Source organism: Amaranthus tricolor, chromosome 1 (assembly GCF_026212465.1).
Source record: "Amaranthus tricolor cultivar Red isolate AtriRed21 chromosome 1, ASM2621246v1, whole genome shotgun sequence".
Lineage (NCBI taxonomy): Eukaryota > Viridiplantae > Streptophyta > Magnoliopsida > Caryophyllales > Amaranthaceae > Amaranthus > Amaranthus tricolor.
Window position 1 is genome coordinate 13,065,222 of NC_080047.1, and position 64,006 is coordinate 13,129,227.

At 34.4% G+C, this 64,006-nt stretch overlaps 6 protein-coding genes and 1 long non-coding RNA gene across 13 annotated transcripts in view; 3 read left to right on the forward strand and 4 right to left on the reverse strand.

Moving 5' to 3' along the window:
* Positions 1-2,624: 2,624 nt before the first annotated feature.
* On the reverse strand, positions 2,625-3,467 carry LOC130797829 (zinc finger BED domain-containing protein RICESLEEPER 2-like). Its single transcript, XM_057660636.1, has 2 exons — positions 2,927-3,467; positions 2,625-2,845 (listed from the first exon to the last, which is right to left on the reverse strand). Exons 1-2 carry the CDS (start codon positions 3,465-3,467, stop codon positions 2,799-2,801), a joined length of 588 nt encoding a protein of 195 aa, XP_057516619.1. The 3' UTR covers positions 2,625-2,798.
* Positions 3,468-10,107: 6,640 nt separating this feature from the next.
* Positions 10,108-13,709, forward strand: LOC130813904 (protein CYPRO4-like). Its single transcript, XM_057679815.1, has 2 exons — positions 10,108-11,884; positions 13,040-13,709. The coding sequence occupies exons 1-2, from the start codon at positions 10,241-10,243 to the stop codon at positions 13,319-13,321; spliced, it is 1,926 nt and encodes a 641-aa protein (XP_057535798.1). The 5' UTR covers positions 10,108-10,240; the 3' UTR covers positions 13,322-13,709.
* A 364-nt stretch (positions 13,710-14,073) lies between these two features.
* On the reverse strand, positions 14,074-19,162 carry LOC130813914 (uncharacterized). The gene is made up of 4 exons (XM_057679825.1): positions 18,903-19,162; positions 15,537-16,566; positions 14,428-15,237; positions 14,074-14,326 (listed from the first exon to the last, which is right to left on the reverse strand). The coding sequence occupies exons 2-4, from the start codon at positions 16,515-16,517 to the stop codon at positions 14,300-14,302; spliced, it is 1,818 nt and encodes a 605-aa protein (XP_057535808.1). The 5' UTR covers positions 16,518-16,566; positions 18,903-19,162; the 3' UTR covers positions 14,074-14,299.
* A 6,907-nt stretch (positions 19,163-26,069) lies between these two features.
* On the forward strand, positions 26,070-32,304 carry LOC130821633 (DNA-3-methyladenine glycosylase 1). 2 transcript variants are annotated; one of them, XM_057687427.1, is made up of 3 exons: positions 26,070-27,286; positions 27,378-27,465; positions 31,874-32,304. In XM_057687427.1, the coding sequence occupies exons 1-2, from the start codon at positions 26,196-26,198 to the stop codon at positions 27,379-27,381; spliced, it is 1,095 nt and encodes a 364-aa protein (XP_057543410.1). In that variant the 5' UTR covers positions 26,070-26,195; the 3' UTR covers positions 27,382-27,465; positions 31,874-32,304. The 2 variants fall into 2 exon arrangements, with proteins under 2 accessions (XP_057543410.1, XP_057543405.1); XM_057687422.1 differs by having other exon boundaries at positions 31,929-32,304.
* A 1,766-nt stretch (positions 32,305-34,070) lies between these two features.
* Positions 34,071-49,718, forward strand: LOC130826413 (probable serine/threonine-protein kinase SIS8). 5 transcript variants are annotated; one of them, XM_057691998.1, is made up of 17 exons: positions 34,071-34,402; positions 35,451-35,839; positions 36,044-36,247; positions 36,704-36,895; positions 36,994-37,253; positions 39,073-39,174; positions 39,388-39,465; positions 41,381-41,476; positions 42,358-42,444; positions 43,568-43,688; positions 44,069-44,366; positions 46,530-46,653; positions 46,738-46,757; positions 48,072-48,228; positions 48,917-49,205; positions 49,288-49,360; positions 49,472-49,718. In XM_057691998.1, the coding sequence occupies exons 2-17, from the start codon at positions 35,597-35,599 to the stop codon at positions 49,552-49,554; spliced, it is 2,427 nt and encodes an 808-aa protein (XP_057547981.1). In that variant the 5' UTR covers positions 34,071-34,402; positions 35,451-35,596; the 3' UTR covers positions 49,555-49,718. The 5 variants fall into 5 exon arrangements, with proteins under 5 accessions (XP_057547981.1, XP_057547970.1, XP_057547990.1 ...); XM_057691987.1 differs by having other exon boundaries at positions 34,113-34,402; positions 41,372-41,476; XM_057692007.1 differs by lacking the exon at positions 39,388-39,465 and having other exon boundaries at positions 34,114-34,402; positions 41,372-41,476.
* A 942-nt stretch (positions 49,719-50,660) lies between these two features.
* LOC130826387 (uncharacterized) lies at positions 50,661-60,050 on the reverse strand. 2 transcript variants are annotated; one of them, XM_057691982.1, is made up of 3 exons: positions 59,935-60,050; positions 59,718-59,837; positions 50,661-53,478 (listed from the first exon to the last, which is right to left on the reverse strand). In XM_057691982.1, the coding sequence occupies exon 3, from the start codon at positions 53,358-53,360 to the stop codon at positions 50,841-50,843; it is 2,520 nt and encodes an 839-aa protein (XP_057547965.1). In that variant the 5' UTR covers positions 53,361-53,478; positions 59,718-59,837; positions 59,935-60,050; the 3' UTR covers positions 50,661-50,840. The 2 variants fall into 2 exon arrangements, with proteins under 2 accessions (XP_057547965.1, XP_057547966.1); XM_057691983.1 differs by adding an exon at positions 56,987-57,144 and having other exon boundaries at positions 59,718-60,050.
* A 3,098-nt stretch (positions 60,051-63,148) lies between these two features.
* The window catches only part of LOC130823406 (uncharacterized), a 4,202-nt gene continuing 3,344 nt past the window's right edge, over positions 63,149-64,006 (reverse strand). The window contains exons 2-3 of the long non-coding RNA XR_009046584.1: positions 64,003-64,006; positions 63,149-63,908 (exon numbers count right to left, since the gene is read on the reverse strand). The exon at positions 64,003-64,006 is cut by the window's right edge and continues 2,671 nt beyond it. This is a non-coding gene — a long non-coding RNA (uncharacterized LOC130823406). The remainder of the gene's footprint in view (positions 63,909-64,002) is intronic.

The window sequence follows — 64,006 nt, forward strand, 5'->3', positions numbered from 1 at the left end:
ATGTCTAACTATGGTAATTTAAAAAATACAAATTAGCCAAATTCCATCAATATTGTCCAATGAAAAAAGACAAATAGCATGCTCACAATCAAATTGTCTTTTGCTATTATACAATAAAATTAATAGAATGTATGATTTATGTCATTTCAATTTTTAACAACTATTGCTGGAAAAAAGGGCAATTATGTACTTTTGGTAATTTAATAAATTGCAGTATAATTGGAATGAATGTAATTTATTTTGCAGTATAATTTTCTACCAGTGTAATTTTAGTATTTTATTTATTTTCCAGTATAATTTTTAAATTGTACATTTATATATAACAGTGTAATTTGAATAACTGTAATTTATTACATCCATTAATATATAAATTTTTTCAAAAATGCAAATGTGTAAATATGGTAATTCAAAAAATGTTTATTAGTCAAATTTCATTAATATTATCCAACAAAAAAAAAGACAAATGATATGCTCACAATCAAATTGTCTTTTGCTATTATACAATTAAATTTTTAATAGAATGTATGATTAATTTTTTTCTTGTAAGATATAACCAAATTAATTTATAATCTATAACTATTACTAAAACTAAAACAATGTATCTATCTATTCTATTCTATATAATATAACTATTAATAAAACAAAACATTGCGGACATTACAATCTTTTAAAATTGTTTATGTGTTATATCATCAACAAAAATTTTCCCTCTAAAATCAATGATGATGTCATAATTATTGACTAATATTTATTTCTTTGACTTTATTACTTCTTAATATAACTATGACAATATGATAGAATGAATATAATTTATACAGTTGTTGAGAGTGAAATGAAATACATCTATAATGTAAAGTTTTATTTCTTAAAACTTCAATTACTTACTCCTTATGTTCTTTTTTGTTCTTGTTTATTTTTTACACAGTTTTTAAAGCAAATAATGAGCCTCAATATTTCTAAATACGTATAATAAAGAATCATAAAAAATACATAATAAAAAGTATATATTAAGACAAATCTAACAAGATCTCATATGAATATATTTTATCTTCTAAATATGTCTCAAAAACATTAATCAAATTTCTCTCTGCTTAAGATGAAATATTTCAAACGGCAACAATATTAGAGAACGGAGGCAGTAGTTTATACAAATATGTCAGAAAATGTAATAAAGTCGTACATCGCATGGACATTATCTAGTTGAAACTATAGCAAATTTGAAACTTGAGAGAATGGAGAAAATATACCTTTGTACCACTTTATAAAATCACGATAAGCTGGGTTGGATTTAGCTGGTTGTTCTGGTTGTTTACGGGTTCACATGAAAGACTATGAATTGAACCGCTCTTAGTTGCCTTAATTTAAAAAATTTAGAATGTAAATTTTTATAGTGACATTTGTAGGATGAGTACAATCTCGTGCTTGGGCTTGGGCTTAGGCTTGGACTTCGACTTAAGATATGAAATTAAAAAATTCAAAGTTAAATGTGAGTTTTTGAGATACTTGAGCGAAAAAAAAAATTAATTAATTAAACGACGAATCAAACTTTTTCCAAAACTAAGCGTGAAAATTCCAGATCTATGGTTTGGAGCTGTTCGCAGTTACTAACTGCGAACAGCTATAAAAGACAAAATAGCTGTTCGCAGTTAGTATCTGCGAACAGCCATTTTGTCCTTTATAGCTGTTCGCAGTTAGTAACTGCGAACAGCTAATTAAATTTTTTTTTTCCTTTATTTTTAAGTTGTTGTTTGTTGTAATTGCACTAGAGACATTAGAATAGGTAATTACAAGTCGATGTATCTTTAAGGCGGCATGATTCATCACCAAAACTCCGATCATTCATAAGTCAAAGTTTGGAGGCTATGATAAAGTAATTAAACATATATATACAACAAAATATATACAAATGTTTGAAATATACAACTCAATTAAAATATATATATATATGTACATAGTCGATCCAAATACACAAAAGTTAAACGTTAACGCTCACGAACCCTCATCTACCTTATCCAACTGAGTTGGTCTCCTTCGCCTCCTACGATAGAAAGAGGCGTTCGCGTGACGCTCTGGCAGTGGAGGGGACTGGTACTGTGATGGCTGTGATGGCCCAGCCTGCGAGGTTCCCGCAGCGTCAACGGGGTATGAATGATCCATCTCCTCCAAATGGTAGTCATAAGCAGGAGATGAGACGTGCGTATGGGCGGTAGTCGGTGAGGGCTGTGCAGCGACTTCCGGTATGAAGTGCTGGAACTGCGAGCCGAAAAGCATGCCATGCGCAATCTCCCTCACCGGCTCCTCCTGGCTGTACCGCATCACGTCTGCCACACCTTGTGCCTGCAATTAATATTTAGATAATGTAACATTTTATTATTTAATTGGCAACTTAATCAAATAAATGCAAATGAAGACTTACAAATTGGGTCATCGTAGGCGCAGCAGGTAGGGCTGCACACGGTCCGGTCTGGTCTGGTTTGACAGAAAAATCAGACCATACCAGAAATTCCGGTCTGGAAATTTTTCAGACCAGACCAGACCAGTCAAAAGACCAGACCGGACCAGACCAGACCGTTCTAGAACGGTCTGGTCTGGTCTGGTCTACGGGTTTTTTTTTTTTTTTGAAATTTTTTTAATTGAGTGAGAATCTAAGATAAACGATAATCTGTAAACAAAATACATCATCAAATCCAAAATACATCATCATCAAATACATCAGCAATATCCTCCATCAAATACATCATCAAAATACATCAGCAATAGCGAATTGCCGACTTCATCCATGAATATGCATCATTGCATCAAGGAACATCAATAACTGAAGGAGCCAAATTGATCTTCGATAACTCTATACAATAAAAACAAACATCAAAAAATATGATTTTATAAAATAAACATAATACTAATCATGATATGAAAGATCACATACCGTTCTCTAGTTGTGCTATATCCTCCAAGCACTCCTCAACTTTTAGAGAAGAAGCACGAAGCCAATCTTGACAAGAAATAAGAGCTTCTGCCATCTTTGGACTTAATGAACTTCGAAATGAATCTAGAACTCGACCTCCAGTACTAAAGGCACTTTCCGATGCAACTGTGGATACAGGAATGGCTAGCACATCACGAGCTACAAGAGAAAGAATTGGAAACCTTGAACTATTGTTTTTCCACCATGTCAAAATATCAAAGTCATCTCCATCTTCTTCTGTAACCTCATCTAAATACTTGTCCACCTCTGTTTTAGTCAATTCCCCATCCTCACGAGACTCTTTGAATTTTTTAAACTTAGATCTCATAAGTCCTTTTTTCGGAAGACCAGGTTCTACATCTTTGCTAGAACTTGAAGCACCATCACTTTGAACTATTGTTGCGGATGTGGAATGAAAGTCTTTGTATTCATTATATAAATCATAAAGGGCATTCTTTACCCGCATACAAACAACAGAAGCATTATTATCTTTTGTGTACATTTGTCTTATCCCAAATTCCACAGTTTCCCATTTATATTAGGATCAAGTACAGCAGCAACATATAGCATAACATTTAGTTTTTTAGGATCCCCCCAATACTTATCACACTTCTCTTTCATTCTTTGTGCCATATCCTTAAACTCATAATTAGGACTTTCACACCATTCTTTTAGCAAACAATCAACATCAGTTATATCATCAAAACAACCATTACAAGTAACATATTGTGAACCAGACACACGCAAAGTTAAATTATAAAACACTTCTAATAATTGAACTAAGCTCTTCACTTGGTCCCAATCATCAGTAGTAGGCTTTCCTAAACCATTCCCATAACCATGGGGATCTAGAAGATGCTCATGAAAATTTGAATCTTCCCCATCATACCTCTCAAATGCCAATATAAACTTCAAAGCAATGCTTAACATTAAATATGTTGAGTTCCACCGTGTGACCACATCAAGACACAACATGTTTTTTGATGGAATCTTCTCATCCGAAACACACTTATAAAACTTTTCAATTCTAGATGGAGAAGATAAAATAAATTTAACAGCACCTCGAACTCGACAAACCGCATCAGTAACTAATTTAAGACCATCATTAACCACTAAGTTCATGATATGAGCAATACATCTTACATGCAAATATTCTCCATTCAACACACTAGTTCCCCACGTTTTGACTCTTGTTTTTAAATAAGCAATTGCAGTGTCATTAGAACTAGCATTGTCAACAGTAATGGTCATCACATTTTCAAGACCCCAAGCAAGCAAACATTTCTCAATTGCCTTCCCAATGGCCTGACCTTTATGACTTGATATTGGACAAAAGTTTAAGATTCTTTTATTTAACTTCCAATCATTATCAATAAAATGCGCAGTTAAACACATATAATTAATTTTTTGGATTGAAGTCCATGTGTCAGTAGTAAGACATACTCTCCTACAATTAGTTTTTAAAAAAGATTTTAATTTCAACCTTTCATCCAAAAACATCTCGTAACAATCTCTAGCAACAGTCATTCTAGAAGGAACCACAAACTTATTTTGCATTTGTGAGCAAAAGTACCTAAACCCCTGGGCTTCAACAAATCTAAAGGGAAGTTCATCAACAATTATCATGAACGCTAAGCCTTTTCTACAAGCCTCATAGTTAAACATCCAACTCTTTATGTGAGCTTCTTGTTCCCCTTGTTCATTAACACTTGATTGAAAACTCAATTGTGTTTGAGTAGCATTTGATTTGTTATTGAGTGAAAATCTAGTACACTTACTTAAATGTGCTCTATAAGTACTAGTCCCATTTACACTAGGATTGCACTTATATTCACGACCACAATAGTTACACTTACATTTCATTTCCATGTTTTTGTTTGTAAATTTGGTGAAGTGATCCCATATGTCGAATCTTGGTTTCACAACTTTTTTCCTTTGTTTGCTCATAAACTCCTTTTTGATTCCATTACCATCCTGATCATCCACTTCATTTTCGTTGCAAACTATAAAAGGTTCATCCATCGACATTGCAAACTACAATTGATCATCAACAATCTATTTAGTCTACAAACGAGTAATACCAACATATTAACATTCAACATATCAAACGAGTAAATACCAACAAGTTTAACATTCAACATATTATACGCTTTAAGAATCTAACTAACTCAAATTTTTCTAACTCACTTCCATTTCAATCTCAATTTACAGATATACCTCTATAGGAAGTATATATGATACAGTTCCAAATAAGTTTCTGTGTATTAGTGATTCCTTCAGCAATCAGCAGTAAAATGGAATGTAGGCCAGCGCACATGCTTGCAGACGGAAGATTAGAAAGAGCTGGGAGAGCAAGGAAATCTACACATGGGTCTCACAGAGTCACAGACTCACAGTAATCATCAAAACAGCCCATATCCAGTAATCATCAAAACAGAAGAATAGAAGATATCCAGTAATTCATAAACCACTTCAAAGCAATGCAAAAACTGAAGTTATGTCGAAGAATAGAAGATTCAAAGCAATTTATAATTAAAAATAAAAAATTAGTTATGTCGAAGAAGAAATGGTGGATGAAACAAAAACCCTAACAAATCAAAAACTGATAAAAAAACCTTAAAAATAAAAAAAATCAACCAATATACTTACATTACGAGATTCTACACTTGATTCCGTGGTGAATGGTGAGATTGGAGAATGAAGATTGGAGGAGGAGCGTCGAAGCCTCGAAGAACCACAGAAGCAGAGGCGTCTTTGAAGGAGGTCGTTTGAAGGAGGTCGACTGTCGATGGGTTGAAGCTTGAAGCGTTGAAGGAAGCGAGGCGAGGCGACTGTACTCAGACCTGGGCTGGCTGGGGAGGAGACGAGGAAGAGAGGAGAATGGGAGAAGGAAGCAACTTTTGCCTTTTCGTAATTGACGGCAGCAGGATTAGGAAATGCAAATGTGAAATGAGGATACAGGAATCAGGATAACCCTAATCCCTAAATCCTAATATTAGTCCGGTTTATTGGTCCGGTTTGGTCTACAAATTTAAAAACCGGGACCGGACCGTAAACCGTTTTTAAAAAAAAAAAAAAAAAAAAAAAACAGACCAGACCATTCAGACGGTAGACCAGACCAAATACTTAAATTACGGTTTGGTCCGGTTTGGTTTACGGTTTAGACCAAACCCTGTTCAGCCCTAGCAGCAGGTGCGTAATGTGCCGCTTCCAAGATGGCACGTGGTGTCATCCATCGGCGCGTGATGGACAGAAACCACGACATATAGTCAGGTGTAGTAGGTGCGCCGAAAACATCGATCGGCGCACCTTGTGCCAGCAGCTCAAGTCTATGATCCCAACGACCGATGTGGCGCCCATTGATCTCCATCCAGTTTGCCCCAGCTTGATTTTTTCGAGAAATTAGGTGCAGCTGGGGTTCAGTGTCACAAGGCGGTGGAATGCCCTGTACCAACCCATATTGGCGCATTACGCGCTCTGGTAGATGTACTTCAACAATGTCGAAGCATATGAGTGGCACAGAAGCCCTCCATGCCCCGGAATGAATCCCCGAGTGTTCGGGTACAGCTGCGTAGGCTTCCTAGACCGCTAAATACATGTTATGAAAAGGTAAGTGATATATTGATTAAATTGTACTAATGTTAATGAGTACTGAAATGTTTACCTGGTTGGGTCGTAGCAGGTCTAATTGATCTCGGTAGAATCCTAGACCGCTGCCGGTGTGCTTGCGCGTCCGGCGTGCAAAATTCCACCTCGAACCATACACAAGAACCGTGCTTACCTTTATAGGTAACAATACGCCATGAAGATAAATAAGAGTCAAACGTAGCTCTAAGTTTCCACGAACAACCCCGCTTGCACTTCAAGAAAAGGACAGTTTGGTTCGAGGTCTCCGTTCTGTACTCCACATTTCTCCCAATATGATACACTCTGATAGCTTCCAACAACGATTCCTTGCTATCAAACATCATACCCTTCTCAAACTCTCCCTCTTCAGTGTATGTGGTATCACAAGCCCAAGTCCTCCATGAGTTGTCCTCCTTATACTCGTCTAATGGTGGACAAAGGGCATAAGGTGTAGGAGGAATGATTGTAGGAATGTTGCTTAGAGTCATGCCATTTGCTAGCGCATCCTCATCGACATCCACATCGTCCTCAGAAGGATCGTCAATGAGCTCATTACTCTCATTTCCATCATCCCAAGGTCCCATCTCAGCAATTTCTCCTAAGTTAAGGATTGAATCAATTGGAACTTGATTCGTAGGGGGTTGAGAAAAAACACAAGATGCGGAAGAAACGGCGGGATTTACAGTTTCCTGAGTTAATATAGGCATAGGGGTAGGAGTAGGATTAGAAGCAACTACATTCCCTAATGGTACTTCTTCTACGTATAACTCCAAAGAGGGAATTTGGGTGGACTTTGAATGCTCCCACATCGCATCTATAGCCTCATCATCCTCAACAGGAAAGGCAATGAATTCTCCACTCAAGGCATATTTAAAGCTTATATTTACGGTACTTCTAGTAGGGTCCAATCCAATCTTAGAAGATATAAAACGTCTAAAGTGGTTCAAATCCATGTTCGAATTGCGAGCAAACAACTTACGTCTTCCCCCAACATAATGAACTTTGCCATTATTTTCTCTAATACAACCATTCCAAAAACATACTATAGTGACGCGAAATGATGCCATTTTCTACATTAATACAAAGAAAATCAACATCAACATCAACTCATGTCCATACAAGTACATTATATTCATTTGATTATAATCTTTTTTGTCTACAAATTATTCAAGTCCATAATGTATCTAAGTTCATACATATATAATACACATAAAATCCAAATAATAAATCAATTCATAAGTTCACAAATAATATTTCTAATACCAACATCAACATCAACATTTCTAATAATATTCAACTAATACAACAACATTACTTCAAAAACCAACATAAAGCTATAAAAACAATTAGAAATTACCTTCAATGCTTATGGATGATTAAGATTAGTCTTGATTTAACAACTAGAAACCTGCATTTGAAAAAATAAACAAATTTGGTTAAAACCCTAAAAACCAAATATACACCAAAAAAACACAAAAAAATTTACCTTTGAGCAAGCTATAGTATCCCACACTAATTTTGAAGTCCCAAATTGAAAGAGGAATGCACGATTTGATGGAATGAATCAATGGTTTTAGAGGGAGAATGTGGGAGAATGTCGAGTGAAGTAGGGTTTGAGAAATGGAAATTTGCGAAAAACAGAAACTGATCTCTCATTTTGTAGATCAGGTCTGTTCGCAGTTACTAACTGCAAACAGCATATAAGACAAAATAGTTGTTCGCAGTTACTAACTGCGAACAACTAGTTTGTCTTATATGCTGTTCGCAGTTACTAACTGCGAACAGCTCTAAAGCAAAGATTTGGAGTTTTCACGCTTACTTTTGGGATTTTTTTAAAACTTGATTTATTTAATTAATTTTTTTTTTTTTGCTCAACAATTTTAAATTTTCGTTGAGCTCAATTTGAATAAGAATTAAAGACAAAGTTTTAGGAAACTAAAATTGCCGAAGAGAGAGAATTGATAGCAACAAAGACAAACAATCAACAGAATAAGATATATTAATCTGTTTGATGTATTTTTTTTAAGTTGTATATTTAGACTTCATTCATCTTATCAAATCATAAAATATATAAATTGATTTTCTTTTATAAGAAATGTTTTTATAAAAAAATAGAAATTATTTTTTTATGTTTATTTTGAAAAACTTTTAGTAAAAAGAAAATAATTATAGAAAACTAAAGCTATTTAAACCGTTAACAACTATTAAACGATTAAACCGGTAACACTTATCAGTATAACCGGACAAAGTATTTGTAATTACTCTTCCAATCTTATTTGATGTTTTTACTTGTCATTTGGAAATTTTTATACAAGAAGACTTCAACAAGATAAGGAAAAAAATGAATTTATGTAATTTACTTTAAAAAATCTCATATTTACCTTATTTTTTAAACATTTTATATTTTTCTTATTTTTGCAAATAAAAACACTTTCAGGTCTGGTAGTCTACTGGTACAATATCAAGTCATTTCGAAAAAAGAAAATTATTTGCCATGTATGTTACATTATAATTGGTTGTTATATTTTTTAAAAAAAATTTTAACTATACCAAAATCTATGACGGTAACTAAAGCAAAACACGTTGACATCACTATTAAATATACTTTATTACTTTCTAACTATGACTATAATATTATTCATATTGATTAATTTTATACTCTTTAGGTCACATCATTTAACGTATTAGAAAACCATACATTCTATATCCAGTTTTTCAATTCTTTATAAAATCTTATCAATTTTATTTATAAAATGAGTGTTATTTAAGTGTATTGGATATTTTAAGTTGATTACAATATACTTTAATGAGGATTTTTTATTTATGCTATTGAAATTGGTTACGCATCTAATATGAATTAGGTTATGACTACCTTTATACAACTCACTTATATTTTTTAGGAAAAATTACTGTGAATAATACAACCTTTTGTTAATTTTTCTACAATAATATCAACTTTTGATTAACCATGAATAACACGAACTTAGAGGTTTTCCCTAGAATAATATCAAATTTAGTTTATCAACTAATTTATCAATTTTTTATTGTCATATAATCTCCTATAGTTTGATTTTGAACATGTTAGGGATATATTCTAGAAAAACATCTCCTTAAGTTAGTATTATTCATGATTTATCAAAATTTGGTATTATTCATGGGAAATAAGCAATAGGTTGTATTAATTTTGGTAATTTTTCCTATTTTTATGACAAACAAATTATTTTGTTAAATTTTATAAAATAATTTTACATAAATATTTATGTTAAATCTATAATTAAATTTTCACAATCATCTACGTGCACAATGCAAAGTATGATACAAATCAAACAATATACATAATGTATAAAACTATTCAGAGTGAAATGAGATATAATTATAATTAATGTAAAATTTATTCGTTAAAATTTTAATTTCTTAAATGATATAAATATATCGAAAAATTTAATAAAGCCGTGAGCACTATTTAGTTTCAAACTAAATAAAGAAAAAAAAACAAACATTTAGGGCCAAAAAAAAGAAAAAAAAATCATATCAGTAAAACAAAAAATCATTTTCAATCTCTATTTCACATAGTAGCGGTTGTTTTGAGTTTCAAAACAAATTGTCATCACTCTCACATTCTGATCCAAATCAACTCAACTTTCATCAATGGGGGCAGCCAACAGTCGCGAAGGTTTAGACCTTTCAGATTCTGATGATTACGACGAACGCCATTCTGACCAAGAACAAGATTATGATACTTCCGAAGAACAACTTGATCAAGATCCCAAAACCCCATCATCGTCTTCCATAGACGACGTTGAAGCTCGTTTGAAAGCTCTTAAGCTCAAATACCCTTCTTTAACTCCAACTCTTACTCCTTCTTCTGCCTTACATCGAAAAAATGCCGTCAAACTTTACCGGCATGTTGGTGGTGGCACTTCTGATTCTAAATGGAAAACTGCTGATGCTTGTACTTCGTACTCGTTTGTTAAATCTAATGGTGATGATGATGAGGAGGATGATGAAGATGAGGAGAAAGATGGGTCGTATTGGGAATTGCGTGTTGGGTCGAAAATTAGGGTTAGGGTTTCCACGGATTTACAATTGAAGATGTTTCCAGAACAGTTACGGATTGATTTTGTTTGTAATGGTGTTTGGGCGTTGAAGTTTTTTGAGAAGAATAATTATTATGATTTGTTTGTGGCAGAATTCAATGATTGTTTGTTTGAGAATGTTCATGGGTTTAAAGCTACTGAAGAGAATAAGGTTAAAGTTTATGGGAAAGATTTTATTGGGTGGCTTAATCCTGAAGTTGCTGATGATACAATGTGGGATGCTGTTGATGACGAAAATTTTGGAAATAAAACCCCTGGTTCTGGGGCAACCTCATCAAGGTTGAATCAAGACCTTCTCGAAGAATTCGAGGAAGTTGCAAATACAGGGATTCAGAGTTTGGCATTGGGTGCTCTTGATAACAGTTTCCTTGTTGGAAATGATGGTATTCAAGTTGTTAAGAATTTCAGGCATGGAATTCATGGGAAAGGTGTTTGTGTCAAATTTGATCGAAGTGGATTGAAAAAGACGGATACTCCGAGTTATTCGACTCCAAAGAAGGCAATTTTAATGAGGGGGGAAACGAATATGATGTTAATGAGTCCAAAGATGGAGAATAAACCACATGCTCCAGGGCTTCATCAGTTGGATATTGAGACCGGAAAGATTGTTACCGAATGGAAGTTTGCGAAAGATGGCACAGAGATTTTAATGAGAGACATAACTAATGACAACAAAGGGGCACAATTGGATCCCTCTGGCTCGACTTTCTTGGGTTTGGATGACAACAGGTTGTGTCAATGGGATATGCGTGAACGCCGAGGAATGGTGCAGAGTCTTGCTGATTCTAGCTCTCCTGTATTGCACTGGAATCAAGGGCATCAGTTTTCGAGGGGTACGAACTTTCAGTGTTTTGCTTCAACTGGGGATGGTTCAATTGTTGTTGGTTCACTTGATGGCAAGATAAGATTGTATTCTAAGACTTCCATGAGACAGGCTAAGACTGCTTTCCCTGGTCTCGGTTCCCCGATCACTCATGTAGATGTTACCTATGATGGCAAATGGGTGTTAGGTACTACAGATACATATTTGATTCTCATTTGTACCTTGTTTACTGATAAAGATGGAAGGACTAAAACAGGATTCAGTGGTCGTATGGGTAATAGAGTATCAGCTCCTAGATTGCTAAAGTTAACTCCTGTGGATGCTCATACGGCTGGATCAAATAACAAATTCCATGGTGGCCAGTTTTCATGGGTACGACGACTCATTACTTTTTTCGTTTCCTTTTGTTTTCACAGCGTTACTATATACTTTGTATTCTAATTGCTTTTTCATGCTTTCAGTGTTAAATGTTGGATTCTAGATTTATGCTGTCATTTAGTTGTTGTAGTTGAGTGAATTGCTCATGTTTACTTGGATCTTTGTGCATGAAATTTGGTCCTTAATCCTTATATACTTATTTTGGGTAATATTTGGGTTTTCTTATACAGTATATCCAACCTGGTTTTCCCTGTTTTATGTGCCAGATTTTTGGTTGATCTAACCTAACTGCATCCAGGAACTTGCAGCTTTGACAGGGCAAATTAAGGAACATTTGCTGTGGAGTTTTTGATTAGTCATTTTACACTTAAGAGGTTGCTGAGTTTGTGGTTTTTGAATTTCTGGCCTGGGTTTAGAAATCTAGCGTTTATTAGAAAATTGGATGCTATTACAGAAATAGGTTTCTAGTTAAATTTGTTAGAGTATATAACTTATTCTGGAGCCTCAACCATCATTTTAAGCTTTTGATTGAGTTCTTTAACATGGTATCAAAAGCCAGTATGACAAGAGGTCACGAGTTTGAATCTCAGCCACCTCTCAAATTCAAGTGGAACATTTTGCACCAAGTATGAAGAGGGCCTGTGTTGCATACACACTTCTAGCCCAAAGGCTCTCGTGTGAGGGGACGTGTTAGAGTATATAACATATCTTGTGGCCTCAACCATCAGTTTAAACTTTTAGTTGAGTTGGCTCTTTGTCAAAATTGTCTTTATCCGGCTAAAGTTTATAGTTAATTTGCATTCCTTAGGCTGTTTATGTTTAATACTGTATCTATAATTCATGACCCAACATCATCTTTGACGTGCATGCCTCTATTGGGATCGAGCAATGAAGCATGTACATTCTTGGCCCATGTGTGTGATGTGGTGGGATTCTTGATATTTTGTTCTGTTGGGTGATTATGTTTAAGAACTTATGTAGTTTTCAAGCCAAAAACCTCTTGTCTAGCTTTGTTTTTGTTGGTCATTTCTAGATTTGCTTTGCTTTATTTTTTCTTGGTGAGCATGACACATCCTTCTATTGTCTTGCAAAATATTTCTGCTGATTATAACTATAACCCAACATGCTATGACTTCTCTGTGTTTCCAGGTTACCGAAGAAGGAAAACAAGAGCGTCATATAGTTGTAACAGTTGGAAAATTTAGCGTTATATGGAACTTTGAGCAAGTGAAGAACAGTGCCCATGAATGCTATCGGAATCAACAGGGTTTAAAGAGCTGCTACTGCTACAAGATTGTGTTGAAAGACGAGTCAATAGTGGACAGTCGTTTCATGCACGAGAAATTTGCAGTTAGTGACACTCCTGAAGCTCCTCTTGTGGTGGCTACGCCCATGAAAGTGACTTCATTCAGCATATCAAACAAGCAATAGCAGTACTACACTGTAACACCAATCTTCTACGCCAGTATCCTTGTGCTTACAAAGTGTACAACTGCATTAGTGGAAACTCGTTTGATGTGTCTTTTTAGTAACAAATTTATGTGGGTTGGATGTTTGTCGGAGAGGCTTGGATGCACCCCGAAATGTCTTGGTTTCTCCTCGTACCGCCTTGCTTTGTGTGGAAATGTTTGTTTCTGTTAGTTCATTAAGGATGTACAAAACAGCATGAATGCAGTATCTTTTCAAGAAGTTGAAGTTGTCTACCTGAGATTGATCAATCTTGTGGTAAATTGATTAGTGTAATCTAGTTTTATCATTAATTGAATTAGTAATAGTGATTAATGAATGATGGTTCATCATATTGCTGTTAAGCTCATCATCATCTTACTGGTGTATGGTTTTTAGACTATTTGCAATATTCAGTCTATATTACTTAAGTCCCAAACTTGATTTTTTCTTTAGAAAATAACCTCTCCATTGGCTTAAAACTGAACTAGAGATGTTCAAATATCACCCAGTCTGAAAATCTGTATTGAAATCGAAAGCTATCTAACCCAAAAATATCATTTTTTTGTGTTTGTGTAAGCAAACCAAATGATAACAAAACGGATAAATTGAACCCGAATTGTGATTGATTTTTTGTAATCAACGTAAAATGTAGACAGAATTACAGGAACAAGTTGTATAATTCTGGCCATCAATAAGGAAACTGAAGAAGGTTCTCTCAAACCATTTCAATTTTATCAAACTGAACTTCAATGATCATTATTAGACAAAAAAAGTAAAAAACAAAAGCAACAAGAGAAACAAGACAAAGTTGTTGCCAGTGGAATATACAAGGCTTTCTTATTCCAAACAACATTCCAATTTCCTTTACATTTACATACAAAAAAAAATCAAAAGTACCTATAAGTATTTTTTAACCATTGACACAAAATCGATGCTTAACAATTTTGCTTGCCATCGCCTCTAGTTTTCCGATATTGGTTCAAGTTCCTAAAACGATAACAAAAGTGTTAAAACGGTTCAAACCAACATCGGCATAATATAATTATAAATGAATCAGTATGAGGTTAATGTGAGAAAGTAGCATATACCCCTGCAGATAGGAAAATCATGTTTTCTGCACCAGAAGATTTTAGCAGTTTTTCCCGTTTAGGATCCACAGGTGAATGCCTGAAAGCATGGCTCGCTAGATATGACTTGGAAGACGGATTCCTCGAGGTCATTGAAGGCAATGTACGAGAGAGCCAGGACTCAGATGGAGACTTGGGTAGTAATGGGGTCAAACCAAGTGAAGAACCGAACATTTTGGATTGTTTCATGCTTTTAACATCAGCTTTTTGTGACTGTAGAGCATCAACAATTGAGACGTCTTGAACGTCTTTCTGCAAGTTTTTGATGCCTTCACTGACATCCTCGAAAAACTTATCTGAAGTCAACAAAGCAGTACACGTAGTAGTGTCAGGACTTTCTGATCGGGTTATGGCTTTCTCTTCCGCACAACAAAGAGACTTGATATCTTGCAGTGAATCCACGGAAGGGTTCCTTCCTCTGGATTCCGGTGAGCTTGAATGTGAATGTCGAGACTCCGCCATACTTTCGGAGTCTACATACAAGGTTTTTTCATTTGCAGGCCGATTTACTAAACTGCTTGCGTTTTCAGTATCCTGTTCAGCTGAGTCCGATTTATTTTTAGGCAAGTTCGGCTTACAGCTACCGAAATCTCTAGGTTCCCCGGGAAGACCAAGGAACTGCTTTTCTCTATTGAGGAATAATTGAGGTAAAGCATTCTTCTCCTTTGCCATACCATTTCGACCCACATGGCCATTCATCAATGATTCTTCTGTAGCAGTGTATCCGTTGGTCGTTCTTTTCACTTCGCCTCGATAATTTATTATAGCATCCTGCATAGAATTAATTGTTTCCATTTATGAGGATGGGGGAATAGGAAAGTATTAAAATGTTAGAATGGCAAGGGTCGAGTTCCACTGCGAATTGTGCTTGAGTGAACCGTGCGAACCTGTTACTTTCTAGCCAAAAAATGTTATTATTGGCAAAAACGTTACTTTTCAACCATAAAAAATCTAGGAAAAAAATAGTCACACTTTTTGTTATAAAGTAATAGGTTCGAACAGTTTACACTTAAGCATAGCTCACACTTGAACTTCTCCCAGAATGGCAATAAATAAATAACCTTGCTTACTTTGTGCTTATTATCACTACCAAGTGATGCATATGCTGGTCTTGTACGTACACTTCGGACTGAGGAAGCCACTTGCACGTGATCTCTCATCCCTGGTATTGGATTTAGCATACAAAAACTCGGCATTAAACCACAAAGCTTGAGAGATAAATCTTCTGCTTCATCGGAATCATCCTCCTCATCCAATTCATCCTCATTGATGTTAAGAGATAGTGGGTCCAGAAATGTATCGTACGAAGGGGACTGATTCTTCAACTTCACCATCTTCACCACTGGTTTTGACTGTTCTTTTGCCGCAGGGTGTCTTCTAGAAGCAAATGCAGGTGTTTCCGAAGCCACAGCTTTGGCTGCTGGAAGAAACCTACCCATCATAAAATCTCGCGTCTGAGGATCCGAAAAGGGTCCAGATGAATCTGGACCATCCAACCCACTTACACCACTTACACTGCAGTTAAAGAACGACTCAGTTCTAGAAAGTGTTTCCCGGGCATCTACGTAGGACACATTTTCATCATCAGAGCTAGAAGCATCTTTGCCCTCTATTTCCTTTTCAGATTCTTCGACTTCTGAAAGGACTTTGTCAAGAGAAGAATTTTCCGAAGAATGTAGATTATCATATTCTGCTCGATATCTTGAACTAGAAGTAGGCGAATCGCGCAGCGCTTCATCAGTTTGTTTCCGCAGATGATTTGGAGTCCTCCCAGGTGGCAATTTCGGAACAGGAGGCGTGCAGTCAAGAGTGTTATTTCGTGCTTTATTTTCTCCCTTAGGTCGTCCTGGCATCTGCTCCCACTGAAAAGGAACAACACCCGGGTTTCTAATTGGGCCTGATTTTAGCTCTGATTTGTAGTAAGGAAGAGGAGGCAAACTTGGATGAGGGTTATCGGTCTTCCTTTCCTTTTCCGGTGGAGCAGTAATTGACGTGCCACGCCTCACAGAGAGCAAAGGTTGATTGAAGTTTAGCTGTTTTTCTTCCATCATTTCTTCAATATCATGAATCGAAGCTATCTTTGGACAGAAACCCGACAATCTGATTAAGTTCAACGATTAAACATGATTAAACAATAAACAAAGACAAATATCTAGATATGATACATGAAAAGATATTATAGTAGAATGAAAGGAAGACATATTCAAGTAAAAGAGCATCTTGGGTCTGGGAATCCTGAAAGTTACCACTTCTTTTGAGCGTTTTAAAAACTTGGGGTAGACACCAATGGTGAACATAATTCACAATCTATCAATATTATTGTCGATTCTCATAGCCACGCACCAATTAAACACAAAGCGTAAAACCTAATCGCAATTGTATATGGTCGCTTACATGAACATACATGAACAACTCTCATTTTATCTTATATATTTGCGATTTCAAGACCCTTTCTTATGCCATCATCTCGAATTATATGCATTGCATCTTGCCATGCGCTTTTCAGCTACCCACATCTTTCTAATATGGTCTCTTTTAAAACCAACACTGCAACCCGTGTGGTAGAATTTTTCCTTTAACCTTAGTGGTACACTGTATAATATTACAATCGCAACTATCCATTTAAGCCACGACGCATTGCGTCTATGCTCTACATCTTGATCATAATCTTCATTGTAATTAAAAACTGAGCCAAGTTGACTGGAACATTCACTTGGAAGGAGCTTGTTATAATCTACTTTACCACACTCCTGCTATGATCCTTTGTGCCAAAATGATATTCAATTTACCATGCCTAACTTCGACCTAGTTTAAACCATTTTGATTCTAATCTCTAGTTTCGACCACTAATACAATGCCATCAAGAAGCAACATGCACCATGAAATTTCTACTGATGGGTCTTGTAATTTCATCTAGACCATTACATACAGAGAATGGCTCCAAAGAAACCTTAGGGGTGTTTGGCAAACAGTTGATAGCTAGTAACTAATAGCTGATTACAGTGGCTGATTTTATTAATTGGTTTTGACCGGGTGATTTTAAACCTGCTGCTATGAGTAGCTTGTTTAAAAACAGCTTATTCATATCAATAAGTTGTTTCAACTAGTTAGTTTATCAAACATTAAAATTGACTGGTTTGACCACTCAATCCTCCATTTGTATCAAAATAAGCTAAAATTGCCAATAAGTCATTCTGCCAAACACCCCCTTAATCTACACCAATTATGATAGGAAAATCGTACATCGCTTCTCCACATATCCCAACATTAACCATGGAAATGATGTAGAAAATTTCATCAAAACTAACACCAAAACTCATTCTCGTTACCACCTTATAATTCCATTAGCGAAATGGGACGTAAATGGTATTCGAAAAGTACAATAAACATGCTTATACTCCAATTACTGCTACACTGAAACTAATTTTCTGCAACCAGTAGGATTAATGGTGCCCTTCTGCTAAAAAATTTCCACAAGTTTGATTCAAGTATTTGCCTTGAAAAGAACATTAAAAGTAACACATGTTCACTTAATTACCTGTAATTTTCAAGGGGCAATCTAAATATTACAGGAAGTCTCAACTCTCAACACCAATAGTCAACAGCTCAAAATTTCTGACTTTGTGAATTTGACTTAATTTGACTTCACCCTTTCAATCAGAAATATATGGAATAGTAGAATACAATAAAACTAATTAATACTCCGAGCTTAGTTGCATTTATCCACCGGATAATTTACCCGCATAAAGTGGTAAATGATGATTAGCTGATAAATAATCAAATATACTTTTAGATATGTTGTTGGTGAATAATAAATGCATATAATCTTCAATATTGGGCAAGTTACCCAAGGGGTAAACAAAGTTTTTCCCTATTTAGCTAGCAATTAACATAAAGAATTTTAAATTTCAAGCAAAGTTAATTCATACCCCTACAACTTAGGAATTTAATCACCATTGTACTACTTGCTAATTACAACTTTTTGTGTTAATTTAAGATGCTTATGGCAAAACAAATAATATTATTTAATTCCTTAGACCAGAATTAAATTTCTGTTCATTATAATTTCTACTGTATTTAATTCCAATGGTAACCAAACTAGTTTTGATATAAAAAAAACTAAATAATTCAAATCAAAAGCAACCGTCAAGCTCTAATAGTTTCCAATTAAATCACAAATAATAAAACAGACTCAAATAATTTTCCAAACTATAGCAAAAACTCATAAAGAAAAGATTCAAATAAAGCAACAAAAAAAATCAAAAATTCAAACTTTCTCAAAAAAAAAAAAAACAATTTGGGTATTTAATTCTAAGGACTTAGCAGAAAACCCAATGCACTAATCATCTAAAAAACCAAACTCAACCAAAAAAAATTAAAAATAAAAACTCAAAAACCCTGAATAGAACAGGAAAGAACAGAGAAAGGAAGAGTACCTGAGAGAATCAAAAAGGGTAATTTGCAAAGTTTTAAGGATCTATTTGATAAAGAAAGAACTTTAATAAAATCTTTTCATTGAGTAAAAAAATAGAAAGAGATGAGAAATGGGGAAACATGAAAATGAAGATAGAGAGAGAATTGGAGAATAAAGCAATTTGTAGTCTTGTGTTTACTTCACATTTTACAGTTTCTGCAGTACTCCTAAAAGTTCTACTATGAGAATTTTCATTTGCTAAGAATATTCCGGAAAGAGAAGTTACTATGATTCTAGAGAGATATATAATTATAATGTCTAATTAGAGATAATAAGATACTCCCTCCGTTCTTTTTTTATCTTCTACTTTGAGTTTTTCACACATATCAAAGAAGATAGAATCTTTGGGTTGTAGTGAGTATTATTTTAATTAAATAGTAGTATAAAATAATAATTGTATTGGAAGTATGAGGTTGTAGTGGGTATTATTTTAATTAAATAGTAGTGTGAAGTAATGATTGTATTGAAAGTATGAGAGAGAAAATAATTATAAATAAAAGAAAAGGGGTACATTAAAAGAAAATGGGGGTTTTAAGGGGTAAAAGTGGGATAAAAACTTTCTAAAAATAGAAAGTATTTTAAAGTGGAAGAACTTTTGAAACTACCCGTTATAGTAATGTGGAAGATCAAAAAAAACAGAGGGAGTATTATTTTATAATTTTTTATAATGTGTAATTAGAGATATTGAGGTAAAAAATAAATAGGAATAACAAAAAAAAGAAAGGAGTGATATAATTTTTTAAATGGACCAGTGTTGATATCGACACTATCTATTTAATTAGATTGATTTGATTATTATTGTTAATTTAGAGATTAAAACATAGTTATGTGATTTTGTTTGATTTTGATCGCAAATTCATTAAATTTTAATTTTATATCAATGATTATAATGTAAAAAATAGAATGGTAAAAAAAAAAACTCCTGCTCAGTTATTTATAATATTTACTATTTATTTATTTATTTGTATTGACATAATTTAGTAATAATTGTAATTGTAACTGCTACGGTGCTGGTACGCAGTAGCAGCTAAGCTTAAATTTGTTTGCATGTGTTGTGAGTTGTGATTTGTGATGTGTGAAAATCTACTCGGAACTTTGAATAAAGTAGCTGATAGAATTGTTTATTGTCTATTGATGATGATATTTTTATGAATAAATCATTTTGGATACTCGTTTTGGATCATGTGAGAATGCATATAAATAATCCTAGTCCTACTTTACAAAGTGATGCTCATTCATTAGTTCGAATTCTAGACTTTCAAGTAATAGTATTTTTTCAGGTGTTCGAAACAGATTTGATGATCTAAAATATATTTAATTTTGTAACTGAATTTGATTTGACCTGATTTCAAAAATGATTTACAATTATGCAGAAAATAATATGGACTCAAATCCCGATTTCAAACGACCTCAAATCTATCCGATGACCCGAATCAACACCTCTAGTAATTTATTTATCTCTAGGTAACCTTAAGGAGAGTTTCTCGAAAGATGAAAGGTTTTTGATCTAGGACGGGATATTAATGGACATATAGAAAGAGAGACAAATAATTATAATTTGGTGCATGAAAAATTAGGTTACGAGAATAGGAACAAAAGTCAAGGGCAATTACTAAATTCTGCGTCAACACACGATCTAGTGATCACAAACTCTTTCTTTAAAGAGTGACGAGCACTTCATTACATATAAGAGTGGTGGTTGTGCTACTCAAATCGATTATGATTTGGTACATAAAAGGGAACATGCCACATGCCAAAGATTGTAATGCCCTATCGAGAGTGAAGTTTGTACCTCAACACGAATTGTTAGGGTTGGTATTCGAGATGAGGAAAAAATTGGTTTAGAAGAAGGATCATCAAAAATAGAATCTATGGAAAACTTAAAAAGAGAAGTGACCACAGTACTATGAAACAAAATCTATTCGGTGGATTTCCCAAAGCGGGTGGAAGATGCTAATTGTTAAAATTATTCCTAAAAGAAGTAAAAGACAACGGAAAGCAAACAGCTTTGGACCGAATTTCCATGTATATTTGGTTGAAGGAACTAGAGATAACATATCATCTAGTGTTCATATTTATGTAATGTGGAAGGAGACCCATTGACTTTTAGTGATACTATGGCATCATAAGATAGTGCCTTTTGGAAAGAGGCAATAGATAATGAGATGCAATCCATTATGGGGAATAATACTTAGGTATTAGTAGATCTCCCACCGACTAGTAAACCAATTGGTTGCAAGTGCATCTTCCGCAAGAAGATGAAAATTGATGGAACTATTGATAAGTTCAAGGCTCGTTTAGTGGCACAAGGATTTAGACAAAAGCTTGGTATCAATCATTTCAATACATATGCACTAGTTGCGAGAATAACCACCATTAGGTTGCTGGTAGTATTGGCTACAATTTATCGTCTAGAGATCCATTAAATGGATGGTAAAAACCACATTCTTATACGGTGAGCTAGATGAGGAAGTTTACATGAAACAACCCGAAAGATTTGTTTTGAAAGGACAAGAGAACAAGGTGTGTAAACTTGTTAAGTCATTATATGGACTTAAACAAGCACCAAAGTGATGGCATCAAAAGTTTGATGAAACTATATTGTCCTTTGGATTCAACTTGAATCAAGCGGATAAATGCGCTTATAGCAAATTTGATAACCACGAAAATGGAGTTATCATTTGCTTATACATGGATGACATGTTCATTTTTGTTACTAGTTTAGTACATATCCAAGAGACAAAGGATTTTTTGTCTAAATTCTTCCAAATGAAGTATATGGGGAAGGCCAATGTGATCTTAGGTATAAAGATCAAAAGAGATGGTGGTCGTATTAATCTTAGTCAATCTCATTATATTGAGAAAATGCTTAATAGGTTTAAATTGCAAGACACGACTCCAGTCTCGAGCCCCATAGAACAAGGTATGAAATTTACCAAGCATACCTGACAACCAATTTCTCAATTGGAGTATGCAAAGATCATTGGATGGCATTCTTTGATGTATGCTATGACATGTACGATACTTGAAAGGAACTATAAATTATGGTATAACTTATAGTATTGAACCTCCTATTTTGAAAGGTTATTCCAATGCTAGTTGGATCACTAATGAAGAAGATAATTCTTCAACTAATGGAATGGCGTTTATTTATGGGGGAGGTGTCATTTCATGGGCTTCTAAGAAGCAAACAGTTATAGTAGATTCCACTATGTCCGCATAATTCATTGCGCTCGCCTCGGCGACAAATAAAGCGGATTGGTTAAGGAATCTCATGTTTGAAATACCTTTGTTGCTAAAGTCGATATCACCTGTGGCAATTCATACGAATTGTACAATGGCTTTGGATAGAGCTTATAGTCAAGTGTATAATGGTAAGTCGAGACGCATTGCTCTTAGACATAGTCTAGTGCAAGATCTTTCATGGGGCTATAATTCTTGACTATGTGAACATCAAGTTCAATTTGGCTGATTTTTTCACAAAAGCCATGAATAAGGTTTCAATTGAACAAGGGTCAATTGAGAATTTAAAATCGAATTATGTCAATAAAGTTTAAAGGAAAAGTCCCAATTCATACACAAGTAGCATTATGTCTTGAATTCAATGTGGTAAAGTCCTTTAAAGTCTTTGAGAGCAACAAGGATGAATGACACATAGTTGCTTTAAACAGTGATGACAAGGTAGTCGTTTAAGTTCTCAAGGTCAAGGCTTGAAGAGCTCTTGGTGGTATCCTATCACAGGGATATGTTTTACGTAGTGAGAACCTACCTATATAAGTTTGAAGTTTTGGCCGCTTCAAGTAGTCAAGATTGGTATACCCGACTATGATAAACTTATGAATAGATATGGACACGACCCTATATAATGTATCAAGGTAAATGACAATGTGTTATTGGTTTTATGTGTATTTGACCTTCAAGTGGTTGGATAGGCTAGTTGATTCAACCCGTAGGGACATCATTCTAGTTTGATTGCTTGTGAAATGTTTTATACTAGGCGTTATTTCAATCCGTAGGGACATTAGCGTTGATGCATGATACGGGATTATATACTTAATTTTTAAAGGAAGAAGGAGGTCCGTTATACTCTAAATGGGGGAGGATTGTTAAACATTTAGAGTATATAGATCGAGATTTGTGTATACTACATACTTAATTTGTAAAGGAAGAAGGAGGCCCGTTATACTTTAAATGGGGGAGAATTGTTGAACATTTAGAGTATATAGACCAAGATTTATATATATTACATACTTAGTATAGTTGTGGGACTAAAATAAATATATTATAAGTCCATTTAAAAGCCTCAAAGGAAAAACGGATAGACGCAAACAGTAGGAAAAGACAACTCGTCGTTGGCTAGGCGACGAGTCGTTGCTTGGTTACTGATGTAACAAAAGTGGGCAGAAACTAAGCCGAGTTGGCTTTACATGGAACGCCGAGTCAGCGTTTGGGCGATGACTCGTCGCCAGACTGTTCTGTTTTTTTATGATTTTTATTCGTTTGATCTGGTTTTAAGTGTTGCTTTGATTAAAATCACACTAATGCTTAATTAACTTCTGGTTGGAAGTTAATTGTGATTGCTTTGCTTTGAAGAATCATTACTATGGTTCATAAGCTTTACTTGGTGAAACACATTTGTTTCAAAAGGAGGTGTTGTTTGATGCATTGCTCTATATATAGGGGATGCATGCCAAGGGACTATACATCCCATCTCCATATCATTTTTGATTTGCTCTCTTAAGAATTTTCTCATTCTTTTCTTGTTTCTTTCTTTCATGAATTAGTATTGAGAAAGTAATAAACTCTCAACATCATCAAAGTTATTAATTCACTACAACACTTGTATTTACAATTGCAATCTCCTTGTGCTAAAATTTTATTGTGTAGATTGTATTTCATTGTGAACTTCATCTATCATCTCAAGCATCTTTGTGGGAGAAATATCACAATAAGAAAGTGCATGAACGCCTTCTACTCATATCAAGTTTCCGAACGACTTCTTTGATTGTTGCAATCATATCTTCATCGTCTTCTTGGTAATTCAAAAAAAGTTCAAAGTCATATACAAAGGATTACAAATAGTGTAGATTTCATCTTGTAACACATATTTGTAATACATTATATTATTTAATTGAATAATACACTTGATGGAATGTTCTCTAATGAAGTTCCCACAAGGAATGTTCACAGGAAATACTTAAGAGAAGTAAAATATTTTAAATAGTAGATATATTATTTAATTGAATAATACATTTGATGGAAGAAAAATGAGGACATAAACATTAAATAATATTAAAAGAAAGCTAGTGGAAAAAATATGGGGACCACAACTTATAAAATACTCCCTCCTATTCAACCTAGTAGTCCCATTTAGTGGATACTAATAATCCTTACATTAAGATGAATCAAACAAAATCTTACTTGACTATGTTTTGACTTATAAATTAAGAATAAAAATACAAATTAAGACTAATAAGTAAATAGTATCCCAAAAGTAAATGAGACTACTAGCAAGAACATGAGGTAACAATATTTTTATAAACTTAGTGGGAAACATGTGGGGACTATAAGGAATATAAAAATGTAAAAATAAAGTTAATGAAAGATATGTGGAGACCATAACTATTATAAAATTATTAAAATGAGGATGGATAATGTTATTTTTGTCCAAAATCTATGATATAATACTACAATTTCTTACGAGAACAACAATTCCTTATCAGGGAATATTTGTTACTCCTATTATTTCATCATCATTACGGGTGTTCAAAATCGGATGTCGGGTCGACTCGAATCCGAAAATCCGGATATTCATTTTTCGGATGCCTAAAAATGTGATCCGGTTTCGACCCGGATTAAACCGAGTATCCGGATTTCGGATACCCAGTATCGGAATACCTGGTTTTATTAGAATGTTTTTTTATTATTTTTTTGTCTTTTTTTCATTCAACCATATGCATGTGTTATCCCTATTTTTATATAGAATGTTTTTTTACATAAAATTCAAATACTAACTTTTAAAAAATATTTAGCTTAATTAGTCATAAAAGATAGGTGTTTGGTAGTTGGCTTTTACATTAGCTTTTTAGTTGGCTTTAGGCTTGTGGGTTGGTCAAACAGCCAACAAAAGTATTTGGTAAACGGCTTTTAACCAGTTGTAAAGTTGGCATTTAAGTCAAAAATCAAAAAGCTACTCCAGTTAGGGTTTTATGTTGGCTTTTGGCTTGTGGATCAACTTTTTCTCTAATAAACAACCAACAGCCAATGCCTAAATTTACCAAACATCTCCATAAACAGCTGGTTTTTTAGCTAGCTTAAAAGCCAATAAAATCAACCAACATTTTCAGTTGGTCAAACAAGCCAACTAAAAAAGCCAACAACCAACAGCTAACAACCAATTGGTTTAAGAAAATTAAAGAATAACATTATTACACATTGGTTTAGGTAAGAACAATCATAAAAAAAGAATTCGCAGGAGAAAATTATATTAAGATTCAATCCAAGGTTAGCTTAATGGAACCATCATCATTTTATTTAAGAAAAAGTAAGAAAGAAAATTAAATAAATAAAATCGAATACCGGATATCCGGTTTCCAAAAAATTTAACTCAGATTCGGATCCAGTTTAAAAACCGGGTAACCAATCCGGATTATCCAGTTTGCGCAAATCGGCTAAATTATCCGATTTTGAGAACCGGATAATCCAGATCGAATATTTCAGATCGGGTTTTTATGCAAACCCCTAATCATCATACTCAAGCAACCATGAAAAAAATTTTAAAGTAGGAAGTAAATTGAAAAAAACACAAAATTATTTTTATATTTTCATAACGTTTTCTAGAAATAAAAACAAACAATTCTATTTTTTGAAAAATATATCTCTAAAAAGAGTTTCTACAAAAACAACTTTTAAGAAGTAGAAATTGTTTTTCAAAAGCTGGGTCAAATAGAGCCTTATTTTTTAATCAATCTAATTTTTTTTCTTCTTTTTATTATTTTTGAGAAAATTATCAAAACTATCTACAAAAACTTATTTTATGTATATTTTTCTTTTTCTTTTTTTTTTTTATATATATATCAAAAACTATCTACTAAAATATGTTTATTTGTCAAATCCAACAAATAAATAAATGTATTTTAATAGATAGGTTTTAATCTTTATACTTTATTTGAGAGTAAAATGTTTAGTGACTAAATTGCTTGTTAAGTTATTAGTAGTGCACACTCAACGCTACACCCTCCTCCCTCTAATCGACATGAATACCGCTCTTCCTTCATCTCCCTCTCACTCTCACCCAACCTCAACCCACACGGCAACTCCGCCACCGCCTCCGCCACCGCCTCCGCCGTCTTCCGCCGATGGAGTTCTAACAATTCCATTTCCAATGGCCGATCAACAGAACACCAACACACCTCCTGCCGTCAATCCCCGGCCACCAACCAAACTCCCTTCCCGTCCACGCAAAATCCCCAAACTATCTCCAGACACTCCTAACCCATCTACAAATCAAATCATAATCTCTCCCCGACAACCAAGATTACTCAATCAAACCCATCGTTACCCTTCTCTTTCATCTCCCAATCAAATTCAAATCGCCATTAAACATCTCAGAGCTTCCGATCCTGTTCTTGCTAAACTGATTGACCTCCATAACCCTCCTACTTTTGATTCATTTCAAACCCCTTTTCTTGCTTTGACCAAAAGCATTTTATACCAACAACTTGCTTTCAAAGCTGGTACTTCTATCTACTCCCGTTTTGTTTCCCTTTGTGGGGGTGAATCTGGGGTCATTCCTGAAACTGTTTTATCTTTAACCCCTCAACAACTTCGTCAAATTGGGGTTTCTGGGCGTAAAACTAGTTACCTTCATGATCTTGCAAGGAAATACCAAAATGGGATTTTATCAGATTCTGCTATTATTAGTATGGATGATAAGTCTTTGTTTACTATGCTTACTATGGTTAATGGAATTGGGTCTTGGTCTGTTCATATGTTTATGATTTTCTCTTTGCATAGACCTGATGTTCTTCCTGTTAATGATTTGGGGATTAGGAAAGGGGTTCATTTGCTTTATGATTTAGAGGATTTGCCTAGACCTTCTCAAATGGAACAACTTTGTGAAAAATGGCGTCCTTATAGGTCTGTTGCTTGTTGGTATATTTGGAGATTTATGGATGCTAATCATCCTTCTTCTAATTCTGGTGTGGTAACCGCCCCCGCTGGTGCTGCTGCTATTGCTTTGCAACTGCAAACACAGCAGCAACAGCAAACACAGCAGCAGCTGCAGCAACAACAACAGCAACACCAGCCGCATTTTATTGATCCCCTTAATATTATCAATCTCCGGTATGCGCCAATGTTACATTGTTATTGATATGTATTGTTTTTGGGTTTTGACTTTTGATTATTTTAGATGATTTTGACTTTTTGTTTGTAGATGATGAATTCAAGCATGTGCATATCATGTCATGAGAGTATAGAGATACACCAATATATTTGGATCTGGATGGAGCTGAAGACACAAGGTGAATAATTTCTTAATGTCAAAAATTTATGCTAGTTTGAGTTCTTTTCAAATATTTGCATTCATCAATTTTTACTTATATGCCTTTTTTTGGTATATATTTTTTGTTTGTTGATTGGGTAGGAACAAGGTAATGTTTATTAAGGCTAGGTATTGTTATAACTAATGCCATTAATTTGTATTATTTTCTAAACTTATTGTAATTATGAATGATTCGGAAACCCTTAAACCCTTAGTAGAGCTTATCTGAAATTGTTTTTGTAAAATGAGTGAAACTCCCTTTCCTTTTCATTTATGTCCCTTTTACCATTCTACTTCCCTTAATGCTTAAAGATGTAAATTGATTCGCAAGTAGACCTATTATTGAGTTTTGTCATCAATTATGGTTTTGATTTCTCCATTCAAAGTACACCTACTCCAAGTGCGCTTATATGTTTATTTATGGAGTACTTGTTATTCTTTGACTTGCCAATCTTACTTCCATTATAATCTCAAAGTATTGAGAGGGCAAGCCAATTTTTCTCGTGGTTTGAATTGAAATTTGTAGCTGGACTGCTGGAGTAATAGATCTGTTTTCCCTTTTAGCGTAAAATTTTTGGGGAAAAGGAGGGAGGAAGAGAGGCATGGGTGGGGTTTTCTGTTTAGAGAATGTAGTATCAAAACATCACAATATCAGGCTACTATGAAGTGTGGAAAAAGTTACCATCACTACTCTATAGTCCATACTCCATAGCATAGATACCCTTCTAATTCTACATATTAAGCGATTAAAGGCTATCTTCTTTACAAGCAAACTACCATGTACGATGAATGATCAAACATACTACTCTCTTGCACGTTCCTTAAAAATTTGTTATAAAGAATTGTATTAGAAAGTATCAGCGGACAGCATGTATAAAAGGATCCAGAGCAAAAGGTTCATGCTTTCTACCAATATTAGAGAAATCTACCTGCAAAGTCATGTCTCACCTATACAAAAGCCTTAAAAATTTAATCACTTTGATGAAGGAACACATACCTTCAAAATGTGCTTCTGTTTGAAGTCCACCATTTTATTTACGATAAAATCATCATCTGCTCTCCGCCAAGCTTTTTGACCCATTTCAGATGGCAATAATAGTTCCGAAATAATGAGGCTGAATCCAGCTAATCCATGCAAGGCTGATGATAATTTTCAAAGAGAAACAAGCCAAGACGTAAAAGGAAAATATAAATAACGGATTTTCAAAGTGTAATGTATTGAACTTGCTCCTATGTTCCATCACGATTAAATTTGGTTAAGGTTTATGACTTCACTTTTTGTTTATGGTGTTATGATCAAATATGGAAAATTGAATAAAAGAAACATTGTCTTACAAAACTTTCTTTTCTTTGATTATTACAATACTTATCTTTTATAGCCTTTTTGTTTTAGATTATAATGGACTAAAGTGAAAGGGTTCATCAAATCATTTGCACGTTTTACTTTTATTTGTGTAAAGTTGCAAATGTTATTAATTAAGGGTTAATCGAAAATAACTTCTTTGTTGTTAAAAGGATAATGATGTGTATAACCGACCATCCAAAGTCTGCCTAGGTGAGAGTTTTTTGGGTAATTAAATATTGTTGTAGTTATCTTTTATCTTATTTTTTTTGTAATTATATCTATCAAGATTTTATATTTTTACATTAAAAGTGGTGTTTTACTATCTTTGCTAATTTTTTAGTTCTTTTTCTTGTGCATGGTTTTGTTCTTCCCGTTGCGATTAAATGCGGGACCAGGAAATAATGATTTCGTCGATTTTGGGATGCCAATGAAGTGAGGTCGACTTGGTTATTTTTATTTCTTAATAACTAATAACTCTTAAAGCTTTATTTTTAAGATCTTAAAGTGATTTTTGAGCTTTGTTTTACGGTGAATTCCGCGGAGAATGGATTTTTGGTAATGGATAGATGTTTTGATGTTGGTATGGTTTGTATACTACTTGTTATGTACTGACAAATTCTGCGCTTGTGCGAAATCTAAAATATACTCTCCCTCCTCAGATGTAATTCCATTTCTGAAACCTTAATAAACACTCTAAAAGCTAATCTATATGTTGAACATGACCGTTTAGATCGATGTCATGGTGTCATTAATTCATTATACATTTTTTTGCTAATGTTGGGATACTTAGCATCACATGAATTGATTTCTTCCAAAATTTTCTTTGAATGCTCCCTGTACTCCAACATGAGGCGTATATTTCTCATTCATACAGATTCTTCACCCTCACAAAGTCACAATTCTATCATTTAATCTACACACTTCTACCACATCTCTTCCTTATCACTCATCTATCATCGTAATTCATACTGCAGTTCTCTTATTATATTCCCTAAATACCACAATTCATATATGTTTTAAATCTAAGTCTTTTGGGCTCTCTACCAATCCACTTTTCTTTTACCATGTAAAGAATGCTATCATTACATTCTTTTGTAGCATTTACTTGCTCCATGTACTTGAAAGAGTTCAAACATTTTAAGATGTCAACCATAGCTTAGATCATATTAACCTAATTTTTTTTGCTCATTTGATACCATATTCAAGAGAGATGTGTGCGCCGTTTTCAAGTGGTAATCTAGCATCCATTTCTTACCTTACACTACTCCCAAGTCTTAGAGGTAAAGCGTTATGCCTTTGCATATTTAACCCTTACATACTTTTTACTACATCCTTAACATTAAATTATAAGTTGTGTTCATTTAGCATTAAACTACTGATGTTAAATTATTCTCTTAGATGTTTATGTGCTCATTGTATTTCTAAATTGACAAGTTTATGAGATGATGTTGTGTCGGATTTTGTAAGGAGTTCAGTAATTATATGTTATATTGAAGTATGATTGGAAAGATCATTTGGTCTTGTTTGCAAAAAAAAAAAAAAAAAAAAAATCTTTTCAGGAGGAATTTGAGAAAGCTTTGTGATTTGAGTTAAAAAGGAGAGTCCTGTGTGTAATGTAGATTCGAATTATGGAAACGATCAAACAATTCAATAGTTTAACTCTAGCTAGAAATCAATGGAAAAACTTGTTTGGAAATATATGAATTTTTAGAAACTTAAGTTTTCAGGAATAAAAGTTTTCCAAAGAAGGAATTTTTTTAAGGTTTCTATAAACTAGGGTTGCTAGAAGCAAAGCAAAAAAATGTTCATTACATTAGATTACATATACCAATTGATGTCAATTCTTATTGAACCAATTCAACAAAAAATTTGAATTAAAAGTTTAATAACAGTTTTTTGAAGCCTGGTTTAGTAAATCTAAATTGCTAGATAATAAAATGAATTTGCAAGTTTTCCCCGTGTCTTCGAAGTAGTCCACTAATCTCTTTTGGGTACACCTTAATCTGAGCACCTTAACAAGCCCAGAAATGTGCATCAATACACCTTCACTTTTGTAACTTTTATTGACTGAAACCTGCTCCAATTTTCTTTCGGTCCTTTCATTTCCCTTCTCTCTTTTTTTTTCCTTTCTTTTTTGTTCCTGTTGTTGCTACCTTGATATCAGTTATTTGAAAATTATTTTGAGATTTATAAATATAGCCATTTTTAGACTAAATTTACAGCCCATTGGTACTAAATTCTAACAAATAAGAATGATCATGTCATTCCTGTGGTGATGAAATTTTAATAGTTTTTTTTCATTATCATTGAATATCACTTTTTCAAATGGGAATGTATTGAAATGGATTTTGTGAAGAAAATGTAATTGAAGTAGAATCAGCATGACCTTTAAATTTATCGATACACTTTCTTACCAAAATTACATTAACTTTTCATTATTAAAATTGAAGCAGCTGTGAATGTTCTAAGAGACCTAGTTAGAGAATTTAAGCCCAAAGGAGAAGCAAAATAAGAGTGAGAAATGTTTTCTTCTTCAAGTATATGAATGTTCTATTTAGCCTTATGTCATTTCGCTTGTTAAACATGGAAAATGCAGTTGAATGCGTTAAGCTGAGTAGATAAAAGACTGTTATGTAACGTTTTCATGTTATTATTTTGATGCAAAGATTCATGAGGATTCTTATTTTTGTGACATATATGTTTCCACTATTTTTTTACAACTAGTTTCTTGAGAGACGGATCTCTAGTCCAGCCCATTAAAAGATTAATGTCTACTTACCGTATTCTTAATGCTTACTTACATTATCCTTGATGTTACTTACCGTATCCTCAATGCCTACTTTCAATATCTTAAATGTCTAGTTACATCATTCTTAATGCATACTTACAATATTTTAAAAAATATATAATGGGCTGGCCCGATTAGCGATGGCCTCTCAAAGAGATCGTCTCTAACAAGAATTTGTGATTTTTTTAGATAGAAGCTATTTATATTTGCTACTTACATGGGTGCGTGCTGATTTTCTTTTTTTTGGTTTGTTAGATTTTGTGTTATCCCATTTGAAACTGCTGTAACACCATTGATAAACGATGAGCAGGGATATTCAATGATGATAGTTTTGCTGATTTTGGAATATCGACAATCGATGGAGCAAGGCCAACTCTGTTATTCCTAATTTTAAGACCGGAAAGACTTGTAAATGAGGATAGGATTGTATTTGAGATTGCTTTGTAATTACACTTTAATGCTTTTTAAACTTATGGAGTGGTGGATGGGTTAATTTGTAACTCTCAGATGATTTGATGCTCCCATGTTTAGGGGGAGTGTGATCTGTTTTTCTGCTACTTGATGAACTATTTAGAGTCTTAATTATTTGGGCACTGAAAAGTTGTGGTGTTCTGAGATTGAAAGAGCCAGCAATAGCACAGAAAAACAAGCTCCCAGACGCAGTTGGGAGATGCATTTCAATGTTATAATGTTGTTTATCGACTTATCGTCAATGGTCTTATATATAAGTGTCGTGTCGATCATGATAATGGTTAGCCCACACTTTGACAACGCAACGGTGTTGCTACCGGGGCTTGTCTTTTATTCACAAGCCTTCGGAGTCTCCAAGTTGTAACACGTATTTTGGTAAGCTTCATGGCAATAGATATATTGTTTCTTTATTCGACTCTAAAATTGAGGGTTCAATCTGATTGATTCGACCTATCTTTCCTAAAATTTGGTAAAAAAATTGAGTTTCTTTAACAGTTTTTGGGAAAGTTATAATTTAAAAATCTTACATTTTCTTATTTGGATAATAAATATTTTACGCTTTGATTAATGACTTATTGATCAATAGCATCGACCTCATACTGACATTGTACCAAGCTTAAATCTAGACATGGCTATGCCTTTAAGAAGTGTATAGCCCAATGAGCACATTCACATTGATGCCCTATTGCAAACAATATTTCGCGGGTAGAGGTCATGCATCTCACCATAAGACCACACATAATAATAAAACCTTTACTCCTCGAAGCGGGGTAGGTAACCTATGATCCAAACCCCGACTTGTGAGTTGCACATCATAGCGCATGATCATCATTTCTCCCCAAGGTACGTAAAAGGTATTAGTGTTCGCATTTAACCTCTCAAAAAAGCGGCAATGAGGGGGTAGTTTATGTAGTCGTGCATCAAATACAAGAAGCCATCAACCTCTATAAACAATTGTGGGTGACCTCGTCAGTTGCATCCTAGTCAACGATATAAGCCCCTCCCTCCAACTAATACCGAACACCCTTTTTTGTTAACAAACTCCTAAAGCACTTGCATCATCTCCAAAAATATATATAGGTTATGTTTAGTTTTCTGCTTGTCTTTTGATTTTTACCTTTTTAGTTAATGAAACAGTCAAACAAAATCTTTGATAAATTACTTTTAAAACAACTAAAATCTGATTTCTAAGTCAAAACTAAAAACCACTATGTGTAGCCTTTTAATTGATTTTTGGCTTCAACCCACTTTTTTCTCTATTAAAAATACTAACAACCAACAAATAATTTTTCTCAAGCATCTCTATAACAACTAGCTTAGCCGCTATTATTTTTACTCAAGAGATAACATCAATATGATTTGGCATGAAATTTAAGAATAACTAAGGTCATTAACATTGTGTAGATGATATTAAAATAAAACAAAATTTATAGATGAGACTTAAATAAAGTGTCAGAGACATTTCAATAAAAAAACATTATAGCAAATTTTAAAAAGGCAAACTAAGATAAAAAGTGCGACCATTTTAAAGAAAATAAAGAGTAAACCTACCAACAACTACTAATTTCATCTAATAGTCATGTGTCAAACATACCTTATAAATGTAAATACACTGATTCGTTTAAATGAATTTGCCAAATTTATAGCATTTTTTGACATGATCCACCCCTTTTACCCTACTTTAACTTACTATAACTGATTCTTAATTTCCGTATCAAAAGCAAATAAGACTAATTCATCAAAACGCACTATTACCTAACAATAACAACAACATTAAAAGGAAAAAGGAAAAAAAACAATAAAAAAAAAAAAAACAAATTAATTGGAGTTGGGTGTAAAATGTGTAATAGAAAAAGAACGCGTACGAAGATGTGTGGATGTTGGTGAGCCACCACTTAGCCAGCTGGCTGTCCGACACTGCTTTGCTTATTTCTACCTCTTCCCTTAACTAACCAAACACCACGTGACTTCTCACACCCCCCTCTCCTCTTTTTTACCTTTTCTTTTTTCTTTTTTTTTTTTATTTTTCCCACTTCACTTTCTTTACTCATAATTATTATTTCCTTCCATTTCCATCTTCCTCAGATTTTTTTTGCTTTCAATTTTTCTTTTTTGCCTCCATCTCATCTCAAATCAAATCAAATCCCTCTCTCTAATCTTCCCTTTTCTTGCGGCGCTAATCTTTTCTCTTTCTACTTTCAAGTGTATCAATCGTTAAAGTGCTGGATTATACATCTTTATGATGATATTGCGTTTTACTAGAGATTCTAATGCTGTTTTGTGTTCTTCATAATCTTGTTGTTGGATCTACTGGTGGGTTTCTTTTGTTTTCTTTTATTTCTACTGTTTTTGATCAGGGTTTATATATGTTATTTTAAGATTGTAATGTGTTTATTTGATCAATTTGGTATTTTTTGAAGTGGGGTTTTTTTCATGGGGTGTTTTCAAGGTTTGATTTCAAAATGTAGGTAGTTTTCATGGATGATATATTGATAGGATTCATTTATGATGCTAGATTTATATGCTTGAATTTGGTGAAGTTAATCTGATCAAGAATTGCACACTAGCTTAAATTTAGGTGTAAATTTGTGATCATGTCTTTGCTACTATTTAGATAGCACTAATGGGCTATCTTTCACTTTAGTTGATGGTTCCGACATTCAGTTGTCTAGATGTTGTTTATTTGGAAATTTATCTTGCCCTAGTGAATTTTATAGCAAATGTGAACCGTTAATTTTAACTATCTTTAGTGATAAATATGTTCCTGAGTTGAAATTACAACTCAAACAGTGTCTTGGTATTTCCATTCAAATAGAAATTTTGTTGGGTTTGTGCTGTTTGTTTGGAAATTATTGTGATCTTCGGCTTGGAACTATTGAGTTTTTGACTATGAATAGTGCTAAATTGGAGCACGAATGGAAGCAATAATCCCTTACATTCATTTGTTTTTTTCATGTAGTTGATCCCATGCCGTTGTGATCAAGGCTTTGACATTGTTAATATTGTGGAACAACATACAAAAGAGAATAATTGTTAGACTGAGGGTGTGAGTGCCAGTATTTTATGCCAGAAGGAAACAAGAATTAATTCTTAATGATTGAGGTTCTGAATTTTGAGGATAACTGCACATTTATAATTAGGCATTGTGTTTTAGTTTCGATTGTTAGAATATAGAATTGCAAAAAATATGCACAATGAGACCATTATGTCCTTCGCTTGAATGTTTTGTTAGGATGTTTGTTCTAATGATTCCTTTTTAGTAGACAACCATTTGCTAGCCATTGTTTTTGTCTCCTTTTTGTCATGATAGGAGATGGGAGGAACAGGAACATTGATTGACTCTTTAATCTTCAATATGTAGGCTGTGTGGCCCCAAGAGCATGGGAAGTAAACTACAAGAAATGGAGAGAATGATTTGTTGTTGTAAAACCATTTCTGGATGGGAAAGGGCTTCTATGGGGTAATAGGTTGGGGCGAAATGATTTTACATTTCAAATATTTGACAACATGGAGGAGACACATGATGATACTGGACAAGCAGAACAGGGGCCTTCAAGTTCTACCTGGTGGGCTTCAGATTTTGTGGAAAATTTTGGATCAGTTTCTTTGAATTCTCAAGAGGACAACTTGAGTTGCAAGGAAACCATTAGACATAGTGAAGGAGATGAGCCGTCTACTGCATCGCAGATTTTATGGAGCACTGGAGTACTTTCTGAACCTATTCCGAATGGCTTTTATTCTGTTGTTCCGGTAAGTACCTTACTTTCTTAATTGCATTTCATGTATGGAATATGAGGACATAGACCACTATCGCCTTTGTGCGCCGTGCACCTTTTACTACATTGTGTTACCCCATTTTTCTGTGTTGAAAGGTGGCTAAGGGAAAAAAAGGATGGTATCTTAAAATTATTATTATGCTAGGTGATTACTCCAACAAACTTTGATAAATTGCAGGATCAGAAGCTTAAGGAGATGTTCGATCGCCTTCCTACACTTGAAGAACTTTCTTCTTTGGAAGGTGATGGCCTCAGGGCTGAAATTATTCTTGTAGATGCCCAAAGAGATAAAAAACTTCATATGCTGAAGCAACTTATCACTGCTTTAGTGAAAGGATTGAACTCTAATCCGGCTGCTGTAATAAAGAAGATTGCGGGATTGGTAAGAATTCCATGATACTAATGATTAGTTGCTTCAAAATCTTTTTGACTTACAGTTTTATATGTGATATATTTGTAAACAGTGTACATACTGCTGTTTAAACCATAGAATTATATAGAAAGCCTTTTGTTCTTGTTAGAATTTGGCATTTTAAATAATAAGGCTTATGTCTTGTAAGTACAGATTTGTGAATAATTGCATCAATCTTTGCGGTTATTGAGTGCTGCAAATGTGCTGCACTTTATTTCATGATCTCTTTAATAAGTTTCTTCTTTTATTACAGTGTTATGGTAATAATGCTGATCCCATTTATGATTTTTCTAATGTATAATTTATATTTAATTTTATGAGCTTGTGCTTTTGCTAGGAAGATTCATGGATTTTTGGTTTTATTGTGTTCCCTTCAATATAGAAGTATTTGAAATATATTTTTTCCCTGTTTTCATTGTCTGTCAGGTTTCGGATCTTTACAAACGTCCTAACTCGGATTCCAGTCCTGTAAAATCCCTACTAGATGAAGCTTCTCATGGCACAATGGCTCGTGGGGTTCAGTTGCTGGGACAAATAAAAAATGGTTCCTGTCGTCCTCGTGCAATTTTGTTCAAAGTGCTTGCTGATACTGTAGGGTTAGAGAGTAAGCTTATGGTGGTATGTGGCGTTGAACTTGAGATTGATTGTCTTCTATCTTCTTCACAATTGTTTTAATTTTAAGCGGATGTAATTTATGTTCCTATTTTTTCTTATAGGGATTGCCCAATGATGAAAGAATAGAGTGTGCAGATTCATATAAGCACATGTCTGTGGTAGTAGTGTTGAATTCAGTGGAGCTTCTGGTTGATCTAATGAGGTTTCCTGGTCAACTGATACCTCGATCCACCAGGGCCATTTTTTTAACCCATATTTCGGCTGCAGGGGAGAGTGACTCTGCAGAAAATGATTCATGTGACTCTCCACTTGAGCCCAACAGTCCTTTGTATGGATTTTCTGAAAGAGCTGATCAAGACAGGTTAGTTGGGCATTCTGTCTAAACAATTTTATTGTTATGGCTTTATTGAAATGAAGTTTGGTCGATTGAACATGGTTTGAACTACTGTAATTGCTGCAGTGCATTGTCCTTTTTTCTTTTCAAAACAATTAGTTTGCGTCCTCAGCTGTTTCTGTTATGGAATTTCGTTTTGAGCATGTTCTTTTGTGTAATTGTGTGATTTGAAAGAGAAATCCAGACATTGTCTTTCAAATTATGTTACAAAACTGTTTTTAGTGTTTGGACGTTGTAGTTGCTTAGCTAGATTGTCTGTGTTGCATGATCGTGTTTACTTCTTGTGGACAATTTCTTGGGCTGTTTTATAATAATACCTTTGGTGGTAGTAGGATGCTTATTCTAGTTTAGATCTGTAATATGAGTGTTCCGTGACTTGTTTTCAACTCTTGGTTTACTTGATATGCCCTGTATCATGTCTTGTGTTTAAAGTGGCAGGATTTTAAATCCTCTTAAATTTAATTCAAGTTTAGGAGCTCTATAAATTTCATTTGTTTCCTTTATTCCAATGCTTTTAAGTGGTTCTTTCCTAAGCTCCCACTTAGATTATAGTACAAAACAAGGTTGCATCGCGCATCAGCCGCATGAGGATTTCAAAAAAAAAAAAAAAAAGAACCAATAATTGCCAATTTATGAAGGTGTAAAAAATTTGTATTTTGGGCTGTTTTGAGTGATGTCTCATGATATTTGACGTTATGATAATTGCATCACTCAAATACCGCATTGTTACCGCAATTGCAACCGTTACTACATATTTGCACTATGACGGAGACACAGATTGAAGGAAGCTGGGTGTACACAACCTTAACCTTGTAATGACAAAGTTGATTTCTTTGTACCCTTGATTGAAATATCATTTGAACTTCACGTAAGTAAGTTCACATGACTTGAGCCATAAATCTCATGGCCAATGAGAAGAGGGTTATGTGCTTAAGTCAATTAAGTTTAGGATTGAGTTCCTATAAAAATTTGGAGGAATTGGTGATATGCTTTTTCATTCAAATCAGCTTTGTTTTTGTTTTAGATGTGTATTTGGAAACATCAATTCAGGTTTGTTGGATCCTAATTGCACCTGTATGTATTGAAGTTCATTTGACTCACAATAAATAATATAATGGTATATTTATCAATGAAAAATTGCAAATTATAGCACAATTTGTGATCTCAATTTTCCATAACAGGATTATGATGTGTCATTTTCCTTTTTTTCACCACTTTAAGAGGTTTTCACGTGATCCTTTTGATTGTTCCGCTCCGTTACACTACCCCTTGATATCATTAAGTGGCTCCCTTGTTCTAGTGCACGGAACTCTTGTTGTCATTGATATCAAAGAGATTGTTTTGATTGACTTTTGGTAGCAAACTCACTGATGACTTCACATAATTTTTGCATTTTGAGTGTGGTTATACAAATTAAACTGTCATGAAGAAATTCAGTAATAAAATTATGAGAATTATCCATAAAACGCCTATTCACTAAAGAAGAAATATCATTCGAAGATTTCATATGAAAATTAATTTATTAGTGGCATATATTATAGTCTTAGCTTCCTTTTTAGTTTCCTGTGAAAAGTTGGTAATCTTTGTGTAATTTTAGAATAAATAATAATAGAAGCTTGAACTCAATAATAAAAATAGAAGCTTTAATTAAGGTGAGCATAGTTTTAAATTTTGGTTTTTTAATCCTCCTAGTGTTTGGATCATAAAGATGAGGAATTCATTGCACTGTCACCTCCACACTTAAGTTGCTAGATACATTTAATTAATGACCTTCTATTTTCTTCAGTGCAGAAAAAGACGATATTGGTCTATTTGCAAAGAGATTTGATATTCCTTCATTACAGAACAGAGTGCTTAGGTCTGCCTCTGGTATTGAAAGAATATCGAGGTATTTAAATCCTTTCCACATGCTTCAAACTTTTGTTGGGAAGTCGATTTTATTTGATTTTAATTATAATTATTTATTTCTTTATGGGGTGAGGGGAGGCCTTGGAATGGATATTTGTTTCTGTTTTGATTTTTTCGTGTCTTCCATGTTCCATATCTTCCTCAGTGCGCACATTGAGCTGTTTTTATTAACAATCCTCAATTTATCACATAGTGATCCGAACATTGCGACGACATTTTGGCGACGGAGTCAGAGGAAGGTCATTGCTGAACATTGGACTGCTAGTTCAAGGTGTTCCTTGATTCCACATCTTCTAGCGATGAGGAATCTTTATCTACTGATATATTTGTTGAAAATGCACCTTGATTCTGCAGTACTTTTTCATTAGATGTGGGTAAAGTTAGTAGATTTTGATCTTTGAAGCTTTAGGCTGCTTGTCATCCTAGTTGACATATCAAGCAAAATTATTTATGCTCTGTGTGCAAGCTGAGTGTGGAAAATATAGTGAAGTTGGAGTTTGTTGGTGCTCGTGTAAATGTAGATGAGCAACAACCAGGGTGAATGATTTTGGACAACACAACACAAAATTGAATCTAATATACCCAAAGCTTGTCCTGGGATTCATGCTGTCAACTTTTGGGGTTTAAAAATAGGAATATAATATATACAGGTCTTGGCATCTTAGTTAGAAAAGCGCGCCTCGTTAGGCGAATCCTTAAGATGAGCATCTCATAGCACCTTTTGCAAGTGCGTCAGTCCTTAGGGCACCTTTTTGTCTTAAACTCAAAGGAAACCATTTGATGCAAGCACCCACTGAGTGTGCTTTCTCCTCTCCTCCTCCTCTTGTTCTTTTTCTTCTTCTTCTTCCATTTCTTCTTTTTTTTTTTCTCTTGGTTTTTCAGGGATTTTTCTAGGAATTTCTATTTTGTTTTATTTTTATCAGAATTTTAGAGCGCCTCACACCCAAAGGCTAGGCCTTATAGTCTAGGCTTTGGGGATCCTTAGCACCTTAGGGCATTTGGTACATTTTAAAACCAATCTTGGCATCCTGAATTCCTGATGCAACGTTTTATATCAGAAGTGATGTGAAGAATACTGTCAGAGATTTTTGATGGTTTTGAATAAAGTTGGCTGTGACTCCATTATTTGCTGATGCCTAGCCACATAAAATTCTTACTTCTTTGGGTTATTTGGTTGTGTTGATATGATTAGGTCCCAGGATTTTGGTCATTCTTCTCATGCTAATGCTGTCCATACCTTTGCATTTGAGAATTTGCCCCACATGCCACAAGACCACTAGCCAGACCTCATGTTTTTGCTAGTTTTGCTACAGTTTTTGACAATCATTAAAAGCTAGGCCATTTAAAGTATGCCTAATTTATTGAAGTATGGCCATTATTACAATTTTTTTAGAAAATATTTCCTCGTGATCTGTTTTAATAATCTAACTATTAGTTATCAATTACTTACGTTGCCTAATCATGGTCCTTGCACCAATTGTCTTTTCTCCTCTCTTGTTGATAAATATACATTGTACTTGAATTGATTTTCTCACCTTAAGCTGCATAATAAACCAGCCAGGAAGATCATTGGATTTTTTTAAAGATTCTCACATGTATGCTGTTACCAATAATGAGAGATTGTAATTCTATGTTTGAGCAAATGCATTCAGTGGAATAAATTTTCAAAGTAGTAAAAAACTTGTGGTTGGTAACTATTAAATTTATAAATTTATTGCTGAACTTTTGTCACATAGGAGATATTACCAAATAGGGTCTTCAACAAAAGCATTTTATGGTGAAGCCATTCAGCGGTTTCTTCTCACAAATGTCTTTTTCTGCTGTTTGTGTAACAGAAGTCCTTGAAAATGATTTTCTTGTGATCAGCTGAATGGTGTCATTTCTGGCATAACCACGTGTCTTTCATGCTGTGTTGATACCACTGTTTCTTTTCGCATCTTTTTTTTCAAACTGATAAATTATTTGGAGAAAAGGGCTCTTTATGTACTTGTAAGCTGATCATCTATTTTTTTCTGCTCGATCTTAATTTTTATTTATTTATTTATTTGAAAATTTTGGTGCTCCAAAATCCACTACATTTCACGTTTGTCATTGAATGGTCCACATGCTGGTCTTTTATGGTATTTGAAACCTGAATTTCATCTACCTATATAGTCTCTACTCATCTGTGGTTTTAGCGGTTGCAGTCCTGAGCATCCCTCACTTCGTGCACGTGGTCGATCTATGCTGGGCGGTGAGAGAAAATCTCTGAGAGAATTTGCTGATGATGCTGGTTCATCAAGGTCTGTATCTTCTAAAAGTTTGTTGGTTTGCTGTTCACACACATGCTGAAAAACAATGCTGATTTTACTTTTTGTGGGTTGGTTTTCAAATATCATCAATGTTGGTTAGAAGTTGGGACCTCTGAACTTATTATTTATGAGGTATATAGTAAGATCATAGACTCGGAAAATTTAATTTTGATATTTGTCTGTAATAGCCCTCTGCCATTGTAATGATAGTTTAGCACCTTAGATTAAGGGAGAAACTTATCTAATCATCATGCTTATTAAAAGGGTCCATGAATTATTTAGAATGTTATTGATAGAGATTTTCCACTGTAGTTATCATTCCTAGGTTGCCCCCATCCTTGTCATCTTTCCTTTCTGTGAGAGTGGGGACATTGATTTGATGTTTGTAAATTTTTGCAGTCCTGGATGACTGTTTGTGATCTTTGAATCCTCTTTCTAGTCAGGAACAATCCATTGAATGTATACAGTATACTGGGCCACCTCGAGTGTAGGACATGGCTTGTTTGATGTTCTGATTGTCGTTCAAACTAATGGGTACGTGGCCTAATATGCAGTAGTTAACTTCATGTTTGACTCTGTAAACTTGGATTCCTTTTTCGTGAGTGCTAGTGTGTGCATTTGTGTTCGGGGATTCATTGTTTTATCAGTGCGAGTGTATGAATTTTTGTTTAGTGCCACTATGTTAGCTTCCCTGAGAGTTTTTATCATGGTAATTGAGGATAGAGATTACATGATGAACATGTACCTGTTTTTCATAGCTGAGCCTATTTTTGGTCTTTTTAATTTGTGCTCTAATTGTTAGTTATTGCAATTTTGTTGGCTGCACCTTGTCCAAGCTAGAAATATTTTCGGTTTTTGGTACTGGCTTACAGATCAGTTGGTGCTGCAACACCTGAAGCTCGTAGATTTCGGCGAAGGAGCATTAGTATCACCCCGGAGATTGGTGATGACATCGTGAGGTTTGTGTTTTCTAATGATAACGTGTAAAAAATTTTTTGCAGTTCTTTGTTTGTTATGTTTTGAAATGGTATGGTATATGATTACTAGGTGATTTATAAATCATTGTAGTTATCTAGTTTTTGATCATTTATACAACATTGCCAGGGTGAGGGGGTTTAATGTACAGAACCTTACTCGTAATAGTAACAGGTTGTTTGTTGATGACCCTGATCCCAAACATATCGCGAAGTGCACTTGATTTGGTGAATCATCTTACTCTAGTCTATCTTAATCCAAAATCCAACAACCAAGGATGTTTAGTTCCATTAGCAGTCAACGCTCAACATGGCATTAGTTCATTGTTGTAAACTTCGTGTCAAGCCTATTATACATTTTTAATATAAAGTTCGAAGTTGGTATTATATTTTTCATAAAATGATTATTAACCTATCTCTATAATTAAATTTTATTATTTATTATAATTTTTTTGATGAAATTTATTAAAACTTGATAGAGTATAATTTATAATTTACTTTATCTTAGGTAGTAATGCTTTCAGAGTTAATAAATAAAGGTACATTTTATTGTTTTTCCTTGTTTATTTTGCAAGAAATATTAAAGGAGATTTGTTTGTGTTAGTAGAAACTATTCCAGAAATGGCAACTGTTTCAACTAATTTTTCCTTATTTTATCCAATGCTTATGATAGTCAAATATATACTGCATTGGGAGACAAAAAAATATAATTTTTATTATGAGATGCAACTCCTTAGTTCTCGTATTCAATTGTTTTGGTAATTCAGTTTTTTAAATTCCATGGGTTGCTTACATGTTGCTTTGACTTTTGAGAAAGTTCCTCTATTTGGTTTTTCTTGTTCATTAGCTGTGAGGGAAAAGCTTGAATTATCTCTTGATAGATGTTAGTCTGGAATTCAGATGATGGCAATTATTAAAAGAAAGCAAAATGGATTAGAAATCTTCATAACATGCTTTATGTTTTATTACTTAATTGACTTACATTGGTGGATGCCTCCTTGAAATGGGCTCAATATAGAGTTCAATTGGTGACTAGAATGTGCATACTTGCTTTACCTCTGTTGCTGACATGATTCATGTACTTTATGTAAATTTCCTGAATTTTCAGGGCGGTACGAGCGATGAATGAGACACTGAAGCAGAATCGTATTTCAAGAGAGCGGGGTGAGGATAGATCTCTTCCCACTTCACCAAGCAGGAGAAACGGTGGTGGCAATCCCGAGATAAATGTATGTAGGTTTCACTTTCTGTTTGACTGTATTGATATGATCCTTTGACGTACAGGTTATTTTTGGCCTATATTTGTTTTTCTGGTGAAAATGTAACTCACTAGAATCTCGTTTAACTCGTTAGCCTGCCCGGCTTTGTTTTTGTTGGAGTCAGATACTTGTAAGTTGGCTTATCGATACTTGTAAGTTAAATTGTGATTGGTTAAATTTTTATTCAAAATATACATTGCTGTTTACATCTTTGCTTGGGCTTCTATTTCTTTGCTTTTGGAGTCATTGAGTGTAGAATGTTTTAAATTGTCTGATAAAACTGCAGTCAAGTAGTTTGCGTTATCATTTTGTCAAAGAGACTCAGCAAGTGTTACTCTATCCACATTCAGGCATCTGATTTCCGTCTTGGCAGTCGAGATGAAATATCTGGAACTAGATCTGCTTTGTATTCCCTGCACGGGGAACAAAGTTCTCAAAAGGCTATATCATTGCCTTCATCTCCTCATCAATATCGAAGTCGAACGCCAGAGAGGAGCAGGACAGAAGAACAAGCTCCCAGTGATGAAATGGTGTCTACATGGAATAAGATCTTAGAAACGTGCATGTATCGTGACAAGTCTCTGCTTCCTTATGAAGAATGGAACATTGATTTTTCTGAGTTGACTGTTGGGACTCGTGTTGGGATTGGTAAGTTTTTCTTGTCTTGTGTGTTGCTAATGTGATTAAAAGATGTAGAACTGGCTGGAATTATGTTACTATAATTTTTGTGAAGTTCTTGCACTTCAGATATTCACTGCAAAATTTTAGTTGTGTTTAGTACTTTTAATAAAGAAGGGTGGTGAATACAAAACCCTTATACATCTTATCTATTCAGGAAGACTTACTTTTTTATTTTGGTGGCATATACAAAGCTTAAATAGAGATATACATGTACATTAAAAGGAATAGCATGTCAAAAGTTTATTAAGCAATATTTGTTGTTGGATTTTACGCTAGGAGATCTTTGTAGGAATAAATGGAGAATCTTAACGTACTCCCTCTGTCCCATGAAATTTGCCCCCAATTTCTTTTTTGGTCCGTCCTACCAAATTTGCTCAATTTCTATTTTTGGCATTGACACATACTCCTTTGATTCTCATCCACTCATATTAATTATCTTTTCATCTCATTTTTACATTTCTCCCACTTTTCCATTAAATACCAGTTCCCTACTTTTCTTAATTTCCCCACCAATTTCCTTTGGGATGAAATTGATGGGATAATTGGAGTACTTCTTATATAATAGGGATGCTTATCTCTATTCTTGTAACTTTTTCTTTTAGTAGTAATTTTTTTTTATCATTTTTTTAGAGTAATACAGTTAATTAGGAAAGAATTGACAAATGGATTTAAACATGTGAACAATGTACTAGATGAATGATGTGTAAATTGGGAGTAAAAGTAGTGAATACCCATTGGGTAATTGGTGAAACATGAAGTTGGAGAAGTTTCGTCCCTTTGTGTATGCTTGGCCACATGCCTCATGTGTTGAAGCTAGATATTAGACTCTACATCTTGGATCATGGATTTTATTGCATTTGTATCAAGGATTTGGATCCAATAACCATTGTGCATTAAGCCTTAACTTTTAACAAAAAATCAACGTCCTTGTTCTCATTTTTGTATGTGAGCTCAGGACGTTGGGGATGATTGGGCTGTTGATGCTTTTTAAGTTGATTTGTTTTAACCAAATATCGAACAAGGATTTTGGTTCTCAAATTTTTATGACATTTCTAGTTTACATAGTTTATTATGCTTATGCACGGTTTTTTTTTTGGTTAAATTTTATTTGTAAGGTTCTAAACTTGTCATGTTGCCATTTAATTTCTGTAGACTATTGATGTAACAAATGCTTATCAAAATTTACTGTTTGGAAATGGCTCTTTTGATGTAAAGAGAAACAATTTTATTTTTCCTAATTTTTATACTAAGCTCGTTTGATGTTTTCATTTTGCCACTTACCAGAATTTCAATCATGAAGTATCAATCATCTCATTAGATCCCTGCAAAAGATTTAGTTGATTATATGGTTTTTCACTTGCTTTTCTGAAGCTTTGTGAATATAAATGCCAAAACTTTGTTTTTCAAAAACAATTACTCTCGTTGTCCCTCTCAATTAAAACCACTTTCCATTTTAGTTTTTCCCACTGATTTTGCACCCTTTTCTTTTTTGGCAATTGTTCCACTCTCGTTTTAATTTCATCTACAAACTTATTTTCTTTTTTCATCTTAACCACTTATTTTTGTCATCCACTTGTTATTTGTTTAATTCTCTAATTCAATTTTCTTTTTCCCTAATTATCACCCAAAATGCAAGTGGTGCTGATTGAGAGGGGCAGAGAGAGTATTTTTATGCAAAGTTGCGTGTGATGTTTGTTATAAAGGGACAATCGGAATAATCTTTTTAGTTTACAAGGGTGAGCTTCATGAATTTGACCCCCACAAGCCCCTCCTTGGTGGGAACCCCTAATTAGCCACGGGATAATGAATGAAATAATATAAAATTTACTTAGAGCAGGCACACCCCTTGTATGTTGAGTGGATATAAAGTGATTCAATCATTTTACTCATGAGGTATCTGTCCATTTAACCTAGAAACCAGAAATTTCATCATGGGTAGAATCCACAATATACCAACCAAAGTTCAATAGGAGATGGGAACTCTTACCACTTCCGTTGAGCTCTCAGTTATTCCTCTTGAACTATATGAGTTGAATGGTTCTATTCATAGCTTAGATTATTTGGGTTTTGCATGAACTCATTTTAGACTTCTATTCTTTCGGTTAAATGTGTTGTCTTCCTCTATTTTAGGGTTCTTTGGGGAGGTTTTTCGAGGAATATGGAATGGGACTGATGTTGCCATCAAAGTGTTTCTGGAGCAGGATTTGACTTCTGAAAATATGGAGGACTTCTGCAATGAAATAGCCATTCTTAGGTAGTTTCTTGATTTTTAATTGTATCATTGTGAATAGCCTATTTGCGTGAAAACTAACGACAATTTTTCTTGTGTTGTCTCCAGTCGCTTGCGACACCCGAATGGTAACTCTCTTGTTCGATTCCTATCATTTTACAATCTATATCTTTTTTCATTTTCATTCATTGTATGTGGCCTGAGAATTTGGCAACAATTGAATCTAAGATTTTATTGGTTTTTGAAAGGAAGTTAAATTAGTCATCTGGCAAACATGTAGTGCTTAAGTTCAAGGGTGGAGGCACATATGTGCCTATAGGGTCATATGACCCCACCTGACTCTTTCAACTCTTGAAAATTTAGGTACATTTTCTATGTATAATAAAAAATTAATTTTGGGCTATTGCATTGAATCCATAAGATTGCGTACATTCGACCCCTAAACCCCTCCCCAGGTGGAGGCCATTTAACGGCATTGGATAATGGAATGTTATTGTATTGCATTGGATCCATCCACCTGACATAGATAACTAGTAAAAGTATCCGAAATTCGAAAGTGGTGTACCACTATAGTGACATTTACCAATCAATTGACCGAGTATAAATACATATTAAGTTGTGACCTTTTTGTGTTGTATAGTTTATGGTCTGGAAGCAAATACTCCCTCCGTTTCTTAATGAAATTCCCATTTGCCATTTTGAGCCGTTTCATTTGTAAGAATATTTGTGTTTATATCACAAATTTTAGACATAATTAATATTCTTCATCCTAATTTTAATATTTTATTAATGTTGATGGTTCTCAAATATCTTCTACTAACTTCGTTTTATCATTTTTGTATTGCTAATGGTCCCTACATGTTTCCTACTAACTTCATTCAAATATTTTTTAATAATTGTTTTTGTGGTCAATATATTTTTCAATAGCTTTATTTTCATATTTTTTAATACTTATGTTTAGCACTTTTTCTTAATTAACTTTATTATTTAAATAAAATAATATATCCACCATATAAAAAGTTTAATTTTTCTTAATTCTTGTAAATCTTCCTTATGGGAACATCAATAGGGAACGAAGGGAGTATAATTTACTATAAAAAATAATGAGAGCTTTTTGAGTCATATGGTGTTTCTCAATAAATAGTAGTTGACATTTCTAAGATTTGTATATTCACCAAATTTATTTATGATTATTGGATAAAAATTGACAGATTAACTGGTGTACCTTACTAATTGCAAGATTTTCGGTTATATAGCATTGGCTTTGCTATTGACTGACTCTAACTTTTGAGCCAACTTAATATAATATTTGGATCCGTGACTGCTAATGCTACTCTTTTTGTTCCAAGATATTGCCCTGTACAGTACACCCACAAACCTGAGCATTCATAGTTGGTCATATTTTCATTTGCTCATTGACAAGGGTGTCCATTTTATTGCAGTTATTTTATTCCTTGGTGCGTGCACAAAACCGCCACGCTTATCAATGGTCACTGAATACATGGAAATGGGTTCCTTGTATTATCTGATCCACTTAAGTGGTCAGAAGAAGAAGCTTAGCTGGAGGAGGAGATTTAAAATGTTACACGATATATGCAGGTTAGTTTTGTAATGCCATAATTTTAAGCCTCTTCTTTGACATCATTATAAATCATGTACACTTCGTATTTATATGAAGTTGCGCATGATGTTATCTACCAAGTACCAAGGGTCAATCATAATCAACCTCTTAGTGAGCTTTGTTACTTACAGGGTAAGGTTGCGTATATTCAACCCTCGAAACCCACCCCTGAGCCATTTAGTGACGTTGAGGGAATGGAATTTTGTTGTATTCTTATTATTCGATGGACTAGTATCAGCTTCCTGATAGACACAAATATTAGAGCATTTAACCTTTAAGTAAATGTGTTTCAAGTATTAAAATGAAAAATGTCTTGTTAGAAAGAAGCATTTGACAGAATTATGCTAGTCTCATTGGGTATGACTTATGAATATGACCATATCCATATGATTTAACAATGTGGTTTCCATGGGGTCTTCAGGCCATATCTTATTTAGGAAGAATTGTAGGCTGTTTACTTAAAGTTGTTCATGACCATTCCTATCAGATGCTGGAAAATATGCCCATCACCACCAGCCATAAATTACCCCCGCTCCCCATCCCTCTCCAAAGGATAAACTTGATTGTATATCTTCAACTTTGGGCATTTTTAGACCGCTCTCCATTTTATGTTTTTTTTGAGTTGTATGAATGTAATTGAATATTGCTTCCTTTTGCAACTTATAGAGGTTTGATGTGCATACACCGAATGAAGATTGTCCACCGTGATCTGAAGAGTGCTAATTGTCTTGTGAACAAGCATTGGACAGTGAAGATATGTGATTTTGGGTTGTCAAGGATAATGACCGAGTCACCTATGAAAGACTCTTCATCTGCTGGAACTCCTGAATGGATGGCTCCAGAACTCATCCGAAATGAGCCGTTTAGTGAGAAATGCGACATATTTAGCCTTGGGGTCATCATGTGGGAGCTTTGTACTCTGACCAGGCCATGGGAAGGCGTACCACCAGAAAGGGTATTTATTTTATTTTAGCTCATTAAGTGTCATATTTGGTTCTCTTTTCTTTTTCGGAACCTAAATGGGACTTATTTTGTAGGTAGTTTATGCCGTTGCAAATCAGGGTTCACGCTTAGAACTTCCTGAAGGACCTCTTGGCCAACTCATTGCAGGTACGAGATTTTGTCGGTCAGGCACTAGGTTACGTGATGCAGTCATATTTCGTCTTGTAAAGTTAGTTGGGTTTGTTGGGATTTTTGAGCTGACGATGTGATTCATTGCAGATTGCTGGGCAGAACCACATGAACGGCCGAAATGCGAGGACATACTTTCCCGTTTGCTTGATTGCGAATATGCACTCTGTTAATCTTTGTGTATAGGAAAACATTGGTTAGAACTGTCAGTGTTTCCAACCCCCCTTTGTCGCGAGTCCGTTCCGTAGATGATATTTCCAATTTTGAAATGGAAAAAGAAAAATAGACAACATTTTAATGAATTTCAGATCAATCGTCTTTTCTCATTGAAGTGAAATGGTTGAATGGCCTTCTATTTTGTGCATGTTATTTGCTTGTGATATTGTTTTGATAGATAAGACTAAGGAGGGGAAAAATGATAAGTGTAACTTTAGCACAAACAAGATGACAAGAGATACTATAAAGTTATTAAAGAAAGAAATAGCTTTAAGTGGATGTTTTAAACGCTCAGAATTCATATTTTAGAGTAATGGGAATATCCAATAAAATAAGACCCATTGAATTAATTGCGAGTTATGAAATTTGAAGAACGACAGTTGAAATATTATGTGATAAGTGTATCCTTAAAGATAAAGGGTTCAGTGAATGTCTATTAGATCAACACTACTACTTGGATAATAATGTTGGGATTTTAAAAAGAATCATAGTAGAAATGAGAGTAGTAGAAATGCAAACGCTTCGATAAATGAGTAAGTCTACCTTGAGGGATAAAATTAGAAACAAAAATATATAAAAGGATTAGGAGTTGCTTTGAGAAAAGATGAAAAGAATTATTTTAAGATGATTTGAGCATGTATAAAAATGAGATATTATCAAAACAATAAAGAAAATAGAAAGTTAAAACATAGAAAACTTCAAAAGGGTAAGGTACAAAAAATAATCTAGATTTACAAATTGAGATAACAGAAAATCAAAATGAACAAAGTAGGATTCATTTGGACGATATTGTAAGTTTTTAATTGATATAATGATTCATGTAGACAGGTAGTCGATCCTCTTCCTCTTTTTGCATCACTACACACTCATTTCTCGCCCTTGACTACAATTACATCTCTTAATTTTATTCTCTATTAGTCTTTTTTTAGTTTTTTTTTTTTATTATTTTCAAGTAAATATTCATTTCTAATACAAGTATAACCTAGGTGGTAATGAAATTTTTTAAAGAAAAACACATGTTAGTAGGTGAACTCTTCATTACCATAAAAATGACATAACTCGATTATGAAAAGTATAACTAAAACTTATTAACTGCCATACAAAATCAATACGTTAAATCCATAGCTTACTACCTCATTTAGTCATTTGTATAAAGATTCAAAATGTCACAGGAGATCTAAAATAACAAAATAGGAACGATTGAATTGCCAATGTCCGGTTTTACATGTATTCTATTCACAAACTACAAACTCTTAACAGATTCTACTTGAAGTGTCAAATCCTTAACCCCAGCATCCTCAAATCTGTGCATGACACGAGCTTTTGTTGCACTTATGTCACTTTCTGATGAAACACGCAGATGTAAAGTGCCAATAACATCTGTGTTCGTTAAGCTCCAGACATGCAGGCTTTGAATGCCTGAAACTTCTTTCATTTTCATTACATCATTTACAACAGCTTTGAGGTCCTGTTCATGAGCTCGGGGAATCCTTTGCAACAAAATTTCTGCAGAGTTCCTCAACAATGGTATTACAGATGATACAATTAAGACAGATATGAATATAGAGCAAGCTGGATCTGCAACAAGCCATCCCTTATATTTGATTAACAAGGTTGATATCACAACTCCAACACTTCCCAGAGTGTCTGCTAGAACATGTAAGAATATACCTTCCATGTTGTGATCAATGTGTTGGTGAGTATGCGAGGACTTCGAGTGTGAATGATGAATATGACTGCAAGAGTCTGCTTCAGGAGGCTTAGTCATGCTCTGGCACACATGATCGTTGTTGTGATGATGATGAACATGTTGATCCTGCTTATCATGGTGATTATGGTGAGCATGATGACCATGATCATGATGCTTATCATATCTACCATTAGAGTGATCATGGTGTGCATGACTATGATCATGGTCATGGTGCACATGACAATGATCATGATCATGGTGCACATGACAATGATCATGGTCATGGTGCCCATGACTATGATCATGGCTATGTTGTACTTGACTGTGATCATGGTCATGGTGTACGTGACTATGATCATGGTCATGGTGTACGTGACTATGATCATGGTCATGGTGTCCACGAATATGACTGTGATTGTTATGGGCATGAGAGTTGGAGTGAGAGTGAGAGTGAGTGCAAGGCCCTCCATGGGCATGATGATGCTCCTCGTGAAAGAAGATTAAACCCACAATATTTACAACTAGTCCCCCAATGGAAACACCTAATAAACTATTTGTTGAAATCTCCTGAGGATCCAGAATTCTTTCTAATGATTCTAGCACTATGAGAGCTCCAACCAGTACCAGAAAGACTGCGTTAACATAGCCTGAAAGCACCTCAAACCTTCCACGACCATAGTTAAACTGACTATTGGCAGGCAAACGGGAGATATAACTAGCATAAAGCCCAATAGCTAGTGCAGCACAATCAAACAACATATGGCAAGCATCAGATATCAACCCAAGACTATTGCTCATAAACCCAGCAACAAATTCAACCACCATATATCCAGTATTGATCATGAGAAAAAGGGCAATTTTACGAGATTTACGTTCACTCAAAACATGTCGAATTGGCCTCATTACCATTGAAGAAAAGGTTTCCGAAGGATCGGCCCCCAACTCCACATATCTTGCATAAGCCCAATTCAGTTGCCGAATGGCAACCCAAAGCAAAAAACCACATATTAACAATCCCCAAAGTGAGAGCTCCGGGAAGTAAACAAGCTCCCAAATAAGTGTAAACACAAAGGTGATGAGAAATTCTTTCTCTGAGTCTCTAGGATTAACCCACTTATCATCATTATACCACTCACTCAAAAGGACGCCAAAGAAGACAGTGTTTGCCAGCAACCAGCCCAGATTCAAAATGGAAACACTCCCACCCTCTGCTTCAAAAATAAGCATATTAATGATGGCAGGAAACAACAGCATAGAAGTAGTGAAAAACAACGATATCAATTGAACCCGTTTTCGACCCAATTGCCTAAAGGTCCCCCAATTCATTAAATCCTTCTCATAAGACCCCAAGAACCCAGACAAGAAAGGAAGAAGCATGGGCACAACTCTCAAACACTTCCCATCAACAACCACTATCAATGAATGTTGAAAATTTCCAAGATTACTATGAGAAAGAGGAAAACAATCCATCCGATCCCAGCTCACAGATAATAGAAACAGCCCAGCAAACAACGCGAAGAAACCTCGGACCCTTGAATGCCCGTCTCGATCCCAGTCTTGATCTTTCCAGAACCGGAAGGCAATATTTCCGGACAATTCAGCCAAGATCATAGCTGCTGTCCCACAATAACGGAGAGCTTGGAATCGTAGCAGGAAGACGATAGCAAGCAGAAGGGACTTCAAAAGGAGATGTCTGACTTGGGATTGGGAAAGGGATGAGAGAGACAATAGAGGAATACGAGGATGTTTGTGCCAGAGGGAGAAGATGAGAGTGAGGAGGAAGGAGAGAAGAGAAACAAGGAAGGAGAAAGGAAACAAAGAGAAGGATGGAGAGGAGCGGAGGAAAGGAAGAAGGGAGTAAAGAGAACGTAGGGAGAATAGGAGCAGGAATAGAAATGAAATTGAAGATTTGTTGTTGATGGAGTTGGATGACTGAGAGAGTCGGGTTTTAGAAGGTGTGGGAGTTGGGGTTAAAGGATAGGCAGAAGGGTGATGCATGGATGTAAGCACAGTTGACCGTGGTGGGACTGACAAGCGGTGTGGCCGGTGGGGATGGATGTGACCGTCAGCCATTTCTGTGACTAATGAACAGTTTTTGGCAGGCAAAAGAGGGATGTTTAGGGTGGGTAGCTCAACTGTCAAAGGTCATCCTGTTGTTGCTGCACCATATTTTAAAAGCTCACATTTGTACCTATCAATAAAAAAGAGCAATGCAAAGCCTTAACTCCAACAAACATATCAAGCAAAAGATCATTAGCGGGATAATGAGCAACAGCATGAAAAAGAAGCAAAAGTCTCAATAAGTTATCTTGCACTACTATCAACTATCAAGGAATAAAACCTTGCAAGCAGATCAAATCCTTCTAGATTATGAGAAACAGCAAGATTCAACCTATTTGCATCTTTAGTTCAGCAGATGCGAATGTTGAAACAATTTGACTTCACAATGAGAAAAAGTTGTATTTGCAGTTCAAGTTGAAGCCAAGTGGATAGTTTATAGATAAAACTAACGAGTGTTATCCAGGTTATTCTCATGGAAATACTTCAATATTTAAACGGAAGAATCTTCAAACTGAAAGTGCAAGCAAACAATGATATCTTCTATGGATCAAGCATGTTGGGGTAATATAATGCTAATGATGTTATCACTGGACAATATAATACCTCTGAGAATGCTTTGAATGAAAATGGATCTAATTCTGAAATCGTGGCGAGGGGAAATGGTAGTACTAAAGCGAATTTACTTAGTGAATCTGACTTGACAACTACGAGCAGATAACTGCTGTTTATTTCCTAAGAAATTAAAGATGGGAAAAGCGGTGCAATTTTGCAATGTGAAGATGTTGAATCTCAGGTTGAAAAGTGAATTAAATTTCTAGCAGTATAGGTTAAGGTATATTTCCAAGTTCCAACTATAGCAAACATAGACACTTATACAGCTTCAATGGATTTGTTTGAACCTATGTTACATGGACTCGGCAACTGATGTTGGATACTGGCACGTATCCAAGTGTCGGATACGTCTAAATATTCAATTTTACGCCTAAAATGAAGTGTCTAAATGTCGTACCAATGTCCAAGCATCAAGAATTGGACATAGGTATGTGAAGCAATATGAAGAGTCCGAGTAACATAGGTTTGAACCAACGGAATGCTCGGATCCCAAGGTACCATTTCTAATACACATGTGGGGAAAGCTCGGACACATTAAGTAGTGTTCTTATGATGATGTGTCCTCGTGGTTACGTTCCAAACTTTCATTTTTGGGGAAGAAAGAAGTAAGTCTATGCTAAATTATGTACAATTCTTATTTATATGAAGTAGCGGATGATGTTTGCTACCAAGGGTCAATGGCAAACAACCTCACCGTTATCACTAACAAGGGTAAGGTTGCGTACATCCGACCACCCAAAAGCTCTATAGGCGAGAGTCATTTAACGGCATTGGGGTAAAGAAATGTAATGCAATCTGTAAGAAAATGAGGCTATGCATTCAGGTCCACATTCTTTCAATGGTAAGCTATGGTTATTAATTTGTGAACTACTTGCTTTAAATTATGAAAGGGAATGTTGAAGATAATTCTACTTTGAATTAAATTACAAAGTGATGTATTTTGGGTATCATCTTCTTTGGTTATCACTTATGAGTGCACAACTCATCAAATGAGAATCTAATTGTTAAACGAATATCTGCACAGATCCAATTTATTGACTCAAATGAACGAGATTTTACTCAAAAAAAGGTATACAATTGAAATGCACCTTTTTGTCCAAATCTGAAAGGCTTGGTCATAACTTCGAGAACTGAGAACTGATTTCCTCCTACACCATAAGTGCCAGACGTGCACAAGAAAGGCAAGGGCAGCACAGGCTACTAGGAGTGTAGAGATGGGTTTTTAAAGTTAAACAATCTGTTCAAATGGTTCGGCAAGACCACAACCTACAAATACTGTAAGGTTTACACATACAGTTGTCGGTCAAGGCTGAAGAAGACCTTTGCTGACAATGGAGATGGGCGAGTGGTATGAACATAATCTAAATACACATCAAGGAGAAATAATCTTTCTATTTTTGCAAATTCTTTAGGAGGTGATTTCTCTAAAAAATCAACAACAACATCCCATCACATGAGGAAAATGGGAATTTCCTTATGAGACTAATTCAGCATTGTCAAGTGGGATATACGAGGATTTAGGGGATGGTAATACTTCTAATCCCTATTTTAATTGATGCATCTTTGCCTTTTGCATTTAAAAGTAATGACCCTCTTAAATAAAGGATTAGATCCTTCATAAATTTTAATAAGTTGAGTGTTTTCTTGAAGATAGGGTCAAACTAGTAAGAACCTAAACTTTCCAAAGTTGCTAAACACATTTATTAGTTGGGTGTGGCTTATTTTTTATGATTATTCTTCCAAAAGATTTTGGACGGTATCCTTCCATAATTAAAGTAGATGTACTTGATGTTAAAAAACAATTCATTTGGGTTAGTTGTAAATGTTGAATTGTTGACAAGATCTATAAATTCAAAATCCTAGTTTAGTATGGCCTTCATATTATTGATCATGAAAAGGCTCGTTGGGATCAAACCAAAACCTTTAGAATTTGACCAATAGCTTATGATAAGGTATTTTGGAGCTCATAATGTATACTAATGATTGGATAAATAAGACCAGTGTCATCTAGGGATTAGGACATATCCAAATTGGAGTTAGATTTATCTAACAAAATAAAAATTAAAAAAATCTACTTGTTCTTATCAGGTCTAGCGAATGACAAGGTGTACAGTATAAAGTAGAATGGCCATTTGGAAATGTAATGGTGATGATCATTTGCTGATAGATTATTTACTTCTTTTACCCTAAACTCAATCTCCTCTTTTTTAACATATTAAAATGATTTGAGTAGAGCTGAAAATTTTAAAATTCTCAATTGCATGTTTCACCTTTGAAAAGATCATTTAGCAATATCTAGTTTCTACTAGCTTGGTAACTTGTCTTATCTAGAAAAATTTAAAGTTGAACAAAACTCAGTTGAAGCAATTGCATAAACTTAGATAAGAGACTCCAAAGGTTTACAGAAAATCTGAACCAAAGAGGCGGAACACTATCCACATACCCTACAAAAGTTTATTGGTATCACATGAGTCTAGTTCAATGTCCCACCGACAGTAACACAAAGGATGAGCACTCTAGAAGAACAACTCACTAACCTGACACCAAGCTTGACGCTCTAGTAGCATCTCATGTGGAATCAGCCGCGCAAGCCTAGGATGAAGTGCTTAAAAATAGGAGTACAGATGAAGTAAGAAAGAGCAATACCCAACTTTAAGACTAGATTGGCAAACAAAGCCATATGTCCCAACTTTTGAGGTTCCATGGGGGGATGAGGCTTGACTTAAAAGAAAAAGGGCGTGTGGAAGGAAGGTAGGAAAGGCCTAAAGCCACCTACTTTTGATGTTTTGTTAATAGGGCTCCCAAAATTTAGACACGTTATCAAACTCTTTCTCCAAAATACCCCTTACAAAGCTTTATATGAAGGGGATCCTCCAACCTTACACGAATTGGGAGAGGGAATCACTGTGGATGTTTTAGAGAACATTTAGACGTTGTATTAAATGAGTTAAAAAAGAATATGAGAAACTCTTAATAGAAACCTTGGGTGTAAAGAGGAGACCTTTGAAGAAGGAGAAAACTTATACCTTAAACAACCAAACTGTACGAAATTGGTTGTGAAGAAACCATTTGAGAAGCTACCATCATGATGCAATGGGCCATATTTAATTCTCTAAGAAAATAGGCAAGAGGGCATATCTCCTTAATTTCTGAACAAGAAACATACATCCAAGATCCACGTTTCCTGAACACAGATTCCTAATTAAAAAAATGATAACAATAGACTTGGTAACAGAAACACAAACAGAAGTTGTCTTAGGAGTACGCTTGACCGTGAACAAGCCTTACCGGCGCAAAGTGTTTACGAATGGAGAGAAGTACTGCCTCAAGAGACCACTTGAGACTATTTCATCATCATTCTGCAGTTTCACCTTTAAGGCAAGGTGAATTTTGAGGCGGGGATAATGTAATGACCTTATTATGGAATGATCCAGACTAAATTGAAGGTAGGCCTAAGATCATGCAAAGATTTTCAAGACTAAATTGAAGAGCTTATACAATCAGGCAAGGTCATGAGAGTCATTTTCCTCTTTACTCGTCTTAAGTTTAAATATAAGAGCAAGTTTCTCCTCAGAGAATTCATTTACTGTCATTCATACAAGTGAGTTCATCAACAGTTTTCTCTCTCAACGCCTTTTGGAAGTACTCATTACTTAATTCTTTTTGTCTTCCTTCACGCACATTTCTTCTTTCTGCTCCATCGTTATAGGGCATAATTGATCTAAAGCACACTTAATCATGGAGGCATAATACTACTCGAGTTCTCTACACTATCGACGAAATAGGATCTTGCCTAAGGAAGTTCCGAATGTATGGAGGTAAACACAATGTTAAAGGACTTTGACATGACAAAGCTCCACAAATAGATGAGTTCAATTCAGTCATTCTTAAAAAAAGCTTTGCCTTTTAAATCATGATGTAGAAGACTATTAGTGAGTTTCTAGGCTTTAGAAAGTTGTCCATGATATGCATGATTCAGTCTGGTTGCAAAATCCATCTTGAGCCCCAAGACAATAGATTATGTACTTTTGGCTACTAAACTAGTCAAAGGGAATACAAGTTCAAATGTGTCTCCTAAAACTATGTTAACAAATTCAATAAGAAACATCCTATGACTGAGTTAATGGTGTTCCTTAGCTTAATTACTAATGAAATTGGTTTCCTGGCCAAATTTATCAAGTGGTGCGCGTTTTGCATCTCTAAAGTCTCTATTACGCCCTTACAATTGATATGCACCCGACACCTTTTGATGGAGAGAAAGGACTCAGCAAGGGGTCCCTTTCTTCTTTTTCATTTGTGGCCTCCAAATGAAGTATTTGTTTAGGTATCTCAAATTGCTAGCTGAGAACCCTGATTCTAATTTTCATCCTAGATGTGAGAAATTATAAACCACTCATCTCTTATTTGCTATGGTCTCTTACTGTTTTGAACAACATAATGAATTGAAGCAAAGTATGTATTCCTTTTTCAATCTAAATTATGCATGTCTTTTCTGATTTCACTAATTCTTTAACACTATTTTTGAATCGGAGGAAGTGGAGGGATTGCATTTCCCTCATTTGGATAAATACCGAGGAAGGGAGGGAAATATAAGGAAGAGAATTAATAGGAGAAACTTTCTAACATTTTAAACAAAACAAATTCTTCGAATATTGAAAAGATTAAAAAAGAAAACACACCAATCTCCCACCCCTCCCCTTCTCAATCCCCCCACCCCCAACTCATTTCCTTATAAAATATTATCCAAACATAGTGTAAAGGTTATAAATTAGAAGCAAATTTGGATAAATATTGCATTGATTTGGAGGGAGTTTATAAAGAAGAGAAAAGTATGTCAGTCTCCCGGCCTTATCACACGTACCTTACATATAGGTATCTACATATGCCTCTAAAAAAAGCATAAAAGGCTTAAATTGAATGCAAATGTCGTGTTACTAAAATCTTGTAAAAAACAGGTCTTAGACTGGAAGGTTTCAATCCTATGTCAATAGGCTTCAATTGATAAAGTATGTTTCATGTATGTAGTTGTCCATCATAGTTTATACTTTCTAAAAAAGGCTGTTAGAGGGGTGCAAAGGCATTTTCAATTGTTCTTGCACAATGGCAAATACTCAAGCGTCACTTGGAACTAATTGCCTTCCCAAAACTGCAGAGGAACAGAATATCAGAAACCTTAAATTGGACGTGTGTTACAATGTTGTTACGACATTGCTTGTGAGCAGGGTTCATTCATACTACATCAACAACGTTCACTGAATTGGAAGATGAGTACGATGTTACACAATGACACTTTAAAATAAGAGGACATAAAAACTTTTGCAAAGGGATTGAAAAGCTATATGTAACAGTATGGTCTCTCCAAAGAGTCTTTTCATCTTAACATTATTCTTTCATCACAAATTATGCACAACAGCTGACGGATTTTTTGAATGGCAGGTTTAATGTAATTAGTGATCCTTGGTGTCCTGTCTGTGAAATTTATCACCATTTATTTTTCAATAGTCAAACTAACAAGCAATTGGGATGGAGATTTTCAAACATTGCAGCTAATCAGATCAGCAGGCAAAAATATTGATAAATTTATAGAATTTGATCAACTAAAATTGCCAAAGCAACTAATCAGAAACAAATAAGCATTGCAAATTTGCAGCAAACTACACTGAAAATAACTATTTCAATCCATATATCCCAATTAACAATCAATAGACACAAAATCATTTAATTATCTAAAAAGTATACATCAAAATTCAGACTAACCTGGATAATTGATGGTAACATTTAAGATGTGGCGAATGAAGTGATAGCCTAACTGTATTCAAGTGAAAGAAATACTAAGTGATAGCTGATAGATATACGATGCCGACTTCTAATTGCTTTCTGCTTGAAAAATGCAATGAGATCTCAGTGTTAGTAGTAGGGAAGTACCAAGATCAGAAATTCAAAACTCCTTGCGACATGGTTCTTGATGATTTACCGATCTGTAGATTCAATCTGTTCGCTGCACCAGTTTGTGAGAATCAGCAGTGTTCACGTATCGAATTGTTTATTGTCTCGGGAAAATGGGAGAGGTCAAAAGAGAGACGATTAGAAAACCTTGTTCTTGTTAAAAAAAAAAAAATGGGTATTTTAAATGTATGTCTATATTTATCCGATTTTATAAGTGAATTTGATTTGATTTGTCTTTAAAATAAATTTAAAATTATATAAAAATTATTATGCACACAAGATTTAATTTTAAACAAACCCAAAATACGTCATTCAAAATGGATCGCTAACATTTGTTTAGTCTACTTGTATATTAATGTTATTTTTTATCAATAATTTTAGAGAAATTATCAATAGTATCACTGTATTTTTGCACTTTATTAATGGTACTCATGTGTTTTTTCAATTATCAATAATACCTCCAGCATTTAATGCTAATTACAACCGTAACAGTAATGACGTTTTTGCCGTTATCTTGTCGTTAAATTCTTTTAAAACCAAACCATGGTCAGATTGGTTTACTATACTTAGTTGCTTCCTTCTTCATCTTCAATGATCTGTTATTCTTTCTCTATTGTTGAAGCTCCAATTATTACACTAATGATGCGTTCAATATTATCTTCCTTGTAATCAACTAGGTGTTTAATACTAATTGTTCTTGTAACACCCCGGCCCCTCGGACCGCTGGTGAATACTCTTGGAAACTGTAGACTAGCCCCACAAACCAACACAAGTCTTTCCAGCGCACTTTGGCCTCACTCGTGCGCACCCGTGAACACTTCCCAGGAGGTCACCCATCCTAAGATTACTCCATACCAAGCACGCTTAACTGTGGAGTTCTTAGCAAATGGGTTCCCTAGAAAAGAAGATGCACCTTGTTGTTATGAGTAGTCTATCAATCCTTTTTCAAGTTAAATCTGGGGTATTACACTCACCCCCACTTAAGAATACAACATCCTCGTTGGACTGTAACTCAGGATCTTTTCCCCCGCTAGGTGCACTGAACACACAATCAGCCACGGTCGCAGGGTTGCTCTGATACCATTTGTAACACCCCGGCCCCTCGGACTGCTGGTGACTACTCATGGAGACTGTAGACTGGCCCCACAAACCAACACAAGACTTTCCAGCGCACTTTGGCCTCACTCGTGCGCACCCGCGAACACTTCCCAGGAGGTCACCCATCCTAAGATTACTCTCCACCAAGCACGCTTAACTGTAGAGTTCTTAGCAAATGGGCTCCCTAGAAAAGAAGATGCACCTTGTTGATATGAGTAGTCTATCAATCCTTTTTCAAGCTAAATCTGGGGTATTACAGTTCTCATTTGGGTTCTTTTCAATACCAACTTTTCAATTTTGAGTTATTTTCAATTATTACACTAATGGTGTTCAGTTATTTGGGTTCTTTTCAATTTGGTGTTCAATTATTACGCTAATGGTGCATTCAATATCAATTTTTCTCATTTCGAATTCTTTTCAATTTGTGGCTTTTTGTACCCAGAAGCAATTTCTACATTATATTTAACTAGGTGTTGCTCAAAGTTTAATTTTTTTGATTTAGGTTTTGTTTTGCTCTTTCTTGGGGGTGCATATAAAGGAGTATCTTGGTAACCATGGTTATGAAACTAGGAATTATATAGGGAACAAGCGGTATGAACTTTCTGGGCAATTACTTTCTCTTCTTTTTGAGGTAATGGTTACTCTCTAGTCCATCTTTCTTGTGAATTTCATTGAGTTTTTATTACCACTTGCATGTTTTAAATTGATCAGTAATAACAATGCATGCGAGTTGAATTTGTGATTTGGGTGGGTAATACAAGGCAATCAAGGTGCTATCTATACAATTAGTAATGGGAATCACCTGCAAATGAGGAAGCCATAGATGAAGAGGAAGAGCAAAATCAAAAGGGAAGAAGAATAAACGTTTAGAAAACATTGAAAAAAGATGGTGGGTTGGTTTATAAGGAAGAAAAAGTAACTATGGCTAGTTAAATTTCAAAATTAACCGATAAATAAAGGCAAAATCATCATTAATGTCACGTTGTAACTAGCATTAAGTGCTAGGGGAACTATTGATAATCGAAAAAACACAGGGGTACCAATGATAAAGTGTAAAAACACATAGGTACTATTGATTATTTCACTTACTTTATTGTAATAATAGTTATCAAGTGTTAGTTGTCTTATAGAGAAAATATAAGCTAATACGGAATGAGACTAATAAAAAAATTACTTAGAGCTGCTTTTCAACTAATAAATAAGTCAAAAGTCTATCAATAAGCTAATTACCTTCGCAAATTTTTGTTTAGGACCGTTCCATTGATAGGACGAGTACAAGTTATATGATAGTTTTAATATATATGTGATTGGTTTTCCGCTATATGCAATTGATTTTGAAGATGTAAGTTTACACTATGTGTTTCATTTTATCATTTATGTGTATGTGATCATTGTAAGTGATCATTTTTACTATATAATTTTTCCACTAATAGATTATTATTCTTATTTAATTAAAGAAGTACGGAAGAGGTCAATAAGTTATGTGGTCAATGTGATTAATTTTAAGCTATGTACGATTTTAAATTGTATGTGTTCAGTTTTAAACTATATGTGACGCATTTTTAACTATATGTGAACGCTTTTAAGTCGTATGTGGTTATAGTGGGCTGTCTCATATGCAGTGTCCTAATATTAGGACGATCACTTATGAGACACGCTGAATTACCTTAGTGTCAAATACTAATCAAGGCCTTAGCCCTTAAGTGAAAATGATACCACAGGAATGAGTCTAATAGCGCCCTTAATGTGAACTTCTCCATCTATATCTAATACTAAAATAAAGACCACCTAAGTACATGTGTCATTTTCTCATGAGTTTAATTCCCACCTAATAACTAGAGTATTGAATATGCTATTACCTCAATAGCCTTAAATACTAGATTATCTACTATAATAATCCCTACATTTAAGGCATTAATTACTGTAACATTATTGACTTTCTCTATCTTATTAAACTAATTCTCACATTTTGTGAAGATCATTACTACCTGTAGTGGAAGATTATTTTTATCTTTTTCTTATAACATTTTTCTATCTTTCTTCTATTTTCATATCCAAAAATTAAGTTTTTTTCTTCTTAATTATCTCTCTGTAGATTTTTTTGGTTTAGTTAATTCAAACGAAAAAGAGAAGTGAAGCATGTAACCAATCTGGATGAATGGGCCATATCTTTTGCATTAGTACATTTTTATCTCTTTCATTTTCTTAATTTTTTTTATTTATTGATTTTTTGACATCATATTTTCTTATATGCATGTGAATAATTTATTTAGAAATTTAGATTTTAATTGCTTTTTATTGTTATTTAATTGATCAAACATGGATCTCTTTTTTTTTTCTAATTTAACAAATTTGTTCAAAATGATTATGAGTAAGGGTATTTATTACCGAGTACCCGGCAAACTTTTTAAACAGCCCGTGTCCCCTCCCATTTAATGCGGGTACCCGATTTTCGAGTACCCGAATAAAACGAGTCAGAACACTGAGTACCCGATTTTTATTTTGATTATTTTAACAGATTTAATTATAGTATTTATTATAAAATTCTAGGTAGAAAATTTGGACAGATACAGATTTACTGATTTAGGCAGAATTTTAAATTTTAAAATTAATATTCTAATTTTCAAAACTCAGAAGTAATATATAATGTCAATGTTGTTCAAAGTCCCGAATAAACCATAGTCCACCATAAAATACTAATAGTCCACCTTAAAGTCCCAAACAAACAAAGCAAAGTTTTAAATAAAAGTCCAAACAAAACAAAGTCCACAATTCTCAATTACAAACGTCTTCAATAACATAACAATTACAGTCCAAAGTCTTCATTTGCTCATTTTTCTGTCGGAATAGCGGTCGTTTCATCAATGATAATAGTTGGTTGCTCTAAAACTAAATCTTCCATGCCTGCAAAATAATGTACATCACAAAAAATGTAAGTATCAATAAACAGATAATTATTATTGTTGATAATTGTAATTAATAGAGAAAAAATTCAAACCTTC

Coding starts and splice junctions, on each gene's coding strand:
- LOC130797829 (XM_057660636.1), bottom strand. CDS start 3,467: ATGTACACAAAAGATAATAATGCTTCTGTTGTTTGTATGCGGGTAAAG. Junction 2,846..2,926: donor TATAGCACAACTAGAGAACG/GTATGTGATCTT, acceptor TTTATTGTATAG/AGTTATCGAAGATCAATTTG.
- LOC130821633 (XM_057687427.1), top strand. CDS start 26,196: ATGAATACCGCTCTTCCTTCATCTCCCTCTCACTCTCACCCAACCTCA.
- LOC130813904 (XM_057679815.1), top strand. CDS start 10,241: ATGGGGGCAGCCAACAGTCGCGAAGGTTTAGACCTTTCAGATTCTGAT. Junction 11,885..13,039: donor ATGGTGGCCAGTTTTCATGG/GTACGACGACTC, acceptor CTGTGTTTCCAG/GTTACCGAAGAAGGAAAACA.
- LOC130813914 (XM_057679825.1), bottom strand. CDS start 16,517: ATGATGGAAGAAAAACAGCTAAACTTCAATCAACCTTTGCTCTCTGTG. Junction 15,238..15,536: donor GTAGTGATAATAAGCACAAA/GTAAGCAAGGTT, acceptor AATTCTATGCAG/GATGCTATAATAAATTATCG. Junction 14,327..14,427: donor TGATTTTCCTATCTGCAGGG/GTATATGCTACT, acceptor TTATCGTTTTAG/GAACTTGAACCAATATCGGA.
- LOC130826413 (XM_057691987.1), top strand. CDS start 35,597: ATGGAGGAGACACATGATGATACTGGACAAGCAGAACAGGGGCCTTCA. Junction 36,248..36,703: donor TAAAGAAGATTGCGGGATTG/GTAAGAATTCCA, acceptor ATTGTCTGTCAG/GTTTCGGATCTTTACAAACG. Junction 41,477..42,357: donor GATGATGCTGGTTCATCAAG/GTCTGTATCTTC, acceptor ACTGGCTTACAG/ATCAGTTGGTGCTGCAACAC.
- LOC130826387 (XM_057691982.1), bottom strand. CDS start 53,360: ATGGCTGACGGTCACATCCATCCCCACCGGCCACACCGCTTGTCAGTC.